Source organism: Zophobas morio, unplaced genomic scaffold (assembly GCF_036711695.1).
Source record: "Zophobas morio isolate AGI-343-1 ecotype UQ-CSIRO unplaced genomic scaffold, CSIRO_AGI_Zmor_V1 ptg000259l, whole genome shotgun sequence".
Lineage (NCBI taxonomy): Eukaryota > Metazoa > Arthropoda > Insecta > Coleoptera > Tenebrionidae > Zophobas > Zophobas morio.
Genome location: NW_026972363.1, coordinates 204,512 through 265,459, shown reverse-complemented (window position 1 = coordinate 265,459; position 60,948 = coordinate 204,512). Strand labels below are relative to the sequence as shown.

Below are 60,948 nucleotides of genomic sequence, written 5' to 3'. Positions count from 1 at the left end.
TCTCAAACTGCCTTTTAGAAAAATTCGTTCATGCGTCCTCCAGACCTCAGTGAGGTGTGCTATAAAGGATTGATCAGTCAGTAAAGACTACCTATAGTCGAACTACCGAATTGAAGTTATACCACCCTTTTTTGGACACGGGAATTGTTTCAATACCCACTATAATGCATGCTTCGGAATTTTCCGCAAAGGGTACTCACTACTAATGAAGCAGCCATAGACTCAGAGATATTGCCAGGGGTAAGTATATCATGACCCCATGCAGTCCATTGGAAGCTATGTCATTGTGTAAATTAAGCAACTAGCGCAGTGGATTGGTATCCTATAATTTTACTATCGTTTATCTGAAGCTATCAAGTTGGGAGGCCTAATGGAATAGATTTCCACTGCCCTTGCGCAAGGTTAAGCTAGCAGGTAAAAGGTTAACTTTTTTTTTTTTGGTCTACCAATACAGTGCTAACCAGTGATAATGTTGAAACAGAGTCCATACTGAGCAACATAACTAATCATCCTAGTTTAAATCTATGTTAAAATCTTTACTTATTTGGTTAAATTAGCTAAGGGAAGGTTCTATATAGACGGCTATCTCTCATACAGGGTGTTTTTAAGCACAATAATTATTCTCTGATCCTGTTTTTATTGGAGTCACGATTTTTTTACATCGGAATTCTTCATTATTTACGCATAGGTCTAAAATATTAATTTTTTATAATCACATTTACCGTTCCTTCGCAGTGCTCTGGTTCAAAATTAACCTGGTTTTAATTAGTCCTTTCAACTCGGGCCAAATCCCCGATTTGAAGTAAGCTAAATTGCTATAAGTGGAGGATACCCAAATCATCTTCTTTCAAATCACTAAAGACAGTTAAAACTATTTTTTAAATTCCTTCACAACCCGTGGGTGTCTCATATCGGCGTATTGGGCGCTTCCTTCCTGTGGAAGTTCATTGATGATTTTTCACAAATATCGGTTGAGCAGTAAAAAGTTTACCACTGCTTTCAGCAATGTGTAATTTCTTTGACTCTTTTCTTTTTAATTCTTTTCTTTTAATAAACTAAACCTATTTCATATTAAAAACTTTAACAGCCGTCCCTGCTTTCAATCGTCGCTATGGTTGGTTCTAATTTTTTTCATTTACTGTTGGACTATTTTATTGCCGTTAAGTTAATCGCGGTATTATTTAAAAACTCGTTTATTCATAGATCTAGTTCCGCAGAAGGTTGCCAATCTTGCTAGGGAGAGGTATAATATTTTCTTATTTTGTTTATTTGTTAATCCGTACTTTATAGATCTCTTAACTTAGTCTACATCTTTCCCTGTAAGACCAAGATATATAGAACAGTTGACGAAATTTTTAATATATTTGGAATAGGTAGAGAAGTTAAGTTATATAAACGTTTAAGTTACTATTAATCTTACCTGAAAAGGGTTTGAACCTCACTTTGAGTACATATTTACTGATTCACTTGAAAAAAGAGTTTCTTTTGATTTATTAAAAGTGCAAGATCACATTGTTTCTGTGAAGTTTAAAGATTTAAATCTTAACTCTGATGGTTGGTTAACTTTGTCTATTTTTATGGAAGGTTATTTATTTAATCCAGCACGAGTGGGCTTTCTTTCCCAAAGTTAGTTGGGATGGCTATCACCAAACCTTTGTTTATGTACATCTAAATAAAACTTTTGCCCCTCTAGTTTATGTTATCCCATTCCTTGGTTATTTCCTGAAACATTATGTTTATTCTGCTCGTGAAGTTTAATAGCTGTCATAGTTATTTTTAATGGCACGTGAAAATATTATTCTACGTATTTTTTCGAGGTGGTTCAGCTTTGTCTCTTTACACGTTGAAGTCCAAAGGCTTTTCCCAGTTTGCGAATGATGTACTTTACCTTTGTTGTGTAAGTTGGAGCTGAGTTTTATTAGTTTACTAATAATCTTATTGAAAGTATTTAATAAAAGTTGGTCTTAGCTAATATGATAGTTTCGTGTTTTAAAGAAGATTAAGTGTTTCGCGCAAAAATAGGTTTCCGTCAAGTAACTTGTTTAAAGTGACTATAATTATTATCTCTAATTGCTTTTATCATCAAATTAACTTTGGCATGCACAATTACACGCACTTAAGCGTGGACATTATATGACTATCAAATAATAAAAGACAGATCAAGAAAAGCAAGGATATGGCTCTGGTTATCACGGAACCAGTAGTCCTTTATCTTAAAGAACTCCCCCGCCCCGAGAATTTGTATTATGGTCATACGTATCCTCGAACTCATACATACTCCATCCATCTTTAAAACGCATATGTTATCTTGGACGTCGATAGTAAAATTATTAGGATGCCTATTGGCTTCCGTTTAGTAAATGGAGCTTGACGAAGGAGTGTCCACGCTTAACAAAGTTCTTTATTGGTAAAAAGGTTTAACAAGTCTTAATTGCATAAGTATCTTCTTTGTGGGGCAAGCAGAGTAGAAAGACATTTTCTTTAATAAAGTTTAATGGTTATGGCTATAGAGTTCGCGCTAGGTTCATCGGTTTTGCAACCCAGAAACTGAGCACTCTTTGCAATAAGATTTAAAGACCTTTTTAGAGCCTACTAAAGTTTTGGCTCTAGCAACCGAAACCTACTTATAGTTACAAAAGCAGCTTAAAATATTTAAAAGCAGGAGTATAACTGTTATTACCGATCGGACAAGGGCCTGTCAATTCATTAAAATATTTTTTTCTGAACTAAACCTGTCATCACCGCCTCGGGTCTATATAAGCTTTACCATACATATTATACCGAAAAACCTACTAATCTAAAATCGTTTTTAATTATAACCCAAAATGAATCTGAGTCGACTTAAAAAAGTGGAAAAGATGCCATCAACAAGCTAATGTTCGCTAAACAGTTACAAGGGGAAACCCCAAACTATCAAAACTTTGTTGTAGGCTGTAAATATATCACTTTCACTTCATGTGTCGGCTATTTAGGGTATAACTACAATAGAACAATAATTGCTACCGTACGATATATAACTTTCATAGTGATGATTAACCAGTGTCCTAAGTCGGGTGCAATACTAGTATATATTTTTCTCTTCAAGCTCTGTAAATTCTGTCCAGCTCGTTGTGCTTCTTCCTCTAACCCTCGTATTTTTCCTTATTTTTTTTTTAAGGCCTTTGTGTTTATATGATCTTGAATTATTTTACAATGAAAAATTTAGTTTTCATGCAATCAATCAACTACCTAAGCCGCTACAGGAGCTACGAAAGGAAGGCTGCGAAAATTTTTTTTTTTTTTAGCAACAGTTCCTGGTACTCGACTTGAAAAACTTCGAATGCCCTAGCCCTCAAGCAGGAGTGACCGCAGATATATTACAAATAACATTTAGGGTGTCATTATTTTTTTTTTTTTACATTAACAAAAAAAATTAAAAACTAGCGCTTACGCGCATCACATGGGCGGACGAGCCCCGTCCGACGGCTCATAAATAAGTTCGCCCACCCGCAGGCGATTAGTGTGCCTTGTGAGTCTGTCGCAAAGAACCACGGCATGGCGTTGGAGGACAGTGTTTAAAGGGCCCAGCTGTAGGTCCCGGCGAAGAGCATCATTTCGCACAAACCACCGGCGCCTTTGTCAGAGCACGCAACAATTTGTTCTGTCTTTCTTGAAAGGCCGGCGCAATTGCAGTGGGGTCCTAGGTCCAAGCAGCAGACGCGTATGTCGTTAATGAGTGGGTATAAGACAAATACAATCGCCGTTTGTTTGCAGAGAAAGCTTACTCTTGCTGCAAAGTAAAGGATAAAGCGCCTTGGTTGCTACCTTGACCTTCGCCACTACATAGTTCACGTGAGGCCGTCAGGAATATTGGTTGTCGATGATTGACAAGTATTTCGCTTGAGAACACCATTGGAATCTTCACGCAGTTAAAGGTTTAGGGCACCTACAAAGTGAGGTGTTTCTATGATACTAATTTAGCTTTGCTCTTCATCGCATTTAAGGGTGTCAAGATAGCACTATCAATGCTTGCATACCAAGGCGGGAGACTTCGAAGAGGTGTATACTGTTCTACCATCAGCGTAGAGGGCGAGTTGTGCGTGTAGGTTGGACGGCAAGGACACTCTGCTCAGATAAATTGCAAATAAAAGGAGCGAGGGAGGGACCCTGGAGGACCTCTGCTGTCAGAGAGCGAAGCGGTGGCCGGGTATCTCTTACGAGCACGCTGAAGATGCGACCACTCAGATATTTCAGCAGGTTATAAAGGGTATGTGGGACGAATAACGCGCGCAGTTTGTGCAGCAGACCTTCATGCCAAACTTGATCGAATGCCTTTTCAACTTCAGCGAAGAGAGCGCCTGTTGCCTTCTTATGGTTAAAAGCACGAGGGGTCTATTCAGTTAAGAGGAGGAGCTGCTGGGTCATTGAGCGCCCTGGTCGAACTCCAAACTGAAACTCAGGTAAAGCTTTCCGAGCGTCAACGACCATTTTAAGACTATGCAGTAAAAAGGTCTTATTCATTTTGTTGACCGCTGAGAGTAAACTGAGGGGTCGGTAACTGTTAGCTGCTAATAAGTCCGGTTTAAGTGTTTTTGGTAGCATCACAACAACCGCCGTCTTCCATCGAATCGGAAAGTCGCCAAGGAGCATCAAAGCTTTTATAAGGAGGTAAAGATACTGCATGCCTATTAATGGCATTTTCATCAGTATCCCGTTAGTGACGACATCAGGCCATGCGCTTTTCTAGGTAGCGCTTCGGCAATTGCTTGCACCTCGTCAACATTAACTAGATTAAGTGGTTCGTAGTTAAGGGGTGGGTAAACTCAACTGAGATAACGAATCATCGTTAGCAGTATAGTGAGCGACTGGCGCCTTTTGGATAGCAAGAACATTGGCGAAAATCTTAGCTTTGTCTCCATCATTCTCGGTCACTATATTTCCTTCAGAAAGGGGCAGTAGCAGTGTCCCCGTTTTTTAATCCTTTTAATAAAATTTCTAAAAGGAGGAGCGGTTGCGGCCCCCTGATTTAGATATACGATGCAGTTTGCTCTCCCAGTTATTGTTAAAATGGGTTTAGCCTTTTTCTAAGCACATGTGAAGTCCATTAAGTGCAAGTTTGTCTTCGGCGCTCTGCGACAACATAACTACTCGAACAAGGCGTCGACGGGGACAGATAAAGGGCTTTATAACGTCAGGTAGGCAAACGGGGTCGTACGTTACTTCACGAGTTGTCCTGTCAGTAGTGTTAGCCATGTTCAGTGCGGTTTTGGAAAGGGCAATAGCGTCAACCAGCAGGACGGGCTTGGAGGGTAATGACGGCCACGGCGTAATACACTCAGCATATTTGACCCAGTCGGTAAAAATACACTTAATGGTCTTTGATGTCCTTCTTGTCCCCTAAATCGAAAATAATTGGGAGGTGATCGGAGGACAGCTCATAGAGCGCTTCAATTGCCGTAGAGTGACGTCTGTCTTTAAGTATGGCGAATATCTAGTACCTCCATTGTGCCTGTAGTCGCCAAGTAATTTTTTTTTTGGTTACTGGAGACCTTGCACACACAGCCCGCGTTCATCAGCATAGACCTCAAGGATGTGGCCATTCGAGTTAGCGGCTCGGTTGTTCTATGTAGGGAGTTTGCAATTAAGACCTCCGCACAAAACAGCAGAAGAGGCTTGGCTTTCCCAATGCTGGCGTCCAAATCGGAAGGCGGAAGTGGATCCCAAGGGAATTAGTAGACAGTGATTACAGACACGGTCCCCTGGTCGACCATACATAGGGAAATTCCCCACTGCTTGGACGCCTTGTAGAGCTGGCATTAGGTTTCGCATGATATCGAAGCTACGAGAAGTTATTCATTTATTTATTAATAAATGGCGTTTTCTAATGCTCGATTGAGTTAACCACTTCGAATACACGAGCTCTCGAAGAAGTTTTTATCATCCACGAGTACAAGTAAAATTATTATCTGAAACTGTGTCCGTCATGTTCGATATAAACCCCTAACTTAGCTTTTAACCCTCATGCTAAGAGTGCGCCATCCCTCAACTTGTAGGTGAGTTCTTCCACTAAAAGGCATTAAAGTGTCCAGCTATTCGTTTCGTGAGGCGACGGCGACATCATTTTTTAAATTGTGGTCAGCATATCAGTCTGTAGTTCGTGGTGAACTATATCGTTGCGTCCAAACCACAGCTCTTTTGTTAAAAGCGCAGCATTTTACCCTGTCGCACTCGAAGCGAGGAAGTTATAGTCGTTATGTCATAATCGGTCGGATGCACAGCACATAAAGCCTTTGGCCATTGCCCAACGAAAGCTTACTTTTGCCGTAATAGGGGGCATAGCTTCTGGGTCGCTGCCTTTAAATTCACCGCTACGTAAATTATTGTATCATCGGCGTAAATGGCGACCACTCGCGAAAGTGAACTGGGCATATCGTTTGTATAGAGCGCAAATGGCAGCGGTGACAAAGTAGAGCTTTACGGGGCCCCCTAAGTGGAATGGCGAGGTGACGACAGTGCAGTGCCTACTCGCAAGTTGAAAACCTTGCCGTTTAGGTACGATTTGAGCGCGGTATCGCCAGAGCCTGTAGCTTGCTTAAAAGGCCACCAAGCCATGCTCTGTCAAAAGCTTTCCTAACATCCAGAAAGACAGTGCCGGGACCAGGCTTCTCCACGCAGGTTTTTTACAATTAAAATCGTGGCATAGAACAGCCGAAAAGTCATGTAACTTATATTAGTTAGTTAGGCTTTTTCCCATCCAACATAGTTTTTTTATTCACGTGTGAAAAGTTATCAAGTATAATTGTTTATAATTAAGACATGTGTTCTCTAAGGGGGTTTGTAGTTTTAAAAATCAGCTAAATGCCCCTTTTAGTGTTTTTAGCTAAAGTGTAGTACTATATCTCTTTATGTCACGTTATATTTGGAGGTATTATAAATATTTATTAGAAAATATAAATTCAGCATATGTTAAAAAATTTCTTATACGCAGTTAGTTAACTTATAGTGAATGAAAGGGTATGACTTATCTATGTTAGATATAAAAGCTAAAACCTCTGGGTAAGATAAAAAAATTAAACGGATATTCTTACCTTTAAATATGTACCATGCTATCTACTAAGTTTTATTCATCTGGTTATATAATATGAAATAAGCTTGGGCTAATCTCCCCCGTGTCAAGTTAAAAGTGGCACAATCTTATCATTACTTAGGGGATGCCCAATGACCCTTTGCAATTAAACAATTTTTTTTGTAATTTTCATTATCTCATAAGATTACTACTTCAAATAGTGTATCAAGTTTTAAAATTAACAATTAACTTAGAATTTTTTTAGCTCTTTTACAGCATTCGCTTGTACTTCACTTTTGATAAAACCTTATATAAATTTTCATGAAAAAATACTACATAAAAAAACTATAAGGGCAAAGACAGTTGCGTCCGATATTGGTATTGCTTATCGGTTGACTCTTACCAAAACTCTGAATATTTATAACGACTTTTTAGTAATACCATAATTTAGGTAGAGGGCCTTCCTTACAAAGATTTGGCTCTCACATTATTTTTGGATTCACTGATGTTTTGAACTTTAATAGGCGAGAATACACCTTCTTTTCAAAAAACATTGTTGTATTCAAATCTCGGTTGATCACTTACTTATCCTATTTCAACTTGAAAATATGTGCCTGACATCACATCAGTGACTTATATTTTAAAATTACTACTTAGAGAACCTTACTCTGGCCCTCATAAACATTTTTCTAATAAAAATGAACAGAATTTTCGTAATTACTTCCCTTCGTGCATCCATTTAACCCATCAAATTAAAATGCAACTTTTTTGAAGCCCTTTAATTTTACTAATATAAAATAATAATAGAAATAGTATTGAACGTTGACAAACGAAAAATATCTGCCCAAGCGCTATGCTCCAATGATTAAAAACGCCAACCGCAATTTAAGTGCTATAAACCTATGGGATGGAGTTAATTGGATTTAGATGTTTACAATGAGATTTGCAGCTTCCAGATTTAACCAGTTTACACGACTGAGATATCGTTATTTTTTGTAGAAGAATTCTATTTCGTTTAAGTTTAATTCCTCCCTTTATAAATTCAGTATGGAGTCTTTTTTTCTAAAGATGGTTATTTTTAGCATATTTTTAGCTTCTTTTTCTTCTTTTTCAAAGTTATGTTAAAAAACTTCCCGTACTGTTCGTTTACTTTTACTGTCGGCAGATAGTAACTTTTCAAATTTCTACATACATTAATCTACTCTCGTTTACATAAGAATATTATCTCTAATAGTTATTTTTCAGGAGCAGACAGACAATTCTGCCAATTTTTCTGCTTTTAAAGGTATAACTTTCGTCAAAAAAAAACCGAAAAAATCGTGATATAAGTTCTTTAGGTTGCTTATTTGTTTTTAGGAACTTCTCTCCCGCGATAGGTTTATGACTGGCATCTATAGTTTCTACCTCGTCTTCTCCTTCGCGTGTCAAACCCCCTACCTCTTTAGAGTACACTATTTATTATTGAATGTGGTACTGCGGTGTTGGTTTGTAAGCACATATTTAGCCATAGCCTTTATTTGAGTATCGCTAAACGACTGACATGTACTGCATATATAGCTCCTTTACGTGTCAAAAGGGATAAATATCAACTTCTAAGAATATTAATTTCTTGCATCCTAAATTATAGTTTTTACCAAACTAAAGTTTAGTAAAGTAATTAATAAATCGTACTGATATTATTGCAGAACTAAAAAGTCCACAGTATAATCATTGGCTAAGAGGGAAGCATACTAATTTTATTTTACGATGTAATAAGGATATTTGTGTAATTGTTGTTAGCATTTAGGTAGAGAGGGCTACGAATTTAAAAGAGAGGTGTTTCTAGTTAAACGCGAAACTGTAATTCCTCAGAAAAATCAATATTTTTTAAAACGCAACAGTAGCTAATCACAGAAGACTTGGTCAAAATGAGAATAGCGTATGCCCTCCAGCTGCTATAAAGTAAGCACGCTTTTAGCAATCGATCGGTGTGCTCGATTAAGCACTTGTCTCTGAATTTTAGCATAACGTTAATAACGGTATCCGGCGGTTTTGTCCAAAAAGTTTAATGTATAGCATTATGTAGCACAAACCAGGCTCGCCCGTCCTGACTCAGCAGCTTCGTATCTAAGTCGAGGACGCTAATTCCAGCAAATTTTAGACCCAAGAAGAAGGTGGGTATGGTTGCGATAGTAGAATACATAATACAACTAATTCCACTTGTAAGCGACAAATGCACGTTGGATGTTACCTTGCTTAAAATCCGCCTTGACCTTCACCTTTCAATAATTCGTGAACGGAAGACTCAAAACTATTGTCGTTTGCTGTCGAAGGTCAGCGGTATTAGAGTTTTAGTGTGCCTCTTCCTGCTAAAAGTACCCTGCTTTTAGCAACTCGACAACCTGAAGTGGTAGCATAGTAAGGACCGCTTTTTAAAACGAGTAGCCCGTAAAAATCACTATTCTAGACTCACTTTATTAATAAATTCGCTACGAAAGTTATTACTAGTGATTTTCTTTAGGCCTGGTTTTTAAGTTAACTTCCTTTGTAGGGAAACACCTCTCTTAAATTTTCTTATTTAAGGGAATGTAGATTAAGAGATTATTTACCTACTGAAAACAACTATTGCAAGCCAGTGCAATTATTTAATTAATAATTAACATTAACCTTTTTAATCTTTTTATCAATTTTCGTAAGCTTTTCTATTGCTTGAAAAGGTTAGTTAGTTATTTAGCAATCAATCAGTAATGACTAAAACAGCTTATGATTAGCCAAATTATTCATAAATTTTTTTTGTTGACTTAAATTTTTATATATTCTTTTTCTAATTTTGTTAAAAAGACATTTATATACCCTTTGATAATAATAATATACTATATTCGAACTAATACTGTAGTTAGAGTACTATTAGAAATTTTTTTTTTTAAAAGGATAAAGATAAGAGAGAATGCTTACTCTTCTTTCAAAGTACAGTTTTCCTTTTGCTTTTATTTTTCAAAAAAAAAATTTAAATAAAGCCACAAACGTCTTGCCTCCACCATAAATTCTAATTTTATTTAAAGTTTTAATTACATTGCGAGTAAAAATGCTATAACACTCCAAGTCTTGGTAGTAAAGAAGGGCTGAGGTTCATGCGAATCTGACCCCTATTGTTTTCACTCGATTTATTTACTTTATTTACCTTTAAAAGTAAATGGTGCTAAAAAAATTATGGACTTTAGTTATCTGACATTTTAACAAATTCTACTTCTATATTATCTAGATGTCTTAAAAATTAATTGGGTTCACGGCGCCCTTGTATTGACATAACTGGGTTAGCTGTTATGTTTGTTCGGTTGTTATTTAATAAAAAGGGCTCCAACACTAATAATAAAAACTTTAAAAATAGTAAAAATAAAAAAAAAATTATAATAATACAGAAAACAAAGGAAGTAATAGTAGTAATAAATTTAGTAAATAATACTTGTAGGAAAACCTTATTGACTGTATCAACCTAAATAGTGAAATAATAGTAATACAACTAAAAACTCTATTTTTGAAAATAGTAACAAAGACACAGATAAGCTTCATACAGAGCACGAAGATAGCTTGATTTAGAAAGGGGCAATACTTCTACAGCCCGAAACACCTCCAGCAACTCCTAGCTACCTTCCGTGGTTGCAGCTCCTCTGAGGCCAAATAGTAAATCCCGCCTGTGGATCCTCTGCGAAAAACAGAAGTGAAATCATTTTGTAAAACTTCTTTTAGCCATCCGCACTAACAACATTCCGAAGTTTAGGGACACCCGTCAAGAAATTAAAATACATCCAGCTACAGCAGACGAGTAACGAGCCAGCACCAATATTATGCGTGATGCAGCGCTACCTTATTTCACCTACCAACTAATAGAAGACATGCCTTTAAATTTCGTTCCTAGTGAATATATTGTGAGCTCGATGTCCAAACCGTGTAGGGTAGAGTTACGCACCAAGGCATCCTATCCCTACGCGCGGCAAGGAGGCACACCGAGGACACTGTTAATCCAGGAAACGCACGGAACGACCTTCCGATGATGTTAGTGCATATACCAAGGTGTGATAGACAAAAGCTGTTAGAATTATAAACGGTTTTCTATCTTCAGGTTAGGGTGAAGGACTCCGAAAGAGATGAGTCCGGTAGTGCCACCGCAGCCAGGTCTTTGGAGACAGCGCAAGTTGCTGCTCTGCAGCCCCCGGAACGCTCAATTGGCGAAGGTCATTTGAATGTACAGTGCACAAAAGCACGAGAATTCCTGCCAGTTGTTCTAACTGCGGTGAAGTACACACTGCCAACCATCGTAGCTGCACCCTTCAATCAAACTTTTCTATCTATAATTCGCACACAGACTCCTCCCAATATATGACGATTTCTTATGCCGCTTGCTAGGCCACAAAAAAGGCAGCTTATCAAAGAACCCCCCAATAATCAGAACAAACATTTCGACAACTGCTTTCAGTATTGACGAGGAAACTATCGATTACGTTAGAGATAGTGAAGGGGGCGGACTCCGACTGCAATGATTTTTAGGCCACAAGCGCTTCGTCATATCCGTCTACCTTTCTGGAACGCAGATAGCGTTCTACATAGGAACAAGGGTTGCAGTAATTGATGCAACGCGAAAGAGTTGATCTGTGTTAAGACTCATATTTTTCCATGCGTCCCATTCAATCCTTGCAAGCAGTTGGCGCATCACAACTGGTTGCGAGAAAGTTAAGTAATATATATCATGATTACAGTAATGGTCGCTCGTTAACCATTACCAACTATACGGGCGGTAATTTTGTGGCGGAAAATGGTGCTGAGAAAGCGACACTTTTTGCTGATCACCTCGCTACTCAGTGTGTGCCACCTGCTTGTATAGTTGCTGGTGAAGTGCTTTGTGATTTACACCTTGCCGATGTCGAGGAACAGTTTAAGTTACTCATCATAGTCGAAATTGTAGAGACTATTAACGAGTTTACCAAGACAAAAGGCGTCTGGCCCCGACGGTATCACCTACGTAAAGTTAAAGCAATTACCAATAGTGGCGGTAGAACGCCTATAGTGCCTCATCAACTGTACGATGGCTCTCAGCACCTTCCCATCGCGCTGGAAGAGGCAACGGTTGTGATGCTCCCAAGGCACTACAACCGACCAACATCTACGCCAAGAAAATACAGGCCTATCAATCTTTTGTCAGCCGTTGCCAAGGTGGTTGAGGCGGTCATACTGCACCGCTTGAAGGCATTGGTTGACGCAAGCCATTTTGGATATCGCCAAGGATACTCCACGACTCCACAACTTCTTTGCTTGACAGAGTGGACCACCCGTGCCTTCAATTTAAAGAAGATAACGGGCGTTTGACCGAATTTGGCACGCTTTACAAATTATGCGCCATAGCCCTTCTTCCTATCTTTCTTAACATGATCAAATCTTATCTTGAGGACCGCGTCTTCGATATAGGGGTAGGCCACTACAGTCGGAATTTCGCAAGGAGCTCTTTTATCACCCTTACTCTTTGCACTTTATCTACGCGAAGAGCTTCTTATGCGACTGACATGGCGATTTACTCCTCGTCAAAGTCACCCGCCCTAGCGCCAGCAACTGCCGTACTATCTAGGGATGCTTTCCAACTTGCTGTCGTCGCTTTTTTTTTAGAATTACTATTATTGCAGATAAGAACAAAGCCCTCCTTATCACAAAAAAGCGCACTACACCACTACCGCCCCTGGCCTTTGAAAATAAGGTAATTCCTTGGTGTCCTCAGGGGCGAAGTACCTGGGGGCCATTAATAATACTAAGCGCTCGTGGCCACCGCACTTAAACTATATCTCTGCGAAGGTCAAGGCGGCGGTTCAAACTCTTTACCTTTTCCTTTATGCTCGAAGGAAACTTTCGCCGCATGTCAAATGACGCTTGTTTTTGTTGTGCATCTGACCGATCATGACATACGCGTCTATTGCCTGGGCCTACGACTCATCAGCAATAGTCTCTTCGCTTCAAGTGAGACAGAACAAGCTGCTATGCCTTATGATAGGCGCGCCGTAATAGTTCGCAAGGGCTTCTTACAGCGAAACCACCAGCTTGAACCTCTGGGTAACGTTTTTCAACGCAGTGCTATCGTCACCTACGATCGGTCTGGTTAGCACACCAATCGATTACCGGCAAATCAGGTCAACTACGGCGCAAACTATCGCTGACCGCGCTATGAATTCTAAATATGTTATATGGGTTAGGGGTAGAATTAAATTTTAATATATATAAAGATGTAAGCAATATTTGTAAAAGCTAACACACTTCAACTCGAAAGAATTATTTCGAGGTATAGCATTTATTCTTAAATAATAATGAACAACAATGCACTGAATCTAACCAATGACTATGTATGAGTTGGATGGCCATTCTAGGCCTGATTAATCGCACAACGTGTTTACGCACTAGCTTTGTAGTGTTTATTAACCCTCTAGGATCTGAGACTTGCTTTGGCTTTAACAGAAACAGCAAGTAGCCTCTAATTAGCACTTTTGCATACAAGGTAAGATAAAGTCTTAGGTTCTGATTATGGTTACCGTGCGAAGTAACATAGTAACAAGAGGGTGAGAGTTTACCTTGGAGAACTGTATGTATAACTTGCGAATCGAAAGATTTGCTCTTAAAAATGGTAAACAAGTAAGAGTGGGAGACTTTAAATCTTTGGTAAATTATTCCTGTAAGGTGTCAGTGAGGCTTGCAGAATTATGTTTATCTTGCGAAAATGAGCATCCGAAACTTGCCCTTACAGTTAGTCTACCGATAACCAAAGCTACGTCTCGGCAATAATATACTAGCATTATTGCCCTGCGCCATGACCCTCGCACTCCTCTACTTGGGGCCCAGAGCCTTGGCAGTGTGCTGTCCTGAGGCTACGTCATGGCAATACCCGCGCTCCTAAGCAAATAGATGCGGCACCGTATGAGATTACTTTATTACAAGCTTAAAGCTAATGTGTACGCTATCACCCTGTTGAAAGTTCGTAAATTCAGTATCTATTGGAATACCAAGAAATATTAAAAAAAAAAATTATTTATTGAACTACGCAAGAGCTAAGTTAAAAATAATCTAATAACTTACTTTTTTTATTATAGTTAACAATGTAAACTTTTAAATCGTTTTAATATAGATTAATAATATTTTCGCGAGTCTCTACGGGTCACACTCAGCGTCCCAGAACAAATCGTGGCGCCTATTCAAAAGCACTTAAATATGTATAGCAACTTTCAGGGAAAAAAACTTCACTAAGTTAATAAAAAAAGTACTCTAATAAGTGAAATTAGTTATCACTTTATGGTAAAGGGAAAGAAGTCCAACCATTAAACACCTAAAATACTTTCTACTTGCTTGAGCAGGTTTTGCTCATTGTTTTAAGTTTAAAGTTCAGTACTTTACTTGATTTCCAATTGACGTTGTGTTAGTTAAGACTCCACTCGCGTAGTCACTCAAGTTGTCTGGTGCTTTTAACAATAAAATTAGTATATAGAGAGGTAGCAAGGTTATTGACCTATTCTGCAGCTGCACGTGTAATTCTCCCGTATATTACATAAATAATTAAATGATATGGTAATGTTCTTGTACTAGCTAAGTGTACGTTGGTTGAACACGTGGTGAAGCCTAATATAACCCTGCTTCGGAGAGTCCAGCGAGAGTGTAGCAACTTTATCTCAGGCTATTCTGTTGTTAGCTACTGGGCGTCTTACATGCCCGTCTACAGTTTAAAAAAAATAAAATGGAAGGATAATTTTTTTAATATCTTATGCCAAAATGAAAATGGCTCTTGTCCTTTACTAGCCATTTGTAATTTGTTAAACGAATGTGTATTGTTTGTAATATCTATATTAGAGTTTAACTTTGTTAAAGCTTAAATAACTGAATGCAATATATATAGGTAACATATTAATCTTGAGAAGTCAGCTGAGGTTACCAAGAGATACCAATAGCGTAACAGACGAAGTTTTATATTCATTATTAGTGTACTATATTTTAATTGAATCCAGAAGGTGGAAGTTATAGTTACTAATTCTATAGTGATCTATTAAACTGCATCATGTCAAGGCAATCTAGCAGTGCTTTTCAATTGCGCATTTCTGATTGCCTTGAAATTTTTCCTCAACTGCAGACGGGTTTAGATGTGAATGTTAAATTTTCAAAGTAGAAGCTTTTGTTACTTTTTTGTTCTTATATCTAATTTAATGATCTTATTAATTGCTATTTACTGTAATTTTTTAATTATATAATGTTTTTTAGAAGTTAATAATTGTTAAAAACAATAATATTGATTAAATTTAACTTTTTGAAAATAAGTTTATTTTATAGCATATTATTTTTAATTGGTTTATATAACGAATTTATTACTATTAGTTCTGTGTAGGCAAAAATTTTACAGGAATAATTAAGCGAAAGCGCCTTTTTTTGTTTAAATTAATGTAGTGTTTTTTACTTAGGATTGCGCTTCGTACATTTCTTACCACTTATTAAGTGTACAACAGTTTTTTAGGTCAAGTTCAGTGTTTTTACAAAATAATAGTGGCAGTCACGTTATTACTGTTTGCAGAATTTCTTTGGTTTTTTTAATGTAACAAATTCTCTTTTTATTTATTTTGATTGACTAGTGGTTAAAGGGTTACAGGTTTTGAGTTCACTCGCCAACTTGAAATCTTTGATGTTTTTGGAATTAAACTCTATCATGGATGGCTTCCTGATCCTGAAACAGACGCCGGCGCTTCTTTGTTAGGTTATTTAAAATTATTAAGTTCTTCGAGACATCAATACTAGCTAAGTAAAATTAGAAAATCTCTCCTATAATCAAGCTGTAGAAAAGCTTTTACTTCTTCAAAGCGAAGATTCCACCGAGGAGGAAAAACTTGAGGGTTTCGTATATTTTGAGATTTACGCGGGCATACTATAAAAGAAGATCTTAGGGGCACTTCTAGAGCTTTTCTTTCAAAGTTACCCAACCCAGCTGACTCCCTATGGACTTCTCCAGCTTACCATAGAACTGCCTGAGGAGGAGCTGGTGGTGTTCTTTCGAAACAACCATTTTAGCGTTCTTTATAAGATGGGAGGAAAGTTGCATGCCCTCGTAACTGACCAAGGCTCGTTTCCTTCATATACTGTTCCGGCAGGGTGTAGATTATAACCAACTGCAACCCTGAAGGGTACCTTCACCAGCCTGTCGTTTGGGAGACTTTAGAAGACGTTTTTGGCAGAGCCACCGCTCTTTTGGACGGTGCAGTCCGTTCTTATCGTCTTTATCGTGTCGTATACTAAGCCTTTGAACTCTTAAGGGAATTTGGTGCCTTACATGGAAAAGGAGCTCGACGTTCTTCAACAAAAATCTGAGTTAGAAATTAGTTATTGTATGTTTGGCTGTGTAGTATTTGTACATTAGCTTTAAATACGCTAAAGAGCTTCAAGAAAAAGAGTATGCGTCTGAAACCCGCCTTAAGAACAGCACGTATTTAATAGAGATCCTTATATTTATGCACTGCGGCTTGTGTGGTATTCACTATTTCAAGGGGAGTGACGCGGTCAACATTCGGTGCTCCCGCTGAGAAGGCGAAGCAGGACGTCAAAGTTAAGAATTCTGACTTGAGTCACGTAACTTTAGTTTTCTGTTCTACACTATTTTGAATCGAATGCAAGTTTTTGTAGAGTCAACTCTGCTCTTTGGTTTAAGCCGATGCCAAACAGAGTTTCCGTCAAATATTATCCCCCTTTTTTTAGAAATTTTTTTATAATATTCGCTAGTAAATGGCTTATTTTCAAGATCTTTAGCATACTTTAACTCTTATAGTCATTTCCTATTTTGAGTAAGCTTATTTTTATAGTGCCATTTGCGCTCAGCTTTAGCTTAACTCTTGCATTATTGCAGCGGAGTTAGTTATCGTTAGTTCCTTCTTAAATTTTTCTTTCAAACTATCTGCACTACTTAGTTTATTGCGGAACTATTAAACCGAGTAAAAATAATTTTTTTTATTGAAAAGTACGATTTCCTTTTTTTCACGGGATTGCAAAATGTTTACACTTGAATTTAGATTAGAAGAATGCCTAAAAAATTACTAATATTTTGAAGTGTATAAAAAGATCTACCTTCTTCTTTCTTTAGCTGATAGGGATACATCGATCTAAAACTTTGAAGGTAAAACTTAAATCAATCTTGTAGAAAGTGATAAAATTTTTACTACAGATAAAGAATTTTAGGTTAAACACTAATAAAAATATACTCAATGGCGTCTTAAACTATAAATATAAGCGTTTGTAGGGCGTTCCGGTTTTTTCTTGTATGTTTTTATTTTTAAAACAACTTTAAATTGCTTTGAAAAACCTCTGCTGGTCAAACATTTTTTATTCCATATTAACCCCTTATAGGTTACTGGTTGCTATGTTTACCACATGTCGCCTAGGTCCCATTTGCAAGGGTAGTTCTATGGAACCTGACCCCAGACGAGAGGCTCTGTCTCTGAATCGATCTCTGGTAAGTTTGAGACCATGTTCTAACGAATTAGACAGCATCCAACAAAACTTAAAAAAGTGGTAAATTTAGTCACCAGTGAACGTAAAACAACTCTATTTTAAGCGTCAAACTTTTGCCCGTCAAGGGGTTAAATTCTCCGCTTCCCTTTATTTACTATAAGCAAGACAAGAAAGTCTGATAACCTTGACACTAATTATTATTTTTATAGTAAGTGGAAGTAAAAGAAGTTACTGTGATTCTATTAGGATTTTAACAACTATGAAACTTAAGGGGTTTTTGTACAGCTCAAATAAAACTAAGTTGCTTAAGTTAGTTCTTTACCAACGTCTGTGAATTTCTATTATAAAATGATTTCTAATAAAGTAACTTTCTCATAACTAAATTATAATATACAAATCGAGAAAAAAGATTATTAACTCTTTATAAAAATGCAAAGTATTTACAGATTATTTATCAAGGTAGTTAAAACAATTTCGAAAGAGACGTTGAACAAAACTAAGGAGCATATATTTAGTACCAAGTCTCAACTAACAGTGATAGTTATATATATAGTAAAAGGTATAAATATAGTAACAACCACTAATGGAAAACAGTACTTAGTAAATATTGGCAAACATACAACAGTCAGTACGACTACAAACTTTTGTCAAATAACCCGATGATGGCCTAGCATAAAAATAGTAATTGGTCAGAAGTGCTCTCACCATTTACCAATGTTTTTTGGTAATTAATTTTAAAAGTAACCAAACAAAAAGTAGGCTAACAATTTAAAAGAGACCTAAATTTATTGGATATGTACAGCAACTTAATAAAATAGGAAGCATATAAATCCGTTTCAATAGAAGGGAGAAGTATAAGCAGAGTAAATTTACTTTAAAAAGTATTTTACTTTTTTAACAAAAGATCTTGTAAAAACTTAGAAAAGGCACAATGTATACTTAAATTAGCGTAGTATTGTTTTAAAATTTGGGAAGAACAGCCACTATACATCGTATAAAGTAAAAATAAATTGCTACCACGAGGAGCCCAAAAACATTACCTCTTTTAAGAGGTGTGGTAATCTCGACCAAAGTATTATTTTTTTTTAAAAGTATTCCCTTGTTTTCCGGTAAATCTCCTTCCTATGCTTGCGACCCCAGTAGGAAAGATTTATTTAATAATTTAAATTATGTTCAGATCACTTTTTAAGAGGTTTTGCCCTTACGTAAAGTTGTATTTTTGTGATAAAGTCTTCATAACTAATTTCCAAGATCTTTTGTTACGAAGCTGAGATCGTAACAACAGACAAGTTTGATGAAAAAAACTAGTAATAGAAGTTAAAGGACGTGGTCTAAAAAAAAACTTGAAGAAAACGGGAAAGGAACTCAGAGCACAAGCAGGGCAAATGCATTTCATCTTTTCTAACTGAAATAGTTAGCAACCTTATATGTTCGTATTCAATTACAATTTTATAAAGCTGAAAAAAAAAAATAGCTACTTGAGAAGTCGTTTTCAATAATCGAAAGATGCAAAATCTCGACCACGTAGAGTACATCTAGAAAGAGACAATCCTGGATTTTAATTTAATTTAAAAAATGTGCCATTTTAAAAACAGTTGAGCAGATGGCTTACCTTTTTTTAATCTTTTACCGACATTTTCAATGTGACTAATTTGTATGATGCTACGCTTAACTAGGCTCTCCATATATAATTTTAATTCCGTACCAAAAGGTTATTAAAGCAATTTCTTATAGTATATAGTTTTTCAATTAATAATCATAGCTTCTAATGTTTTAATAGTATTTTGGAAGCAAGTACAAACGCCAGTAAAATTAACTTGACAACATAGCTATAAGCTCCCAAATAATCTCCACGCGTGCCTCTCGCCCTGGATTTTCCGCTGAACTGGAAGCTTATAATAAGCGATTCCGCCCAGCGTACTTACCTATATTGTAATGCTGAAAAGCCAACGGTATTGGTGGAGGATTAAACAGGAAAACTAAAGTGTGCTGGTTAATGACTAATATTCTTTGAACTGCCCTGTAAGTCGGGCCCTTTGTTAAACCCGGATAAGAGTGTCCCTCGGTTGCCTATCTCGCAAGCTTATATTAAGAGCGTTATTCTACGCTATGCCCCTTTGTAGCCATAAAAGCCCTTGTAAGAGAGTTTATTTTAATACAGTTCCTTTATTTGCCTTAGCTTTTTGCTTTGTATTTGTAGCGGTTAAACGAGTATTAAAAGAAGCCAGTGAATTACGAGAGGCAACCGGTTTATACCTTCGTGTTATTTTTTTTTAACTTTTTGAAAAATTGCGTCCTTCTTTATTTTTTATATAAGTTTTACGAGTACTCACTTATGGCTTTTGTTAAAGTACTTACACTCTTCCTTTAGATCAATATTATGCACAACCTTGCGAAGAAAATATATTTGAGTGGCATTTTACCATACGTGGGCCACAAGACTCACCATATCAGGATGGTTCATTCTTTTAAATCTTTACTATTATTTTGTTTAACATGGGTTAGTACTTTATCATAAATTTTTAAGGCATTTCTTTTTGTTATTATTGTTTCTAATCTTTACACGTAACCTTGTTAGCTTTATAAGTATTTACCACTATCATATTTTTATAAGTAAGGCGTGTACCATGGCCGCATCCTTCTTCCTTCCGAGTACCCTTTTAAACCGCCGAATATTATACTTCTAACGGTATGCAATATATTGGTTTTAAAAATTTACCAAGTCTATCTATATAACAGCCCAACGGCCGCTTTGAGACAGGAAAGAAGATATGTTTAAGCATTTCTGCTTATCATCCTGAGTTTTGGCGCCCCTCCTGGAGTAGTTCGTTTTTTTTTTAATCAGCTTTAAGTGGTTAAGTAGTTTTTCGGCGGCTTTAGTAAGGACCGTCTTGATAGCGCTTATTTCCCACTTTATTTCCGACGGAAAGGGAAGCGTCGGCTCTTTAGACTACTCCGAGGAAGAAAGAATAATTTTGGCTAAAAAGTAAAAGTTAACTTTATTCATGGTTGGTGCAAAAATATTTGCCGTTTTTTCTGAAGTTACTCATCAGTATTGTGCTGATAAAATAAGTAGTCATCACCATTCCCCACAATTTTTATACATTGCAGGAAAAATTATATTTTAACCACTAAGTTACGTTGCGTTGCTCATACAAGCAGTGGATATATTTATTTGATTATTCAACAGAAAAATGGTGGTATTTTGTTTTTAGTAAAAGTTGGGGTCCACAGGTTTTTAATGTCTGACAAACTAATGATAAGAATTTCTCAAAAAGCAGTTTTGTGGAGGTCCACCTCAGTCGAATAACTTTTATTACTGAAATTCTGCGACTTTGTGTTTTTATATGAAATTTAGTGCTTGCGCGCCATAAATCGCAGGCCTATTCTATTTAGCTAGCGGTGACTCCTTATAACGTTTACCGACTTCTTGCAGCGCCGTTGCCTCTTACTAGTTTACTACGTTGGAATCCCCTAACAATATTTTCCAGAAAGAGCGCAAGGCTATGGTATGGTTATCCACACAACGTATTAAGCTCTGGAAAACTAGGGACCCAAGAAGCTTTATTAACTTAATAATTTTCGTTACCTTGCCTTTTCAATGGTTTTTTCAAGCTCTCTTTAACCCTTTAGTTAAAAAAGGGTAGCACTGTCACAAGCTACTACTTTAATAGTCATAAATTCTCCAAGACGAAGATATAAGGGGAAAGTAGCTGTAGTATGGCCCCCAAACAGAGAACAAATATAAAAATTACTTATTTATTTACGCGGCGAATAGCGCTGAAAACTTATAGTGTATCTAGCATAAATAAAATCCTGCGCGTAAAAACGGCAAATACTTTGCAACCACTAAATCTTCATAAACGTAATAAAATTTTTACAAAGATCTTCGACCTGGAAGTGCGAGAGTTGTGGGGTTGAAAATATAAGACTTATAAAGCCTTTAGACTTTAGTAATATATATATATATTAGCCGTTATTTCGCTTATATTGTCCAGTATAGGTGCTCCTCCCAAAGTTTGCGACGAGGACAAAGAGGCTATAGCTGAGATTCAGTTTATTGGAAAAGATGAAGCTGATGCTGCAAATAATCCTGCTTCAATACTAGAATCAAGCGGTCCTTCTCAACCAACTGATGATAGTGCTTTAGAAAACGACTTCTACGCAATGAATCAAAATATTTGTGAAAATAACAACTGTGAACTCGCACCTCAAGTATGTGGAGTAGTTGCAGGTGCATACGTTTGCTCTGGCGAACAAAAAGTTTGCGAAAGTGGTTTAAGACAGAGACCAACTCTCCTGACGACTGCCCATCTCGTTCAACCGTCACCGTTGCCCGCTCAACCGTCGCGTGTTTACTCGTTTAACCGCTGTTATGCTTGTGCTGAGATTGCCTTAACCCTTTCAATATGGCTTCTCTTCGCTAGTTTGTGCCTTTTAGTTACCCGAAAGTTTATATTGTAATCGACTCCTTATATTTGTAATAAAGATTTCTACATGTGACCAAGTTATTTTATAACCGAAGCTGACAAAAATGGTAAAATTGTGTTCAGCGAATAAAGCGGTTTATGGTCTTCATATGGGTAATAACGCGAAAAAGCTCGCTTCTAATGTGTCAGAAACGTTACTTTAAAAAGGTTTTTCACAACTTTGCTAATATAAAGCAGTGCTATAACCTTGTAAGAAACGCTGACTCTTAAGCTTCAGAACTTTATTCTTGCATATTTTTTTGATACGTAAAGTGGTAAATAAGTAACTGAAATTCTTTTCTACCCCCGCATAGAAGGACTCGTAATAAAGCCTTAACCCCAAATTGACTACACTTTTAAATAAGTATACCGTAGGCAGTAAGTAAACCTAATTGGCCGGGGGTGGTGAAAAACCACCGCCTGGGGAGGCAGCTGGGAGTAACTAAACCCGGAGTCCTTCCCTGAAACTAAAACGGGTCTAATGATCCGCTACACCAAACAGCCTCAAGCGTTAAATTTCGATGCTTTTCAACAGGCAACCCTATTGTGAAGGTATCCCTGGCCTTCCAGAAAGTGCAGCGGAGTTAGCATATCTTTATTACACAGAAGGAAGAGAACCGGCTTTTTCTGAACACGCTATTTTTACTTTAGATAACTTATTTGTTATATTTACTCGGGACTGGTCAAAAACTCATGACTCACTAGTAAGCGAACACAGTCCTTGATAATAGCATCCATAAAAACAAAAAGTGCATTAGTTGGTGGCACACTGTATTTTTATTTATTAGTGAGCACGACACCACCAAAAGAGTCTAAAAGCCCATGGCGCCATCCATTCCGCCCATTCCGCCCACTCCGTTAGTAGCAGGTGCAGTCTTATCTTCTTTTGGTATCTCAACTACCATTGCCCCAGTCGTGATCATGAGGCTGGCAACTCCAGAGGCGTCTTGCAGCGCAGTGCGGACTACTTTGGTCGGATCTACAATCCCGGAGCTCATCTGCATTCAATCAGGTTAGTAATATAGCCCAATGCGCCCAGGCGGTGGGAACCAACCATGTCACAGAAATCGCCAGTGGCGGCGTTATATCCGTACGTCAAAGATTCATTGTTTAATATTTTATCCACCACCACCGAGCCTTCCACAGCGCAGTTATTGGCAATCTGCTGGCAGGGTGCCCGTAAAGCGCGCTTAACGATATCCACGCCGACGTTTTGGTCAAAGTTATTGAGCTTCAGGGTATTCAAGGCCTTGGAAGCGCGCAAGAGAGCAGTGCCACCGCCGGGAACAATACCTGGACGGGGCTTAGCACCAGAGGCAACAAGTCGAACCCACAGGAAGAACGCAAACCTTCTTCCACCGCAGCCCGCGTGGCGTTAAGGGCATCGGTCACTCTGTCCTTCTTTTCGCTGACCTCAACTTCGCTGCTGCCCCCGACGTTGACAATGGCCACTCCATTGGTCAATTTGGCGTATCTGCCCGCCGTGGTCTGAGAGTCGCATCCAACATGAATAAGCAATAAGCAGACCTTTCTCGAAGCTTTTCTTTAGCGTATTCGGAAGTCGTGGAGTCGATTTGCGCACGAATCACTAAAGGCACGAGTTAGCTTCACTGGCAAAGAACAAGGCTAACCCAAACAATAGCACTTTCGCAGCGAGCCTTGATGGCTTCGCATGTCCCGCATCCATTTAACATCAGCGTATCATCTTTGGTGACGGTGACATCTCCCACGCCGCCGAGTTGCTCGATGGTGATGTCTTCCAGCGCCACTTCAGAGCCTTCGTCGCCCACTACGACTCCGCCTAAAGAGCCGATGTGAGTAGTGGCCCCCAAGGAGCAGAAAAAGCGATCCTGACCGGTAAGAACAGCGATGTCGCCCAGGATATCTTTCCTACTGTCACCAAAGCCCGGAGCTTTTACGGCGCAGACAATGAGGTTTCCGCGGAGCTTATTGAGGACCAGAGTGCTGAGAGCCTCGCCTTGAAAAAAGCAGAACTGTGAATTACTGTTTGCGAGGACGAGTCAAGGGCGGACCTTCGACGTCCTCTGCGATAATAAGGAGGGGCTTTCTCTCTTGGATAGAAAGTTCTGAGGCCTTAACAATCTGGCTAACGCTGGAAATTTTGTTCTGATAGAGAAGAACAAGAGCATTGTGTAGCTCCGCCTAAAAACACTCGTACGGTAGTAACGCGCTCATCTGCAGCTCAAGTGCAGCTGTACCTTTTGTGTTTTGTTAGAAGTCATAAAGAAGGGAGAGATGTAGCCGCGGTCGAACTTCATTCCTAAAACACAGTAGAGAGGAGAGGAATAAAACCTGAAAAAGAAAAACAAGACCCTCCGCGATCTCAAGCTCATCTTCTAGCGTTTTCCCATCCTTAACAGTAATAACGCCGTCCTTACCAACTGCAAAGAAGTGTTTAACAGTGCAAAGAGAAAGGGTTCCAAGAGAACAGACCAGCTTCCATGGCCTTGGAGATCAGCATTCCAATCTCCTTATCCCCGTTGGCCGAGATCGTGGCAACCTGCTTGATCTCCTCTCCAGTAGTAACGGTCTTTGAAACGTCCTTCAGCGATTTGACTACGCACTCCTAGAACGAGAGCAGGTGCTTCAGTACAAAAAAAATTTCACTGCAGCGTCACGCATACTATACCACGGCAGCCTGAATGCCGCGGCGCAAGTCTAAAGGATTGAGACCAGCGGCCACGTTTTTAAAGCCTTCCTGAGCGATGGCCCGAGCAAGAACAGTAGCAGTGGTCGTCCCGTCCCCTGCAACGTCGTTTGTCTTGCTGGCTACTTCTTGTACGAGCTTGGCACCCAGATTTTCGTATTTGTTCTCTAATTCGATAGCTTTCGCTACGGTAACACCATCCTTGGTAATTTTAGGGCCTAGAGTATAATAAGTAAGTGGATATACAAGAGAAATATTAAGCAAGAACCTCCATATGGTTGTTCAATTATAACATTGCGGCCTTTAGGGCCCATAGTAACAGCAACCTTGTAAAAAAATTGCGTAAAGAAGAAGATTATAGTCATTATATAAAAAAATAGTAACTGTGTCTCCGAGCTTCGTTACACCAGCAAGCATGAAGGCTCGACTGTTAGCGGCAAAAACTATATCTTTTGCATATGCTCTTTTAAAAACAAGGTTGCGCGACGCAGCCGGAAACATACGGTGCATTCCTATTCGGTCTCAAAAGGATCCTAAATATAAAAAATTAGGCAACAGCTTTCGACAAACGATATTACATTGAATTAAAAAAAGATTCAGTCGAAAGATGGTTAATTAAAAGATATCACGTTAACTCAGTAACCTTTCTTTCTCATCATACATAAAACAATAAGTTTGCTTTGTAATACAAAGATTATTAAAATATTTATAATAAATATATATAACAAATTTGAGCTCTATTATGAGATAAAAAAGCAAAATATAAAAATTTAATAAACCAGGACTTTAAAAACTATTAAAAAAAATAACAAAAAAAAAGTGGGTAAAACAACTACTAAAATAATTAAACTAAGTCAAGTGATTATAAATCGCTATAAAAGCAAAAAGCAAACAGCAAAAACCCATAGCTACATGACAACAGTAAAACAACCTAAAACTTAATTGTCAACACGGGCACTACGGCAGTACTCTATTAATAATTCCCTGTTTTCAAATATTCCCGAAAAGTCACGTTTTTGAAAAGCACGTGGTATGAAGCAAAGAACAATTGATGCGGTCACAACTATGCGTAGTTGCTTGTTTTTTTGTGCCGTGGGCTAGCCTTTAGTAGCTCCTCAACTTTTTATAGGAAAGGGCATGGAATTTTATGTTTAAATTCTTTGCAAAAAGGTTATAGGATAAAAGCACACTTGAAAATTGGTAGTGAGGCCGTTTTTAATGTACTGAATGACCATTTGTATTGTATATTTGGTTATGACCTTTACCTGATTATATTTGCTGAATATAAATTTACGAAAAGATGTTTAATTTTGGATCAGCCGATTACTTTTATGACTGTTAAATGGCGAGAAAAAGATTATGTAATAAAGTAATCTATTCTAAGTATCTATAAAAGACTAGACTTGCAGGGCTTTATTAGAAAAGTGTTGACGCTCCTTATCAGAAATAAAAACTGGCATAAAAGTATTCGACTCTTCTCTTTATGAATCATATAATATAACTATGGGAGCTCCTCTGTTAGCACTGATTATTTATCATATAATACAAATGGATTATATTTAGCTGGTTTTTATGAAATTTATTTTAAAAGCTAGATCTAGCTGACTTGTAAGAGTAAAGTTGTTGTATATATTTTATAGATATATGTCGCTTGGTGCCAGAGCAATTTTTATTATAAGTTATTTAAGTTAATAATTAGAATTATTTAATAATATAATAAGGTCAGGCAAGCAGAGGCATTTTATTATGTAGTAAACTAAAATTTCTTACTCCTTTTTAGAAGTTGTGGAAATTTAAGTAATTTTTTTTCCGTATGAAGTTGGTAGAGCATCGTTATGACAATAAATATTAAAAATTAAATATTTCAACTTTTGATATTTTTGGCTTGCAAATATTATAAGTTAGAAACTCACTCACCCCAAAAAAATAATTTTTATTGGACAAATCTCGTTCTAGACCTTTATTTTTAATTTAAGGGTAGTATTGGGTTCACTCGTATATATATATTTTGTTAAATGCAAAATAGAGTTCTATAATAGTACTTGTAAGAATCTTTAGAGTAACTATGACCAAAAAGGTTTTATAAAACAAAGCTTTCCGGGTTTCTACTTTTCAGTAGGATAAATAGAGTTCGAACTGAGTTTATAAACAAGTTTTACTAAAATTTATTGTCTATAAACATAATTTGAGATTATACATACTATTAAGTTTTCGTATCGGTTACAAATAGTTTTAAGAACAGAATGTTGTGAGCATACAAAATTAGTACACCTTACGCACTCTTTTCTACATAGATCTTTTTTTCTTTGGCATGTGGCAACGTCCTCTACCATCGCTTGTGTCGGCTTGTTTTTAAACAATTTCCAGTAGCACAGTGAAAAATACAGTCATGCTTCTCTTTTTACACCTCAAACTTTACAAATAAAGTAGATCACAACTTTAAAGTTTTGTTCAGAACTTCCATGATTGGGCATGAATGTCTTATCTTAATTAAATAGATTCCAGCAACCACGTGAACAGATAAAACTGGTAAAAGAAAATTGACGCAAGAAATTGTGGCTGTTTAAACGATATCGGATATAGACGCTGACCTTGAAAAAATAAGCATCCATAGTAACATAAAAACGTATCATTTTTATTAATACAAAAAGGCAGTGCCCTACCGCCTATACATGTCATAAGTGAGCATGCTTAACAATTAATCTGAACCAACTTTGGAGAGCACGTAGGCAACTAAAATGTGCTTTACTAAAGTAACTCTAGTCTCGCGATAAACTACCTGAAAAACAAAGAATTTATGAAACTTCGCAAAAACCCCGTAGCTTTGCTAACTTGGAATATTTAACTACATTAGGTCAAATTATCTAGATAATACTTGTGGTCCTAGATTAATTTTCAGGTGATCTTTTATCATCCTTCACAGTAAAAATAAAGTAGTTAAAAAGAAAAATCCTTTAGCAAGTGCCTGTACTAACTATTCCGCTCGTGCCTGAAGAAAGAAAAACGTAAAAGAATACTAGATGCCACCGATTTTTTAGTAGGGGTTAACTAGCTTCCATATAAAATTCTTAAATGTGTTAAGTAACTAATAATATACGCTTGTACTATTTAAACCCACACAGTTACTTCTTCAAAGATATAGCAAGATAGAACTTAACTTTAATCTTTATTACAACCAATGATTTACATTACTTTAAGACTTCTCAACAACGCCCAAAATTTCCGACTTTTTATAAAGATAATATTCTTTGTCATCTAAAGAAAGAGATGTACCTGATGTATAATTATATATAAATTATAGTATGCAAAATACGTTAAACTGTTGTATCTTTACCCCCATATTCTGGTAATAAGACGTGATCATCTACAGCCACATTATCGACATCTTTGGCAATAGCTTTAACTATACCTTCATTAACCTACAATAAAACATAATGTTATGGTAAGTACTAATAACTAAAAGGAAAAATTACTTTTGACTGAGCGGTAAGGGGAATAATGACTCCTCCTTTAGTTTTGGCTTCTGGAGCTAGCCTTTCAACTAACACTCTTTCAAGCAAAGGACGAAAACGAGTTAGCTGTGCCTACAAAAAAAATTGATAAAATTGTCTTAATAGCCAGAAAAATTAGTCAGAGGCAAGTTTCATTTTATAACGAGAAATTTTTCGAAAAATAACGAAGAGTTAAAAAAAGAAAAGGAGAATGGAGTAGCAAAGAAAAAGCTTAGCACGGGAATACCATTGAAAAAAACCGTCAATCCAGTACTCGAAAAAATGGTTCCTAAATACACACATGATAGACACATGGATATACTTTTTTTTGCATGAGCCTCGTTAATTCCCGAAAGTTCTCGTTTGTCTTGGAAAATCTTTTGTATTGTTTGTGACCAAAAACGTTTTTTGAGAGTTGCACTATTAGTCTAGAAACTCGTTAGCTGATGACATAAATAGATTATTATTTTGTTAACTTATCTACATCACATTTCTTATTCATTTAAAGTGTATAAATTCTTTTCATGAAGCAACCTTTCTTAGTTTTCAAAAGACAATATTTTTTGTTTAATATATCCCTATATTAATAGCTAATTATAACTTAAAAAATATATAGATTTGCATGTAGGGGCGTTCAAAGTATTAATTTTATGCGGAAAATAATGTATATAAGTTATGCATTAAAACTAAACACACAATATTGGACTGCCTGTTTTATTATATAAAGGGGTACAGAGGCGTGGCGGATACAATATTTTTTTTTATAAGTTATGTAACCACCTTTATTTATAATTTGTCACTTTCTCTTTAACTCTTTTACTATAGAGTTTATAATATTAATTGTTTTACCGTTATGATGTCCTCATATATATTACTATAGGCTTGGAAGTTATGAGTAATTTTAAACGACCGAGGATCGATAACTTTGTTATTGGCAGGATTATACAGCTCGCTTTTATTTAGATTAGTGTTTACCGAATTTAAATGAAATTATATCTTCATTTTTGTTTAAATTGATATCTTAATAACTTAGGTAAAAAGTTTGCGAAGCTGAAGTCCCTCTCTTCCCTTACCATAATTAAATAGTTCTATGTCTTAAAACAAAATAAATATGAGGATAAAAAATAATAAAAGTTATTTTAAAAGTACTTAGTACTTAGCCTTTTGAAGTTAAAATAAATGCCATTTGCTAAATTATAAGATTAACTGGAAATACGCATTGGAAGTTTTAATTCTTAAGAGCAGTTGTTTATAGATAATAACAAAAAATTTAATTTTACTTAAATACTCTATGCCTCTATAAATGCTTATTTAAAGTTTGATGCGGATTTCCCTATTGGGTAATTTTACTTTACTTTGGTCGAGCTGCGTTAAAAAATTAGGGCAGTCTTTACAGTTGATACCTAATAATTGCTTTATATATAGAAGAATGGCTAAAAGCTCACAGTAAAAATCGCAACTTAGTGGTGTATTTTAGAACTTTTTCTATAATGACTTGCGGATGCTCATTAGTCGAGTGCCGACCGTATAAGCGCGGGTGCGTACCCATATAATCATTACTTATAAAGGCGAACTTGAAATTTCTCGTCGAAGTTTTTAACTGCTGAACTACAAACTACAACTCCCAGCTTCGGTATGCTGAATTTCTTCGACCCCAAATACAACGCTAGCAGCAAAGACGAGATACTAACGCCACTCGCAGCTACTTTGGAGGCAACCCTCGAGGTTAGTAGCAAAGGACAAATTTTCAATGCGCCCACCACGTGCATTACAAGAAAGACAAGCTGCCGGATTGGTGCAGCGTAAATTTGTGAACCCTGCCCCGTTAATGAAAACACCTGAAGGTGGGTGAGCGACTCGTAAAATTCAATTACACGTTACTGTTTTGCCACATGGACACTGCGACTCCTCCGCTGGCATTGTATATAATATACTAGTAAATAACTCTAATAGTAACAATGCATAATACTGTACACCAACAAAAGCATATAGTACTACACACTGTCGTATACCCGTACGGTTTCACTTTGCCTTCAGTTTAGTTTTTGTATGTAGAAAAGTTGTACACGTAACCACCAGACCAGAAAAATGCGATTTGGCATCGACGGTAATCGAACCTGCGACCTTGAAGTTGCGTGACACTGCTCTCCCCGCTGAGCTACGGTGACAACTAACATTTTATTTTAACGAAACCTACCTGACCATGCGAGCGGCTTTTAAAATTTAAAGACTTAGCTTTTATAACCCGCCTCAGCTTGATTTGCATGAGGTTAAACTGATGTCTTCCCTTCATCCCGTAAAAAGGTTATGTAGGGTCGCTGCTGTGAAAAGACCCTTTCGATATTTTTAGAGAATTAAATATTGATTGCTTTGAAGTACTCTTCTTTACACAATCGAGTGAAAACCCGAACGGGAAAGGGGAAAGGGAGTTGGACTCGTGAAATAAGAGGGCACACACACCGGCTACTTTTCACTATGTACGCTTCTGGCAAAGTAGCTTATAAAAGCATATTATCAAGATAAAAAAGTTCGTAACTATCCAAAAGATATTAAGGAGTTAAAATTAGGTAGTAAACTACATTGACTAAAATCCCTTCGGTCAATGGCCTAGCATTTAAAGGCATCATTTAGATATTAAATTATGTTTGAAACAAGAAATTCCTGAGGACTTGCTGGCATAAGCAATTAAATATTAAAGCCTCTCTGACAGAGCACTGTTAAGTACATTATTAGTACCATAAACTCTAGCTTACATTATTCTTTGTTGCATTTATAATTTTCCTCACAATTACAGTGGATAAAGTCTAAGAGATCATCCCCCGTCCCAAACCTTTTTTCATGCCATAGAAAAAGTGGTTATATACCAACAAACCAAATTTTTTGAGCATGTATAAAATGCTCAAATCAAATTTCCCCTTAGAAATCATAAAAATTTTTGTACTTATTTTTCAGTTGACAAAAGTTTATATAATGATCAAGATGAAACCGCATCCTGTAAACACTACACTGGAATTTTTCAGTTTAAGGCGAAAGCTGCTTAAGCAGGCTTCTACTATTGCTGCAAAGGAGGCATGCTATCACTTCGTGAAAACCAATTATCTACATGACTTTCATATATGCTTCAACCTGCGCTTTCACCTCCCAAGAGCAAAAAAAGTGAAGTATATACTTATAAAAGCTTGAGATCGATTGATAACTGACGTAGTTTTTGGGTAAAGCTAACTACATGCCAAGTAAGCCTCACAATCAGTTACTAACTGGAACACTAAAACACGCCTCTCTTTGTTCAAAGTAAGCATAACATATCCTTACTATGTAGATAAATAGTAAAAAAATCTGCGTATCACAAGAGTTATTGGGCTGACTAACTACCGCCCCCTAACGATGCACTAATATACCTGTTGTAAAAGAGATGGTTTAATCAAATAAGAATCTACTGCACCTCTCATGTAGGATGTATCATTAACAAGAAATTAAATAAATAATGGGTATGCGTGAAGAGACGGGAGCTGCAAAGCTAGGTGTGATAGGCGCTTAGGAGACAATGAACCTGAACCTGTATTGCTTTTAAGTTAACATAATGTATTAGAAAAGTAATGTCAACCGGTTAACGTTATCAACCATTATTATAAATATCCTGTAAAAATAAAGTATATATTTTCTAGTACTTAGTCCTGGTGTATATTTATAGAGAAAATTGCTTAGAAAACTGCTGAAAGATACCTTATACTACTAATAACGTTATTAAAAAAAATTTACCTTTAATAAGTAACCTAACTCAGTCAAACAAAATTTTAATGTTTTATTTTGTAAAGTCAACTAAACTAATTAACTTTAACTTACTATAATCCTTATAACTTAATTGTATAGGTTAAAACTAATAAAAAATTAAATAGAGGAATGTAATTAAATCTAGACCCCCCCTACCTTCAAACTTGTGTCACTTGTTCCAAATTCTTAAAATTTATAAAGAAAATTATAGCACGATTAATTCGGTGAGGAAGCCAGGATGGGAAATATAAAAATTTTAACCAACGACTAAATTCCTGGCATACCGGGCAAGGCATTATGAGAAAAATTACATTGTACATAAAGTAAATGATACACAAACCAAAAAACCACAGTGAGAACTCATAAATCTTGATTCCTGGCATACTACAAAAGGCAAATATTATTGAACATACGTCATTTAAATGCATTTTTACATATTAAAATAGGTAAAGATGATAATTACCAAATTGTTTGTATCCACTAGTGTTCACTCAAGGCCTCATTTTTAGGCTGAAGGCTGAAGTATACAGAAAATTTGTTAAGTTCGTTCCTCCCCCTTTTAAACGACCCAGCTTAAATTCACTTTTAAATTAATTTTAAATAAAAGCAAAGTACTTAATATAACCCCTTTTATACAAATGTAGCTGTTGTCATTTAAAAAGAAAAAATAGCGTTTTTGTAAAGTCTAAGCTTTAAACTCATTAGAGCCTCTTTACCGTTTTGATAAAACGCCCCACTGGTAATACAGCTTACGTTTGAAAGCATTTATTATTCTTTTGATTCAAATTTGAATTATGAACCTTAATTAAAAGGCAGTTAAGTCAGGTAATTAAGGTTTAATGATTATATTGTGATTTGCATTTAGAAAAATGCCATACTTCGAGTGTTCAATTATTACCAATACTGGTAAGGTTTGTAATAGAGATCAGCTATATAAACTGCTACCACCAATCACAGTTTGTGTTTGGTGCTGTGGTGGTCTCTTTTGACTTATGCACTGCTAACTACATATATTTTACATCCCTACTGTTATATTAGAAAGTTAAAAGTTTCTTTTTTTACTTTCTGTTGAAGCTACTTTGTAATATATTTTATAAAGGTTGTATAGTTTGCTGAAGGAATTATATAATGAACAGCGCTGAAACTTCTCTATTTGTCCAATATTTTAACGAAGTTGCGACGACTCTTCCTTCCTGTTCCGGTTATCTACCTTTCACTGAAGAGAATGTATGTTTACTTACTTATTTGTGTATTAATTTTATAACCTAAAATTGACCATTTTGAACGCCAGATATTTGAAAAACTTACCGACGGCATTTTTTGCGGAAGACTTTTAGAAGCTGTTCCCAAAGGTTGAACTATAAGAAGGCCTTTGACATTTATAAGAATCTGTCTTCGTTTTCTTAACTTTATATGTATATAATTTACAGCCAAGTTAAACTCTAAATTATTAAATATTCCCGCCACCGATGATCAATCGAAAAAAGCAAATCATTCTCTAGTTCTCGCTGGTTATTTGTTTATATGTTTTTAATACAAATACAGTTGATAAAATTTTAAAAATTTTTTGTTGATAAATTTAAGTTTTTAATAGAAATTTTTTATTTATTTATTGAAGTTCACACCTTATTAAAGCTTTAAGGAAAAACTTAAATTCGACCATAACTTGCAACGAAGCTGAATTGCTTAGCGGAGAACATATAGAGATGCACGATTATACTTGGGAAGTTTTGAGAGCCCATCTTTTAAGATATGCCTCCCTAAACGAGTTAGTGCCGAATTATTTTTTTTGAATTACAGTAAATCCCTTTTTTTGTGAGGTGAAACCTATTTTCGATTTTGACTGTTAACTCATAAAAACAGACGCCTTCCTTTGATACGCTCTTTAAAGAAAGGAGAGGACTTGACGGTTCTGCTAAGCCTGGATCAGGAGCGCGTTGTACTCCGCTGGGTCAACTACCACTTAGAAAAGGCACAACTTTGTGAAGCATGACTTCTATTTCCTCAATCCTTACCGACTCGCGCTGCAACAGGCGGGAGAAGAGAAGAGGGTCAAACGCTTCTCCGTCGATTTCAAGGATGTTGAAGTGTGGGTGCATGTCTTGGGACAGGTAGCCGTACTTGGCGAGCATTTCACCATATGACCGGCGTGCCTTCTCTGCAAGGTGTGCAGCGAGCTCAAGCAGAAGTTTATGGATGTACTCGGACACACAACGCTGGAGGAGGTTAACGCAATTAATACTGTCACTGCTTTGACTCACTAACTCGACTCTTTTTAGCGAGCAACTGCGCTGTTGAACGTCTGCAAAAGTACTAATCCTCCGCTGGACAAATATGCAACCGTGGAATCGGTTAAAGCTTGTAAATTTTTTTTCTTTCTGGTGCTTACTAAATTTCTTTTATATTGTTAGATTGTACTTAATTATTGGAGGGTCAACATGGCATTTACGGCCAATATTTTCAATAACTTTCTGGGTATGTTCCTGCCTAGTGAAGAGGAAATGGACAAAACTTTAAAAAGTTTTCAAGCTTTGAGAGTGAAAGTAAGCATTGTCTTCTCTCCTATTCTACGGTGTCTCTGGTAACTAACTAATTTCAGCTGGCAGACTGCGAAGCTGAGTGCAACAGCCACAGAAAAACACTCGAAGCTTTAGAGCAAGAGAAAGGCTTGTGCGCTGCTCAGGAAAGGTGTGCGCAGACGTGGTTTGAGATCTTCGAAGTTACTTTATATAAACATGCACGCCGTCCATGCAGCCCTTAAATTTTTGCTGTGACTGGCAGCTGCTTAGCAGGAGGGATCAGCTGAATGGACAACTCGGTAAATTAGGTACCTTCACCCTTACTCGAGTTGCAGCCACAATACTCTACTCTACTCCACCCTCCTGCGGCGGTGCAGAGGAAGAGAAGGCAAAACTGCAAAGGGAACTGGAGAAGCAAGACTTAAGCGTCCACGAAGTAAGCGACAAGTTGATCAACACTACCAACCTGGTCAACACCAAGTCAAGAGACGTCGCCGATGTAAGCACCCGCAATCATTAACTGTTTTCCTTGTAGAGATTATGTATCTTGTTTCTCCGCAGCACATTGAAAAAGTCAACACTCTGATAGAGGAGAGCTGCAAAAGGGCGCCGGAAGCGAACGTAGAACTCGCCCTCTATGACGGTAACCACCAGCTCCTATCCATATGCTACCCTGCGCTGGAGTGTTTCCTGCACAGCGAGTGACGAAAACGCCTCTCTGAGTAATGCGCTGCGGGCACAAGAAAAGCTGTTGAACTTCTATAAAATGGAGTTGAAGGCTAAGCAAGAAGATCACGTAAAACGTCAAGAAGGTGCCAGCGTACTTCCACCTTGTCTGTCCTATAAGGTCTATTATACTTTGGCAGCTGCTGAAAGCCAATTGGCGGAAATCAACGAACTGGTGTCAGAGTTCCTGGATACGGAGCAATCCGACGCTTTAGACGCCATTAACAACCTGAAGCGTCTTCTAGAACTACTGGTGGAGAAGTGTAAGAGGCAAAGCCTGCAGATTGCCATGAGCGACAGCAAGATCGAGAAGATTGACGACTTAAACGTGAGCGCTGTGGGGAACTGCCCTCGTACACCCTTATTCATGCTTGCCGCAGGCCTTGTTTTCCGAGAAGGTCAGAGACTACGCCGAGCAACAGATCGAGAAAAAGAAGAAAAAGAAGTGAACGGCGCCCGCGCATCCGCAATAAAGCTCATAACAACGTGCTTAAACAAAGCAGCTTTTCACGTCTTTGCCCTCAACGTGGGAGGCTCACGTGCTGTAAGTGGGGTCTAAGAGGGGTCATGCAGGTGCAGGAACAATTCAAGGAGAGTAGAGCACGTTTTTATTGAGTACAGTGCAAGCTAAGATCACCACCAAGATTTATAGGGTAGGGAAGGCAACAGAGCACTCCACGTCGGGGGCTTCCGGGCTCTTGCTGACAACCCTGCTATGTGAAATCAATTAAGTATTCCTGTTCACGCTATTGCGTATAATGAGAAGAAAAGTTGCCTGTTGGTATTCAACTCTCTGCGGTGAGGTCTCGGTCCCCGGGGGCGCCTCCCTTGGGTCCCCTTGCTTTCGGGTCGAACAGAGAAGGACGCCTCCACATTTTCTCTTTTAGGATCCCTTCTGAGTCTTTCCTTTCGCTGCTTAGTATAGGAGCTTGCGTCTGCTTGGCTCTGGGGGCTTCCCTGGAGCGCCTGAGGCTCTGTATCCGGGTTCAGCTCTCCTACGCCGGGAGCACCCTTAGCAACCTTCCTAGAGGCAAGCTTCGCCTTGTACTCTGCCAAAGTTAACGTTTGGCCCTCAGCCTCTGCAGGCCTTTCAGGCAAACCCCTTGGCAAAGAAGGTACGTTGGGGGTGGCATCCGGCTGGCTGAGACTATCTCCTTGCTGAAGGGCCGGATCGTCATTCCTACCCCAATCCCCGCGACGGGCGCCACCTCGTTTAGCGTACTCTTTCATACCAGTGCCAGGCCCTAACTCATAAATTACTTAAAAGATAGGCTAAAAACAGTTGAGAAACGCGCCTCCTCTTGAATGTCTTTCTTTCACCTCAACTCCTCGATTGCGGGGCCTGTATGGGCGCCTATTTAGTTCCTTAGAACGTAGCGCTTTGTTGAATAATAAAGTTATTTTAAAAAAATTTCAGCTGTAATAATAAGAACCTTCCTCCGTAAGATCACCAATTACATCACCCGAAGTTTTGTCCAGTTGTTCCGGGCTCAATCTGCCTGAAGGTTTTGTTGCATCATTCAATTCATTAGGAAGTGGTATATTGTTTGCGAATCTGTCAGTGTTTTTATTATGTCTAAAGGTTGAAGGTCCCTTCTGGAATTTATTATTAACGGGTTTTTTTCTTTCGCCTGGTCGTTCTAGAGTAGAATGGTTTTGAGGGGCTATATTCCTAGCAGAACGAAAATTCGCTCTTGTCACCGGTTTAGTTTTTTCAACAGCAGAAGCTTGCTGTTTTAAAGCGGGACTAACTTTGCTAGCAGTATTATGCTTTGCAGACACAACTGGAGAAGGGGCCTTTAAAACAGAACTATTCTCTGCAAGAGCAGCGTAGGGATTGTAAGACATTAACTTGTTTTAAATTATAGGAAAGTTTGAGTGACCAAATAAGTATTAAAAAAAGGACATTTTTAAACAGAGTGAAAAGCCGTAGCACACGCCTTCAGACGACACAACTATAGCACAGGAAAAGCGAGAAGCGAGCACCGGGAAGGCTCCACGAAAAACCAAAATTGGGGATGGCGCTGGCCTTGGGTTTCCTTAAATACTTTTTTATTTTAAATTTGATTTGTTTCTGTTTCTGGATTTTAGAACACAAGGCTCCGGTAAGGAGAGGCGCCATTGGCCCCTTCCGTGTCTTCGTATTTTTCTCTAGTGCCGGGGTGGCATGTGAATTGTAACTCGTTAGACAATTCTGTAATATTCTTCTTTATTTAAATGAGGCTGCCGATCTTTATCTTTATATGACGCTTGTGCAGGTGTGATTCATTTATTATATGAAATATAGTTGTTCTTGAAGAGTTTTAGGAGAACACAATATTATTAGTTTTTTAGTTTTAGCATGGCCGGCGCTATCTATTTAGTAAAGTTTGTAGTGGCGCACATATAGCAACTTAAAACTGTAAGGCATCTAATAATAAAAAAGAAGGGCATATTAATACTTTTTCTAATTTTAACTCTTTTTTTTTGTTTTTTATAAATTAAGAAGATAAAATTGATGGCCACACTATCTTTAAACAAGCTAAAGTTTTCTAAGTAACTCGAAGTTTTTATTTTTAAGAGTATATCATCCGCTGCAAGGTATTCATAAGTAAAAACTCAAGATCGTTTAATCAAAAAAACTTATATAAACCAGTGTTCAGAAGAAAATGGTCCATTTGTAAAAAATTTTACACAGTTTAAGCAAATGAAAATCTATTTTTAACTTGTTGAGTAAAAAAAAAAAGAATACTAATACCATTTTAGCTTTAAAGCTTTTAAATAGTTACTAAAGCAAGGTATGGAAAAGGATTGTCATAATATATAAAGGTGAAATCGTAAAAGATGTAAGCTAAATTAATTGAACGGGCCTTAACATGTAAAGACTGCTTACTCGCTAATTTTATAACTTTATTGGTATTATACGTGGATAGTTTATAAACTGCAAAAATTTTAATTTGTTTTCAACGGAAACAAGATGGTCTCAAAGCTATCAACCAAGGATGTGGGTTAGCTGGCAGTTTCTTGTGTTCATGGGTGCTCTTTTCTCTGGGATGGTTTTTACCCCATCATGCTGATTCCTTCTCTATGAAAACATGCACTGATGGACTTCGTTTTAAAAACTCTCTAGGAGTGGGAAACAGGTTAAGAAATTATGATCTAATTAATATATCATGACTAACACGACAGTTTTAATGTTCAAGCATAATGTAGCTAGTTTTCAATAATAAATTATGTGGCATCATAATTTCATTTAGTTGAACAAGTATCTCCGAAATTTATAAAAGTTATTAAAATTTTTAATTTCATTAAAAATTAAAAATCATTTTTAAAAAATTTTAAAAATTTTCTATAAAAATTAAAAATTAGCTATTAGTACTCTTTGGTTAACATTAGTTGACTGAAGGTTATAGTACTTGTAGCTATGTAGTAGTATACTAGTATAGAAGTAAGACTGATATAATAATGTTATTTACCAGTATATATAATTCGAGCCCTGCCTCTCCTTGAACGGTTATTTTCATTTCTTTTTAATAATGAGATAAGCTATTAAAGCTAATTAAACCTAAAAGTCTAATAAAGTTCTCACACAAGTGCTATCTTCCTTGCAACCTTAGAGAACACATTAAGGTTAACATCCTACCTCTGTGATCGTTAACTAAACTTATTTAAATTTAATGTTTACACACTAGGGTAGACTTTCTAACTTAAACCTAACTGTGGAACCTAAATAGGTTCAACTTTCATTTAATCCTATTATAGTTTATTACTATAAATAATAAACAAATTTAAATTAATTACAATTAAAAAGTCATATATAATTAAATATTAGCAGAAGCTTAATAAATTAACCAAAGGTGACCAAGCCTGTTTAAAGTTACTGAGCTTTTAAAAAAAAATTGACATAACACTATATGACTTCTCATAATAAACTTTTAAAAGTAAATAGAGTTAATAATTAAGTTAAATCACATCTAGTTATCAATAATTTGACATTATAAATGAATAAAACTAAGTCATATAAAAAAATCTTATGGTGTGGGCTGGGCGCACTCTTTAGGGTGGTTCTACCCTGGGGTTGCATTCGGTCCCGGTTGGCTCGGGGTCATTTTCCGTAGTGCCTGTTCCTATACTGGCTCTCCTATACTGGGTATAGGTACTGTTGGAAGAGAGTGCTTCTTACTAGTATATATATTAGATATAGTGCGGTAGCCAAATCCTTTCAGCAAATCAGAACTTAATATAAAAAATTCACATGCTAATTTCTAGTATTGTAGTCTTTTGTCTTTGAAAGAGGGTTAACCACATGGTATGGCATCCTCAGAAAAAATGTCTTTTAATAAAGTAGAAAGACGCACGCCATATTAATTAGCACAATAACAGGAAAAGTTTAAAGAACGTCTTGTGACAATTAAAGCCATTAACAACTTATAAAAAATCCTAAATGAAACCTCTTCAAATTGTCTTTAGGGTTAATATCTTTTTTATCGTATAACACATTTACCACCTAAGTTGTGTCATAAGGGTCTAAGCTTAAGGAAATTTAGTAAAGCTATGTCTGTTTCTTCCCAACTTTCACATTATTAATGCAAAGGCGCTACGGTGATTGTATAAAACATTGCTTCTGAGGGCAAGATTTTTAAAAAGAAGAATTTTAATCATGGAAACAAAAGTTTGGCAACGATGTGTCTATTAGAATTTCTAGACACTAATGGGCTTAAGTAATACTGTACTTTCAATTGCTTTATAATAACGGAGAAGCTAGACTCAACTTAAAAATTTACTTCTTTGAGAGGTGCTTGAACTTTACCTTCAGTGCCGAATGGCCTCTTACATTTTTTGGGCGTGTTACACATGAGGTTCTAGGAATCACCTGGAGCTATTTGTTTACTTTACGCCGTTTCCGTTTTTAATAGTTCTCAGGGAGTTGTAGGCAGGTAGCACCAAATACTTTTATTAATAAATATATATATGTATGTTAAACCCTTTTAGTATTATTACTATATTAATAGTGGTCACTTGCGTTGCGGTGTGGTGAAATGGTAACGCACGCCCTACTAGGCTAGTCAAATTAATAAATGTAATATATATACTAGCTAAAATTCGTAACTAACTTCGTTAATATATATTTTTTTGATTACTGCTTGTTTTTGTTCTTTAATATTTAATAAAAAGGGCTCCCCACCTCTAAAAGCCGAATTAAGGACAAACGCTAATTTATTAGCTATTATTCAGAAGCTTCGAAAGAGTTGACGGCTGTGAAATTAAAGTTACAGGACTTTGAAAATGCGTTACGTATTAAGTACGAAACTAGACTACGAGCTGAACCGAGGGTGGGGATTTCTTCTATTACAATTAATATTAGCGGTCCTTACTGTGCTCTTCAAATACTAAACGTGCCTTGAAATGAGTAATTTTTAGAGGAGAGTGAAGAAAGTACTCTTTGAAAAAAAGCACTAAAATAATAATAACGACACTAATAACAAAAAATTAATAATGGTGAAAACAATAGAAATAATAATACAGAAAACAAAAGCAGTAGTAGTAGTAGTAAAAATTGTAGTAATGATACTTCTGCAAATAACCTTAATGACTGTAACCACCTTAATAGTATAAAAAAATAAAAATTGTTGATAATACCACCAAAAATCTTATATTTAATAATAGTAACAGTAACTATAAAATTAGGAAAGACACAGATATGCTTTTTAGAGGGCACGAAGCCAGCCTTGGCTTAGATAGGGATAATAATTCTCCCAATGCTCGATTTACCTTCAGCAATTCCGATCCGGTTTCAACGGCCGCATCTCTTTTTAAGCGAAATAATAGAATTTCTTCTCTTTTTCTTTGCGAAAAACGGAAATTAAAGTATATTAGCAGTAGCAGACGTCAATTGAACTATCACTAAGTTTATGGGTAATGAAGCGCTACAACCTTTAACCTACCAACTACTAGAGGACATAACTTTAAAATTTGTTCTACGAGTAAGCTATCGCTATATCGACGCCCAAACAGTACGAGGGAGACTTAGACAGGCAAGGCAACACACCTCTCCGCGTAGCAAGGATGCACACGGAGAACAATATCGATAAGCACGAAGGGACCTTACTAATGGTGCTAGTGGCAGAGGTGTGATCGACAAAAGCTGTTAGAGTTAGACTATTTTCTATCTTCAGGTTAGGGTGGAGGAGTTTCGAAAAAGTAGTGGGTCGGTCAGTGCCAACGCTGCCAGGTCTCTGGGCACAGCGCAAGTTTCTGCTCTGCAGCCCCCCGATGCGCTCACTGTGGCGAAGGCCATTTGACTGTACAGGGCACTAGAATCCCTGCCAGTTGTGCTAACTGCGGAGCGCACACTACCGACTATCGTAGCTGCAAATATTACCCGCGAAGATCTACACTATTTAACCAAACTGCCCAACCCACCCTTTAAATCAGACCTCTTTCCATGTAACTCCAACCAATTCTTATGCCACTCACTCGGCCACAAAGACATTTCCCCAACCACCGCACCCAACACTTAGACAACGGCTTTAAATATTGACGGCAAACCTGTCAACAACGTTAGATATGGTGAAAGGTCGGGATTCCGTTTGCAATGGTTTTTAGGCCCCAAGCACCTGGTCACGCCCGTCTTCTATTCTGGGGCGCAGATAACATTCTACATTGGGAAACAAGAGTTTCAGGAATTGATGCAACACCAAAGAATTGAGCTGTGTATTATTAGAGAGGCTATCTTCTTCCTAGCGTTCCGTTCAGCCTCTGCAACATTACGACGAACAACCAGGACAGTTTTTAAAGGGCCTGTGGAGGCTCAGCTTTTTTAATTAGACCAAATATTCAACACAGTGTGGTAACTTTGCCATCCCTGCAAAGCATTAAGGCGGTTGGAGTTTTACACCACTTTACCAGCCAGGGGCTCGAGTTGATAATCGCAGCTTATTAGTTTCCCGGCAGGACACTTTTTACTACAGATCTATTGCCCTTTTTATAAATTGATCCTCAGTTGATGTATGTGGGGGCCTTAACTGCAAACATTCCTCTCGGAACAGCCGTATTAATAACCTAAACAACGAACATGGCGAAGACGAGATATCAGACGTACTAGATACCGCCGTTATTACAATATTCATATTTCAACGAATCATCTGCTAGTTCTGCTTGAATTGGACGACGAAAAGAAGTTACTGAGGACATAGACCAGGACTTTTAAGGATTGGGTTCAATTCTCCGAGACTCTAGATTTAATCTTTTAACATCACGCCTTGCTCAGGGCGCTGCGGCCATGGCGTACTACACCGCCACGGCAAAAAGTGGCCCGGCTTAACCGATTGTCAGCTGAATTTGAAGGTCCTTATCTGCAAGCAGCGACGGCTTACAGCAAGACTCTCCGGATTGAACCACATGAGAACGTTTTTCGACGCAATGCCAACGCCATCCAAACGGCTTGTTCAGCATACCAATCATTCCCCACAAATGAGGTTAATTAAGGCGCATGTGACAGCTCAACGGACTCAGTATATATTATGGGTTAGTGGTGGAATTAAATTTAAATATATACACACATATATTAGGTTTCTTTAACACAAGCTAAAAGCTAATGTGTACGCTACCACCTGTTGAGAGCTTGAAATTCGGTGTTTCCTTTACGGCCCAATCGAGCACATGGAAATCTTATTATTAATAAATATGATTATTTAACTTAGTATCAGTTTTTAAAATCAACGTTAGTATGAAATTATTTTTTGAATTCCGTGTAGTAGTTATCTTAATTTGCGGAATAATTTGTTTTTATGTGCGCATTTGGGCATATTATTACTTTCTTAACAGATACTTTATTTAATATGGTACTAAGTGTCTCTTGTCTGCTCCTTACTTGAAATTGAAGTTTTCAAGGATCGCCTTATATTTTAGCTCACTTGAAACAAAAATTTGAGTAAAGGGAACCCTTAAGTTAAATAAATATCCTCGCTATTAAATATTATTAAGTTGACTCATTTTATCAAGTTGTATTAGCTACCTTTAGAACATTAAACGCATAATAACAAAATATGATTATGGTATTATTTATATGAATGCGGATAAGATAATATAGGTTATGTCTAATTTTTTTTTTCATACTATTTTAAACTTCTCTTGGTCATTACTACCATAATTTAAATATAGTTACCCAGCGACTTCTATAAACTTTACTAAATCTTAATTTAAAAATATAGTTTATTACAATGATAAAAACAGATCAACTTATATAAGCATTAAATAACATTTAATGCATAGCTGATATCATAACCATAATTCAACAACTCTTTGCAAGTGCTATTTTTTTGTTTGTCATTTTTTCTTATTAGATAAACTCCTTTAAAACATATTTACAACCAGAGAGGGCTGTAGTTAGTTTTATAAAAACGTAAAAGCTACCTTAACGTATTAGACTTTGCAACTTAAGTTTCTCTGCAAAATTTTAATTACTATTAAAATATGACAACTAAAGTTTGCAGTTAAAGGTTCAAAGAAAATTTATAATCTATTTACGTACTGAAATCACAAACTCTTGTTGATAAATAATTATATATTTTAACCTTCCAGCTAATTGTGTGTCATGCAATTCTTCTTGCGTAGTCTTTTAAATTTATTTGCTATAAACGCGTTAAAACTGCTCTCAACTATTTGATTAGCTCTGAGGATTACATAAAACCTGTTTTTTAGCGATATATTTTTTTCGTATATTGCTATTATATAAGCTAATAAAGCTTTAAAAAAAAAATAGGTAAATAAAACTATATATTTGGGGGCTTGTCTCAAAAGTTTAGTGGACATAAAATTAATAAAATCAACTTGTCCCGGAGATTGAAATCCGCAAATGTAAAAGGTTTTGAATAAGAGACTTAACTTATCAAGATTTTTAATATAAGGATACTAAGGATTTTAAATCTGAGCTTGGAACACAAATTTTCTTTTAATTTATCATGAAACTTAGAGGAGACCCTACTGCAGCCTTTAAGACTACTTTTTGAAAATTTTGGTAGACGAAGTGTGTAGGAGCTAGCACTTTGCAACTATTCGGTGATGTCATCTGCCCTTCCACATGAGCCCAACTCCTTCCCCCTAATAGTTTCTGTAACGTCTTAATAGTTCCGCAAGTTGTCTTACATTTTTATATTAGGAGGTTCTACTAACTAGTTAGCGCTGTATAGAGAAGTTTCTATAATATAAAATTCATATCATTTTTTAATTGTTGCTTATGAGTATAACGATTGTATAAATTGAATAATTAGAATTTTTAATTTGGATTTTTTAGCTTTGAAATTGATCTCATTAGTTACTCATTTATATTGGTTTATTCCGTTTTTACCTAATTGTTGCTGTGTTATGGTTAGTTATATATATATATATATAAAACCTATAAGGTATTAAAGAATTCTAGGTATCAGTTGATTTTATTATAAAATGTTTAAAATAATTTGAATTATTTTTGTCTTACTATTTCTACTATCCATTTATAGTCTTTTAGCGTTAGCAGAACGGATGTCTTCCACTTTAACTAAACTTGAGTGGTATTTTTTATTTCATTATTTTTAGTCTATTTATAACTCTATCAGGTCAAGAGGGCCTCATTCGTCGAAACCTTACAGTGAACGTCTTCAAACTTTGAGTTCGGGGGTTCAACAAGCGTCTTCTACCAATTTGCTTCCTTATTTTCTTCAACAAACCTCTGAACCTTTCCAGCCACGATTTGAATACTCTAAGGAAGAATTGCTAGCTTTATATAAATCGGACGGTAACTTTACCTTAAGTTTGAAAGCGCATTTTTAATTACCTTTTATTTAGCGCCCATCCCAGATGGACTTCTGGAACACGATTCACTTTTATCCCTCGAAATTTTGCCTCCACTTTCAAGCTGTGACTTAATTTTTGCATCGTCAGTATTACCAGTTTTAGTTTATGTTATTATGTACTTCACTTTATTCTCTTCTGGTGCACTGCAGGGGAGGAAGTCAGAGGATGTTAACAGCAAAGTGGCTACTCGGGGGGCGCGTGGGACTCCACGTCAGCTGAAGACCCGAAGTTTCCATCTTTTTTTAATTTTTTGTTCATTATTTTTAACTTTATTGTTGTAGCCGTTGAATCGCACAACTACTTTGGACGTATGCAGCGCCTTAATACCATGGCAACTGCCTTTCAGCAACGCAGTTGTAACACGAGCGATCTTGCGCGACCTCTTAATTTTGAGAAGGAGGAGTTGGAGTGCGCAGATCTTTTGGAGTCTCGCTCGAGTCTCTAATTTTATTTTTATTGCTTTCTTTCCTGGATGAAAGTGTCTTTTTTCAACATATTATACCATTTTTCCCCTATATATATTTTGGGATGTAGTTTAGTTAATTATTTGCCACTGCCATTCTAACTTGCCAGCTTTCTTACTGAGACGGCCATATTTGCATACTGTAGAAGATGTTCCCGTGGAATCCTCTATTCCGCTTCATATCGAGCACCTCGAAACCTCTTCTGACTCTGCGCAGGTAAGGAGTGCAGCTCACGTCTGTCGTTCTTCTCCTCGTTGCTACGCCCCCTTCTAAAGCGAGATGAGTCTTGTCCTGTGGATGACCCGGGCAGCCCGCAAGCTCTCCGTGCCTCTTGTATTGTATTTATTTCGTAGTATTTATATGGCGAATGATGCCACTCTTTGGTCTACAGCGCCCCATCAACCTCGCTGGGTTTACAGGGACATGAAAGGGGACATTCAAGGTGATTCTTTTTAAGTCGTTTACCTTTAATTGTTGCCTCACGAATTACTAGGACCATTTACATCGGCGGAAATGCTAAATTGGTACCGGTTTAACTTTTTGAGCCCGGATCTACTCGTCAGGGACATCACGCGACATTCTGACTTCCTTCAGCTCGCTGGCCTTATCCAGCGTTCCGGTGGCCTCCCGTTTGCTGACTCCGCCGAGCTGGCTGGCCGGCCTTCGCAGGATGAGTTTTCTGACACGCTCCACCCCAACTTGTGCGGCCGTCCTTTTAGTTCGGAACGCGTTGCCCCCCAATCCGCCTACTTGTCTTCCTTTAACCTTAACCCTACACCCTTCAGCGATACTCCCCATCCTCTTATATGTACTGCGCGTTCTGATAATAACACGCGCTTTCCATTAAATGACTGTCAAGCCTTCTCGTCGGGCGATCTCTTCTTTTTGCCGCCGCCTCATCGCGAAATGGCTACTTCCTCTGAAACTTTATCAGAGAAGAAAGACTTAGAGGGTGTGGCCTGTCCACCTTCTCCTGTTTCCTTATCCACTTGGTTGTCTACCGACCACTTAGCTGGCGGGAAGAGCGATCATTTTGGTAGTGAGTTGGGTGTTCCGCTAAACAACAACATAATAGAAAATTATATTAACACGGAGGAAGTCGAGACTACCATTATGCGTTTAGGTTTCCTATTCAACTGTATCCTTTCCCTTACTCACGTTAACTGCGCGACTACACTGGCAGGGCTACAGGATCTCGCATTGCAGCAACTTTCTTTAAGACCAAAACTGCATTCGCTGACGAGCACTCCGTCGTCCGCCACTGCCGAACAGCGAGCCAGCATGCTGCAGAGCGCAGTAAATACACATTTCCAGCATCAAGTGAGTTTTTTCTCTCGTTGTGCTGTTTATTTTCACCAGTGAACACCCCCCAGCTCCTAGAGAAGCGTTTGCAGGCGAAAACACACTTCCTTGATGAACTTCGGGCCATTTCTAAGCGTTACCCGCAGGAACAGCATGGGGACTTGTTGGCGCAAGCACAAGAGCATTTTCAACGTCAACTTAAGCGTAACTTTTATTAGAATTGTACTTTATTAATTCCATTTACCTACACTCTTTATCAGCGTTGGAGAGTGATATACTTCAACAACGGGAGTCAGCTCTCAAACAGTTAAAAGCACAGTTAGATGGCACATCCGACCCACCGTTTGGGTCATTTATGCCACTGGAGCCCCTATGTTCTTCCAAAGAAGCAAACGCAAGTACCCTCTCATCCATAAGCAGCTCCCCCGTTGTTCAAGAACAGCCCTCCTCGCACGAACAACCAACCGGCTCTCAGGAACCTCTTGAAAACACGCGCAGTGCCAAGAATAAGGGGAAAAACAAAAGAAATAAGAATCACCAGGAAATTAAAAATACAGCAGGCCTGCAAGAACAACCCATTATTGCACACCAAAATGGCGATAAAAAGGAGAAATGTGAGAATAGTAGTAAGGGATGCACGCTGCCAACCAACGCCACTAAGTGCAGTGGCCCATCCGCTCTTCCAGAGGGCCCTAAAAAAACCACTAAGCCCGAGAAGTCCCCCTCGGTATCAAAGAATTGCAAAACACCTACAATTGCTAGTAAAAAACCGCAGACGAGCACTGTTGCTCCGTGGTACTTAGTGGTCGCGTCTCACGCGGCTTCACATACGAATACGCCATTTTTGAGGGCAGAGAGTTTAGAAAAGAAGAACAAAGTTGTTCTGGAGAGAAAAAAAAGGTTAAAGGTTTCTTGAGCGTACTAAAAACTACAGTTGTCCTAGTTAAAGGATTACTGCGTTTCTTTAGAGGGCAACAGATAACCAAAAAGGCAGCTTGCCCTGAGCCAGTACCAGAGCCCGAACAAGGAAAACAGCTAACGAAACTGCTTCATCCTACTTCCTCTCCAAAAAACGCAGTGGGGGCTTTGCTAGCTACCGGTTAGTTTGAGTTTAAGGCGGATAGCTTGATAAAGCTATCACTTAAGGATGAATACTTTATTTAGACGTTACTTCTGTGGACCCTCTTGAAAAGTCCCCTTGGAATCAAGTAGGAGCGTCACGAAGAACCGTTTCTGATAATGTAGAGAAGCCAAAATCAAAGAAAAATTTACAGACAAATACAAATAATCTTTCTGCTTCCGTCGTTCCTGTAACGGTTTCGCTTCCCTCCGCTGAAAAAAGCTGCCTTCCCTGCGAAAAAGAGTTTCGGGAATGGTGCAAAGAAAAACTAACGAAGCTTGGCTCCAGCGAAATTGATGGTACATGATTAGTAGTTTTAAAAGACGAAAGAGTAACTTAATTTTTTTTTTTGAAAGTGGCTTCTGTTTTAGCTTTTTTGTTTCAGTTGAAGAACGTCATGTTGGTTAAGGAATCAATCCGAGATCTTTTGGGGAACGACGCTGAAGCCTTTGCTTTTGCTAAGGAGTTCTGCTTGCGGAAGGCTAAGGTAGTTTATAGTTACAACCTTTCTGTTCCCCTTCTCCTTATTGTTTGCCTTACAGGTTATTGAAGCCAGGAAGAAGGCACAGCAGCTGGTCTCACCGAAAATTAAAAATACTCAAAGTATTAACGATCAACCTTACAACACTCAGAAACCTTTAGATCCCTCGACAATCACATCCTCCCAGAGCGCGTCTCCGTTAGTTAGCACAAATCTATCATCAATCTTGGAAAAACAGAATAAGCAAACTGTTATTGTTCAAGAATCATATTTTCCTACATTGATGCAGTCATATAATAACTTGTATAATCTTAGTAAACAAACTAGTGAAGGTGTGTGTGATGATGCCTCTTCGGCGGTTGCGCTTAATGGAAGTGGTAATACAACTAAAAAACCAACTCAGCCACCTTTACACAAAAAACAGTTTTCTGGTATAACTGAAAAAAAGCTTATAACTAGTCTATTGTCAGAAGAAAATGGGAAAAAAAATAGAAAGAGTAAAAAACCTCAAAAACTAATTGATTCTACATATTTAGCCTTTACTTCTAGCGACCTAGGCTTTGTTCACTCTGCTTATGATGCTTTTTAGCTATATGCAATAAATTTTTCTTTATTTATTTAATTTTCATGGCTTAAGGCCGGGTTATAACGTATTACAAAAATTATGTTTTTCTAATTTTGCAAATATAAGCATAAGTTCTCTGCACTTTTTTCTATAGACATTTATTTTTGTTTTACTAGGTTACAGGTTCTAACTTTTTTTATTCCCTATATAAAATTTCTTGAATTTACAGCGGACGGCGACCTACTATGAAGAGAAAAAACCACCGACTCGTTACCAGCTGAATAGGTTTCCAAAATTGAATTTGGAATCTTCGAAAGCTGGCCAACGAGCAACTGGCTTCGTTGATTAACCCTTTACTTTGGCTGTAATTATTAGAGCCCAATTTTTATCCTCCATAAATAAATTTTTACGTTAATACTTCTACTATATCTATAACGTCTTTACGTTTTCATATAATAATACCATCTTATCTGTATATAACATTTGGCTAGAGTTTTTCATCTACTATAGAAATTGTAAATTAAAAAAATTTATGGTTAAAAACATATATTAAATAATTGTGCCAATTAATTTTTTTCTTAATATTAATTTTTACAAAAAATTTCCAAGTCGTACTAACTAGTGCAATTATTATTGATATAACGTAGCTTCTAAAAGGATCTTTTCACAACCGTATATCTGATTGTTATGAAAGTTACAGGTGATAAGCAGAGCGTTGCTATTATGCTAGTAATTGCAGAGACCTGCAACTCTTGACCCTAAGTAATTTGAAATATATTTAGAACAACACTGGGTTTTGAAAACTTCTAGTCCTTTTGAGAAATTATAAGGTACAGTGCCGTATTCGTAGTGAAGGCCTTGTGAGTGCATATATTTTAGATACGGAAAATAAAGTTTGTATAAATTTTGTGTTTTATATATTATTATTTATCATCTCTTTTACTAAAAAGAAAGCTTATGATTCTGAATGAGCTTCGCAAAGGTGAGGGAAAACGTTTAACCGGCACTATCTTTTAAAAGGTTAAACCCTCTAGTTTGGTGTCCCTTCCTAGGGTTGCATTGACTGCACCTTTCTGATTCCCCCCCCCTAAAGATGGTCAATACTTTCATCACGAAAAGGGCCTTGACAGTGTGCCCTACTACAAAGTGGACTTAATACTTAAATCGCATAGCGTACAGACACTATATGAAAAACTTTTTATTATTTCAATTTAAGAAAACAGTTATGCAACCCTCATTACAGCAACATCCCACCTTTTATAAAAGACTGCCTTTCTACTGCACAGAGTATCCACACTGACTATTTCAAAAGCTAGATAAGAGATTTTATACTTCAAATAGAAGAGCCTATTTATAATAACTTATAAGTAGAACTTTTATATATTTCTATTTGATAGGTCTAAATATCTTAAAATCTTTAAAGTTGTAAAGGTTAGCTCGTAAGTAATAAATTATGTTCTATTTCTTATAGAGGGAAGTAAATACTTTATTACCAGATTAGTCCCTTCATAAGAAAATCTTTAACAAAAAAAAATTAGTTCAAAAGCTCTAAACGGTAATGGTTAAAGTTTATGATATAAAAAAAGTTGAAATGTGGGAGCTCTTGGAGGCTGTTTAAAATACGTATGGTATGGCTCTTTAAACCTAGAGTTTCTTCGTTTATGGAGCTTTAACAAAGAAAATGGGGTAAAATTTAAGTTTAACAAAAATTCATACTAATCAGCAATACAATGGCCGTGTACGCAGTAGAAAGCTAGGCGCTTATAACTTTCTTTTTGTAAAAGTAGGAAAAGTAAGGGGAATGACATAGGCTCGCCAGCTCATAGTCTTAGTTGTATTGGTAAGTCTATAGTACTTTTTTTCCCTTCATGCTCTTTTTGACAACTTACTGAATTAGTTTCACTACTGCGCACATCCTAATGTGTTAAATCTCAATGAATCTTGGGCAACGGTTCCGGCATATATGACCTGAAAAAGGTCTAATTTGGATGTTACGCTTGTAACTAGTTTTTTTTGTGCCAGCCATATTATCCACTTAAATGTGTGTAAATTCCATAAGGGCACAGCCTGAAAGAATTCTTTTTTGTACCGCTTGTCTGTGTTATTGCAGGCTAATAAGAATCACAACAGCAACCTGATACTTAATATAGCGCTTTAGTAAAACATTGCTTGGGAAATTAAACAATTTTGTTGTTTCAAAGAGGGCGCAGTAACAAATTATGTAGGTCACCATTCCTTCCTTCCCAATTCTGAAGATCGAACGGGAGCGTATACAAAAAATACACAAAACGCAAAAGACACTCTTTCCCCACAGAATTTGCAGTACCCTGCCAACTTACTTATAACGACACCACAACTATTGTATTAATAGAAAAACAATAAAACTTTAATAGGGCAAAGTGTGTTTATAGCCAGAAGCTCGTTTAAGAAAGTGGCTTGAAGTCCTTGGACGACCCAAATAGTATTTCTCTGATTCTAGGCATCATCTATGGAAAAGAAAGGATTGGAAGCAACATTAAAAAATATAATCAATAAGAAGAGCGGTATCTACAACTCTTTTTTCTCATCCTTAACGTTCCTTTATAGCTCGATAGTAATCAAAAAAGAAAGAAAGCCAGCAACAGTACATCAAAAGATATGCTGTTCAGCCGCTTGTCCACAGTTTGGTCACATGTGATCCGCCCATCCGGTGTACAGACAAGGATCCCGCCGGCACAGGCCACCGGCAAATAACTGCTACCGACAGAGCCGCTGCAGCTTCTGCCTACAACACGAGGAGTCACGTGACCCTTTATGATGGTTATATATAAGTGCGCCCCACCCGAAACAACGCAGGAAAACTCGTCTTCAGCTGCTCTCAATGCGCACTCTGCAAGAGCGACGTCGCACCGGCGGCACTGAATAGTAACAGTAGGCTCCAAAAGTGTTAGCATTCCCTTTAAAGTGACGCAGTTTACACGTTAAAAAAATAAAAAGTAGTAAATTACCAAAAGGAGCGAACCTCTAAAATTAATTTTTCTAAGAAACTTTTATACTTTTCCTGATCCGAGAATAATTTCACCAGCTCGGCTTTAGCTTCAGAGATGACGTCATTGACGTATTTATTTTGAACTTCCAGCAAGCGGAGTCGATTTTGATTAACTTCATTTGAGTACAAACTAATTAAACGACTACATTTCCTCAGTGTTACTACGCTACAAAAATATAATAACATTTTTCTCTGAAGTTCCACTTGTTTAATGCGTTTATCATAATGTTCTCGAATTTTAGTCTTCTCCTCTTGTAAGATGCGATCTTTAAAAAAATCAATTAAGGTCTTCAAAGTTTATTTTAGTGAAGGACTCAGTGATAATAAAAAGCTTGTTAAGATATATACAGAACATACAACTTACAAAATAGAACCCCAGCATAGAGATGCATTATATGTATATTATAACAGTTATAGATTTAAGTAAAAGTTCACAACTTTTTTATGTAAAACCAATAATTTAATATAAAAATATCAATTAGATTTTTAAAGACAAGATAAAAAATGATCTTAAAATATCTAAAAAAACAGGAACAAAAAACAATAAAACAAATGAATATATTTCTAGACATAAACAAGGACTTAGTTAAAAACCTTTTTCTTGAAGAAATTCTTCTTCGGCTTTTATCAATATTTCATTTGCCTATCCCAGCATTATATTTATATGGTGAAGTCGTATAATTAATTTAAACGGTACTTTCTCGGCGGCTTCTTGCTCCATAAAGGAGACCATGTTCTGAATTTGCTTATTAACATATTGCTGTTTTGACATATTTTATATTATAAAAAAATCCTACTGCAACATAATAGCTATGTTAAAAAAATAGAAAATTTGTTAAGTTTATGAATAATAAGCTTTAAAAGTTTTCCAAAATATATGTTTACTTGCGAATTTTTGAGAAGGAACTTAAAATAAACAAAGCCAGATTCAACAATCCCTTTAAAGTTAATAATAAAGCAATTACAGCAGAAGAATTCACAAGAAGGAACAAACCTATACGTAAGTAGGGAGTTAGTAAAAAAAGTATCATAGCCTAGACGTTATGAACACAAGTTACAATTAAAGTTTTTCAATCTAGTTTTCTGTGAAGTCAACCGTATAAACCATGCTAACGCTCATCAAATATCACAGTTATCAAGCCCAAAAACGAAGGTTTCACACAGACACAAACGCTTTTATTATATCTCTACCTTTGCTACAAAGTTTTCGACGTAAAAAAAAAACATCTTAACTAGGCAACTCCAGAAATGGCGCTCACCTGAAACCAATTAACCGGTGCCTCGTGCGTCGTATGGCCGAAAAAATACTAATAACTTGAAGTGCTCGGGTCCACAGGTAGTTATTTAAAATGGTTATATGCGTAATTAAGGGTTCTAAATGAATGCCTCTATTTAATATTATTATTATTAATTGACGCCTGTGGTGAATATATATACTATGAATATAATTTGAAAGGTCATACTTTCACACACTCTCTTGCTTTATTTATGTTTACACTGGAAAAACATTTGACTTCTCACTTTCTTGACTTGCTCTCTTCAAAAACGGTATTTTAAAATTAAAAAAAAAAAGTGTTTTGGCATGTCTTAAAAACTTAAATTATGACTTTTTCAAGGAACAAACCAAGGTACTGAAAAATTTTTATTAAAAGGGTTACTACGTGTAGCGTTCGCCATATAAGCCAGCGTCAGAATGAACACTAGGATAACGCTTTTTCCCACTGGGAGGGAGCTCATAGACTGGAGGGGTTTGCAAGCATTTTTTTTTTGCTGGTTGGCCTTCAGGGGGCCTTGGATACCCGTATCTTTAGTCGCTTTCCCGGAGAAGGTTTTTTGCATAGAATAACAAAAAAAATTAGTAAAGCGAAAGTAAGGTTGGTACAGAATCAACTACGAACATTAATGATAAACTTAATATTTATTTAAACTTTGTTGTTTAGCACAAGGTATCTTAGCAATATTAAATTTTATAAGGTTTAAAGTGATTTTAAGTATTACAAAAGTCATGTTAATGCAATAACAAAAGTATAAATAAATTTCAATAAAAAGCAATATAATTACAAACATAAACCTGTTTTATATTAAAAAAGGTGTAATAACTACAAGTTGAGACTGCGCCTTAATTTTTAATTGTTAATAAAATGGGTTTTAGATTAAAAGGCGATCGTATCGATTTGAACCAGTTAAATTTGAATAAACAAAATGTTAAGCTGTTTGCAAGAAAATGTACCTACTCTAACATTTTGGACTCATTTAATAGTAGATATTATTAGAAGCGTTTATTACTTTTTTTTTTTTTTAACTTATTTCCTAAATAGTGTATATTTTTTAAACTTTGGTAGTTTAACCTATTTAATTGTTAATTTAAAGTGCACGCGCGATTATCTTGGTTTAAATTTTAAATTTTATTATTAGGTAATTTATAAAACACTTAAAAGTAGGTAATGTAAGAGATTTAGGTAGATTATTAAAATCTTAATTTGTAAGATTTCTTATCACACCAAAAAAATGGACGCCCTACCCAAGAGGACGGGAAACCATATACAAAGGTATCTACTCCTAACAATCAATACCTTTTGGGTGATTGAAGATTACCAATAAATATAATATGTAAGTTGCAATAAGTCAGACGTTGAAAACAACCTATAAGGCAACTTAATAAAGTAACCGATCAATATATAAAAAAGTTTGACTGGATCTTTTTGAAGTATGCGTACTGTCAACTCTCAGATATTTTAAAAATAAATTACTCTTTTTTATACAATTTTTAAAAAAGCTACAGTTGTCGCAAATGCTGAATAATATTAACTATATATAAGCTGGAAATTGAGAGTGCCTAGTGAACTACAGTATGGGTGCAGCGATTTAATGTTTTACTGCGTTCATAGTACTTTTATCATCAAAGTTATTATGGACTAAAAGTCATGAAACTGCCCTTGTAATCACTATCCTATTTTGCGTAAAGATTATAAAATGTTAATTAACAAAGAAAGCGAAATAAAATATATTCTGAAGACAACTAACTGTCTCTAATACATCTTTAAAGTTTAATAGAACCAAAAGTTTCCTTGAAGTTCTAAATGGTAGTGTAAAATGTATGCATAAAACTTATTCCCTACGCCCAAATACTTTTCATAAATTACACAAAACTGTTGTTTTTTTAAACACTCCATTTACTTTATATGTTTTTTCCACGAAATTCCTAGATAATCTGTCCTAAATTAACTAACCTTGAGATTAGCTCTCTTGGTTTCATTATTACTGATTTGAAAGGAGTAGTTAGATGATGTGTACTTTTTCATTTTCAAACCAGTTAAACTAATATTAACTCTGGGTGACCAATAATTTGTATTTAACAGGGAGACTTAAATTATATTGTAAAGATCAAAGGCAAAGGAGGTACTTCTGTATCATTCAATTTGTTTACATGAATGAAATTTGTGAATATCTTAGTTCGTTTGTTAAAAAGTTTGTAACACATTTTATAGGAGAAAGGCTTAAAACCGAAAAAGGTAAAGGCAAAAAGGCTACAAAAATAGTCAAAGGTGTTATTATGTGATAATAAAATAACTTTATATCTAAAAGCTAAAAGAAAATTTGTTTACCAGGCAAGGAAGAGAATGAGATAATTAATGATAAACCTTTTATGCTTATTAGGAAAGGTATGCTGCTTCGTAAATAATTCAATATATCATCTTGACCTTTATAAAGATAAACCTTTAAAAGTTTCAATAAAAGTAAAGGTGACAATGAAGGTTCTTATGCGCTATTTGTGGGGAATAGGTTCATGAATAATTTAATTAATTATGACTTATTCGCCTAATAAAGCGATTAGTTTATCTATAAGTATGGGTTCTTATTTTTTTTCTTACGCTAAGTTTTAGAACTTAGTATTACTTGTTTATGGAATTACTCCGTAAGCTCAGATAGAGCTGTGCAGACAAATGATATACTCGCTTAACTATTTTTATTACTTAAAAAAAAGCGTTATTACTTTAATTATAAAATTTTTTTTCTAATAAGATTTTAAGCACTAATTAACACAACTCTGTTAACTGTCGACCGTTTATTATTAGTTGCTTTTTTTTGGAAGTATCAGTGCGATCTCTGGGGATAGATTCTCCTTTAACTTTTAACTTTATTAATTATCTGCTAATTAGCTTTTTCTTTGGAAGGCTACCAATTTCATATGGATAAGCTCTAGTTATAATCTAGAAGCATAATGAAGTAATAAAAAGTTCTAATTATAATATTATTACTAATTGTGTTTATTAAGATCCTTATTGTAAGATATTCTTTTAGGTTACTCAGAGGAACATAATTTTCTATTACCTTTTAAAATGATTCTTGGACTTTGTATGAACCAATAGGCAGATTATAAATGGCACAGGATTATATACAAACAACCTACGAGCTCTTAGCTGCCTTCTTGGGATTACCACCTGGTGACTCTCAGTAGCGGTTTATACCTAGCCTATTATGGCGCACGTTTTACAAAGAATGTTAAAGGGGTCTTTAAGCTTAGAAATAAGGAAGCAAAACTAAACGGTTTTTAGATATTTTCATCTTTCATAAGAACAATGATAAATCTATATATTTCATATACCACGATTTTAAGTAGCAACCATAAGTGGGTTGTAATTTCCAAGTTTCTTCTTTTAAAACGTGTAAAAGTTATTAATTATATTTTCAATCTTTGCTTCTAAGGAATTGCTTATTAACCACGCAAATTTTAATTTTTTTTAAAGAGAAGTCAATATTATACAAACTGCATATTAAAATTATTTGCAGACCTAGTTTTTTATTTTTGAAGTTTGAATAAATAAGGTTTATTTTGTTGAAAGAACCCTTATAACGGGTTAATTGCACCCGGCTGTGGGCTTGCGGTTAATCTCGACATATTTTAGCCGACCTTCTTTTTTATAATAGTCAGTGAAAGGTAAGCTAAACTGATACCGCTTAGACTCGATTTGCGTGCAAGTGGGCGCTCATACATTCCTCGGAGTTAATGACCGAGCTTCTTTTTTACGTTTAACTCAAATACTTTATTAGAAAGTTCATAATTTTCTTTATGAAGTAAATCAACACGTGTTTATAAAATAAAGTAACCGTTAAGCTGCCTACTTTTTGTACATGGTTCTAGATACAAAATAAAATTTTATGTTAAAAAATATTTGGTGGAACTTATAAAAGAAAGATATTTAGCACCCAAAGAAGTATAGTGTAAAAAAACATATTCTTTGCTGTCCACTCAAAGTTGAAACTACCCTTCTTTAGGGATATGAACTATAAATAATTAGTTTCATCCAAAAACTCGGCTTATCACACTATTTTCTCCACTTTAATTCTAAAATTTATTAAAAAGACTATATTATAGGCTCTTTATATTAAACTAATATAACAAATGGACTTCTAAAAAATTTTAAAGACTGTTCTCCTCCCGAACTTTCACAAAAATAACGACTATAGAAGAGCTAAATCTATAAACGTTATATAGTAAAGCAATACCAAAATTTATTTAATTCACTTATGTCAACAAACCTCCTTAATAGCAAACATAACAAGTAGTTTATTTATTTATTAGAAGAATATATATTTTGCTAGGTTTACTAACTCTGTTATACCAGAGGCTTCTAGATTACAACTTCAATTTTTAAAATATTCTGGTAGGAAGTATCTGCAAACATTTATATAATTAACTATAATGCTCTTAGGTGTAGTATTAAAGTAAAGAATATCCCGTTGAATATAGTTTACATATTAGGTTTATCTTTCTTTAATTGTAGTTTCTGTCAGAATTGAAAAATAGTTCAGTGGAACATTTTTGCGTAAGTGCGTTGAAACGTACATTCTATTTTCAGTATTACTAATATACCACTGTAGACTTCCAGTAAAGTTATTTACATTTAAAGAAGAGATAACTTTTTCAGTATTCCTTACTTTTTGCCTTAAAACGAGTATAGCTTCACTGCTTAAGTGAGTATTAGTTAAAAGCTTTAAAAAGAGGTTGCTTTGCGTACTTTTCAAAATCAGTTTTTTTTCGGTTAAGTACTGCTACTAGTTAGAGGATAAGGAACTTCTATAAGCGCACCAGCAAATAATAAAATAGGGGTTGAATTATTTATCTGTTTATAAATGATACAGTTCCTGGTGCTCGATCTATCAAAAAACTTCGAAGACTCGAGCTCTCAATCAGGAGTGGGCGCGAGTTACAAAATAGCTTTTAATTGAGAAGGCGTCACGTGGGCGGTGATGACAAATACTCCGCCCCACGGCGCGTTAATAAGGTTTACTCACCAACAGGAACTTAGTGTGTCTGGCTAGTCTATCGGAAAGGGCATTGGCATTACGCGGGAAGATGACGTCTAAAGGGCCCAGTTGCAGGTCCCGGTGAAGAGCTTCATTTCGCGCAAACCACGGCTCGTTTTTATCATCACGCGCAGCGATTTGTTCTGTCACACTTCAACTGCGACGCTATTGCAGTGGGACCGTAGGTCCAAACCGCAGACGCGTATTGTCTTTATTGGTTGGGTGTAAGACATATACAAGTGCCGTTTTTTTTTCGCAGAAAAAGCTCTTGCTCTTACCGCATAGTAAAGGGTAAGGCGCCTTAGTTGCTGCCTTGAGCTTCGCCACTAGATAGTCCACGTGCGGCTTCTAGGAAAGTTTGTTGTCAATGATGACTCCCAAGTATTTCGCTCCAGAATACCACTGAACCTTCACGCCATCAAAGGTTAAGAATGCCAACAGGGGGACGCGTTGATTAGTTACTAAAAGCGTTTTGCTCTTCATCGCATTTATAGCAACTTTCCTATTACGGCTCCAGTCAGTATGGGCATCAAGATAGCGCTGTAGATGCTTGCATAGCAAGACGGAGGACTTCGACGATGGTAAATGGCCGTATAATCGGCGTAGAGTGTGGGTTTAATGGCAAGGGAACTTCGCTTATAGAAACTGCAGGTAAAAGGGGCGAAAGAAGGGATTCCTGGGGGGCCCATGCGGACAGAGATCGCAGCGGCGACTGTGTATCTCCCACGCGAACGCTGAAGACACGGCTATTGAGATATAAATTCAGCACGTTGTAAAGGCCATAAGGAACGGATAACGAGCGCAGTTTTTGCAGTAGACCTTCATGCCAAACTTGACTAAATGCTTTTTCAACGTCAAGGACAGCGCCTGTTTCCTTCTTAAAGTTAATATAAAAAAAAAAAAAAAAAAAAAACCGCATGTGTGGTCCATTCAGTTAAGCGGAGGGGCTGCTGGGGTGTTGAGTGCCCTTGCTGAAATCCAAATTGACACTCTGGCAAGGCGTCCCAAGCTTCAGCGACCTCTTTTAGACAGCGCAGTAAAACGGCGTCACCCACTTTCCCCACCGCTGAGAGGAGGCTGATGGATCTGTACTTGCTAGTTGCTGATTCGGGTTTAAGTGTCTTTGGTAGAACCACAACCGTCGCCGTCTCCCATCGGATCGAAAGGGTACCAGGGAACATCGCAGATTTTACTAGGAGGTACAGATAACGCATCCCTGTTAACGGCAAATTCTATAGCATCTTATCAGTGATGCCGTAGGGGGCAGGCGCTTTTCATTTGGGTAGCGTTTCGACAATCACTTGAACCTCATTAAAAACATTAACCCTTAACGGGTAAAACCCTAAGGCTTAAAAAATAGATTTGTTTTACGTTCACTGGTGACTAAATTTACCACTTTTTTAAGTTTTGTTGAATGCTGTCTAATTCGTTAGAACATGGTACTCAAACGTACCAGAGATCGATTCAGAGACAGAGCCTCTCGTCTGGGGTCAGGTTCCATAGAACTACCCTTGCAAATGGGACCTAGGCGTCATGTGGTAAACATAGCAACCAGTAACCTATAAGGGGTTAACTATCTCAAGTGGTTCGTGGACATCGGGAAGAGGTAAGCTCAACTGAGAGTGCACATCATTGGCAGTTAAGTGGGCAGCTGGCACGTTTTGGGTAGCAAGGAGATCAGCAAAAAATGTAGGTTTGTCTTCATCACTCTCGGCTACTATAACACCTTCACGAAGAGGCGGTAGTGGTGCAAGTCCCTGATATTAGATCTTTTTGGCAAATTTCTAAAAGGAGGAAGAGGCGGTTGCTGTTGCCTGATTCGGATATATGGTGCTGCTTGACCCTCCAATTTAATGTTAAAGTGCACCATTAGCATTTTTCTTGTGCACCTGCGCGCAGCCGATTAACGCAAGTTTGTCTTGGGCGCTCTGAGACAACATGGCCACTCGGATAAAACGTCGACGTTTGGCAGATAAATGCCTTTAGTTCGTCAGGCAGGCAAACGGGTCGGTGCGTTACTTCACGAGTTGTCGTGGCAGTAGTGCGAGCTATGTTCAGTGCGCTTTCGAATAAGGCGACCGCATCGTCCAGCAGGGCAGATGTAGACGGTAGTGACGGACACGGCGGGAGAGTGGTTTATAAAAACTCAGCATGTTTTTCCCTGTTGCTAAAAAATCGGGTGGTAGTCTTCGCTGTGTCCTTCTCGTCGCCTAATTCGAGAATAATTCGAAGGTGACCGGAAGACAGCTGGTGGAGCGCTTCAATTGCGGTTGTGAGACCTCGTATATCTTTTAGTATGGCAATGTCCAGTACGTCCATGGTGCCTGTAGCCGCCAAGTGTTTTTGGTTGTTTGGGGGCCTAATATGCATGCCCGTGCTCATCAGCATAGGCTTTAAGAATGGGGCCATCCCTCCCAATTATAGACTCGGCTGTTCCATGAAAGGTGCTTGCAATTGAGTCCCCCGCACAAAATAGTTAGTCACTCGCAAAGATGGCGACCAAATCGGAGGGCGATAGTAGCCCCCAAGGGAATTTGTAGGTAGCAATCACAGACACGGGCCCCTGGTGGGCCATACAAAGGGGAAGTCCCACAGCCTCGAGGCTTTGTAGAGGTTGCAGAGTTATCGAGTGATGTTGAATGCTCCGTTTCACCAAGACAGCTACGCCCCCACCGCGTACATCGATCTGGTC

At 37.0% G+C, this 60,948-nt stretch overlaps 9 protein-coding genes across 14 annotated transcripts; 5 read left to right on the top strand and 4 right to left on the bottom strand.

Annotated features, from left to right (window-relative positions):
* The first annotated feature begins 920 nt into the window (after window positions 1-920).
* On the top strand, window positions 921-1,686 carry LOC135119431 (uncharacterized). 2 transcript variants are annotated; one of them, XM_064043853.1, is made up of 6 exons: window positions 921-1,009; window positions 1,088-1,114; window positions 1,204-1,243; window positions 1,291-1,373; window positions 1,429-1,554; window positions 1,603-1,686. In XM_064043853.1, exons 1-6 carry the CDS (start codon window positions 1,006-1,008, stop codon window positions 1,629-1,631), a joined length of 309 nt encoding a protein of 102 aa, XP_063899923.1. In that variant the 5' UTR covers window positions 921-1,005; the 3' UTR covers window positions 1,632-1,686. The 2 variants fall into 2 exon arrangements, with proteins under 2 accessions (XP_063899923.1, XP_063899922.1); XM_064043852.1 differs by having other exon boundaries at window positions 1,429-1,659.
* Window positions 1,687-14,734: 13,048 nt separating this feature from the next.
* LOC135119415 (ubiquitin carboxyl-terminal hydrolase MINDY-1-like) lies at window positions 14,735-16,774 on the top strand. 3 transcript variants are annotated; one of them, XM_064043834.1, is made up of 11 exons: window positions 14,735-14,851; window positions 14,943-15,027; window positions 15,083-15,205; window positions 15,676-15,788; window positions 15,844-15,924; window positions 15,976-16,149; window positions 16,212-16,283; window positions 16,342-16,396; window positions 16,446-16,511; window positions 16,573-16,654; window positions 16,709-16,774. In XM_064043834.1, exons 1-11 carry the CDS (start codon window positions 14,755-14,757, stop codon window positions 16,730-16,732), a joined length of 972 nt encoding a protein of 323 aa, XP_063899904.1. In that variant the 5' UTR covers window positions 14,735-14,754; the 3' UTR covers window positions 16,733-16,774. The 3 variants fall into 3 exon arrangements, with proteins under 3 accessions (XP_063899904.1, XP_063899906.1, XP_063899905.1); XM_064043836.1 differs by lacking the exon at window positions 16,709-16,774 and having other exon boundaries at window positions 16,463-16,511; XM_064043835.1 differs by lacking the exon at window positions 16,709-16,774 and having other exon boundaries at window positions 16,463-16,576.
* A 2,787-nt stretch (window positions 16,775-19,561) lies between these two features.
* Window positions 19,562-22,016, top strand: LOC135119413 (ubiquitin-conjugating enzyme E2 J1-like). The gene is made up of 8 exons (XM_064043831.1): window positions 19,562-19,667; window positions 19,731-19,778; window positions 19,902-19,988; window positions 20,149-20,219; window positions 20,270-20,354; window positions 20,411-20,516; window positions 21,416-21,483; window positions 21,534-22,016. Exons 1-8 carry the CDS (start codon window positions 19,640-19,642, stop codon window positions 21,992-21,994), a joined length of 954 nt encoding a protein of 317 aa, XP_063899901.1. The 5' UTR covers window positions 19,562-19,639; the 3' UTR covers window positions 21,995-22,016.
* Window positions 22,017-22,757: 741 nt separating this feature from the next.
* LOC135119398 (chaperonin GroEL 1-like) lies at window positions 22,758-25,193 on the bottom strand. Its single transcript, XM_064043808.1, has 13 exons — window positions 25,052-25,193; window positions 24,936-24,993; window positions 24,650-24,885; window positions 24,454-24,586; window positions 24,333-24,401; window positions 24,219-24,280; window positions 24,033-24,162; window positions 23,855-23,977; window positions 23,645-23,800; window positions 23,527-23,587; window positions 23,349-23,473; window positions 23,054-23,292; window positions 22,758-22,997 (listed from the first exon to the last, which is right to left on the bottom strand). The coding sequence occupies exons 1-13, from the start codon at window positions 25,175-25,177 to the stop codon at window positions 22,812-22,814; spliced, it is 1,704 nt and encodes a 567-aa protein (XP_063899878.1). The 5' UTR covers window positions 25,178-25,193; the 3' UTR covers window positions 22,758-22,811.
* Window positions 25,194-27,828: 2,635 nt separating this feature from the next.
* On the bottom strand, window positions 27,829-28,440 carry LOC135119429 (10 kDa heat shock protein, mitochondrial-like). The gene is made up of 4 exons (XM_064043851.1): window positions 28,406-28,440; window positions 28,141-28,251; window positions 28,002-28,086; window positions 27,829-27,940 (listed from the first exon to the last, which is right to left on the bottom strand). The coding sequence occupies exons 1-4, from the start codon at window positions 28,406-28,408 to the stop codon at window positions 27,861-27,863; spliced, it is 279 nt and encodes a 92-aa protein (XP_063899921.1). The 5' UTR covers window positions 28,409-28,440; the 3' UTR covers window positions 27,829-27,860.
* Window positions 28,441-32,907: 4,467 nt separating this feature from the next.
* LOC135119411 (plastin-1-like) lies at window positions 32,908-35,655 on the top strand. Its single transcript, XM_064043828.1, has 17 exons — window positions 32,908-32,970; window positions 33,029-33,156; window positions 33,221-33,281; window positions 33,360-33,440; window positions 33,565-33,697; window positions 33,793-33,901; window positions 33,963-34,040; window positions 34,095-34,154; window positions 34,209-34,280; window positions 34,341-34,472; window positions 34,529-34,648; window positions 34,711-34,756; window positions 34,826-34,947; window positions 35,010-35,091; window positions 35,147-35,260; window positions 35,315-35,502; window positions 35,555-35,655. Exons 2-17 carry the CDS (start codon window positions 33,058-33,060, stop codon window positions 35,621-35,623), a joined length of 1,566 nt encoding a protein of 521 aa, XP_063899898.1. The 5' UTR covers window positions 32,908-32,970; window positions 33,029-33,057; the 3' UTR covers window positions 35,624-35,655.
* A 125-nt stretch (window positions 35,656-35,780) lies between these two features.
* LOC135119406 (uncharacterized) lies at window positions 35,781-37,165 on the bottom strand. 2 transcript variants are annotated; one of them, XM_064043823.1, is made up of 4 exons: window positions 36,608-37,165; window positions 36,470-36,553; window positions 35,950-36,418; window positions 35,781-35,887 (listed from the first exon to the last, which is right to left on the bottom strand). In XM_064043823.1, exons 1-4 carry the CDS (start codon window positions 37,020-37,022, stop codon window positions 35,821-35,823), a joined length of 1,035 nt encoding a protein of 344 aa, XP_063899893.1. In that variant the 5' UTR covers window positions 37,023-37,165; the 3' UTR covers window positions 35,781-35,820. The 2 variants fall into 2 exon arrangements, with proteins under 2 accessions (XP_063899893.1, XP_063899894.1); XM_064043824.1 differs by having other exon boundaries at window positions 35,781-35,884.
* Window positions 37,166-44,657: 7,492 nt separating this feature from the next.
* On the top strand, window positions 44,658-49,268 carry LOC135119384 (uncharacterized). Its single transcript, XM_064043793.1, has 17 exons — window positions 44,658-44,704; window positions 44,750-44,928; window positions 44,979-45,073; window positions 45,137-45,215; window positions 45,269-45,424; window positions 45,597-45,667; window positions 45,727-45,784; window positions 45,843-45,893; window positions 45,945-46,574; window positions 46,635-46,771; window positions 46,825-46,957; window positions 47,014-47,653; window positions 47,722-47,852; window positions 47,918-48,172; window positions 48,230-48,360; window positions 48,416-48,916; window positions 49,149-49,268. The coding sequence occupies exons 1-17, from the start codon at window positions 44,676-44,678 to the stop codon at window positions 49,266-49,268; spliced, it is 3,396 nt and encodes a 1,131-aa protein (XP_063899863.1). The 5' UTR covers window positions 44,658-44,675.
* A 2,050-nt stretch (window positions 49,269-51,318) lies between these two features.
* Window positions 51,319-53,107, bottom strand: LOC135119422 (V-type proton ATPase subunit E 2-like). Of its 2 annotated transcripts, XM_064043847.1 has the most exons (9): window positions 53,044-53,107; window positions 52,833-52,941; window positions 52,645-52,743; window positions 52,542-52,590; window positions 52,132-52,213; window positions 51,921-52,077; window positions 51,741-51,855; window positions 51,547-51,683; window positions 51,319-51,405 (listed from the first exon to the last, which is right to left on the bottom strand). In XM_064043847.1, exons 3-9 carry the CDS (start codon window positions 52,717-52,719, stop codon window positions 51,343-51,345), a joined length of 678 nt encoding a protein of 225 aa, XP_063899917.1. In that variant the 5' UTR covers window positions 52,720-52,743; window positions 52,833-52,941; window positions 53,044-53,107; the 3' UTR covers window positions 51,319-51,342. The 2 variants fall into 2 exon arrangements, with proteins under 2 accessions (XP_063899917.1, XP_063899915.1); XM_064043845.1 differs by lacking the exon at window positions 53,044-53,107 and having other exon boundaries at window positions 52,645-52,757; window positions 52,833-52,866.
* Window positions 53,108-60,948: the final 7,841 nt, after the last annotated feature.

What these genes read in the sequence shown, in the direction of transcription:
- LOC135119429 (XM_064043851.1), bottom strand. An exon ending in CCCTTACCGCTCAGTCAAAA is followed by an intron (nt 28,087 to 28,140) that starts GTAATTTTTCCT and finishes GTTTTATTGTAG; the next exon opens with GTTAATGAAGGTATAGTTAA. An exon ending in CTTATTACCAGAATATGGGG is followed by an intron (nt 27,941 to 28,001) that starts GTAAAGATACAA and finishes ATTATACATCAG; the next exon opens with GTACATCTCTTTCTTTAGAT.
- LOC135119415 (XM_064043834.1), top strand. Translation starts at nt 14,755, where the DNA reads ATGCCCGTCTACAGTTTAAAAAAAATAAAATGGAAGGATAATTTTTTT. An exon ending in GTGAATGTTAAATTTTCAAA is followed by an intron (nt 15,206 to 15,675) that starts GTAGAAGCTTTT and finishes TAGTGGTTAAAG; the next exon opens with GGTTACAGGTTTTGAGTTCA. An exon ending in CGAGGAGGAAAAACTTGAGG is followed by an intron (nt 15,925 to 15,975) that starts GTTTCGTATATT and finishes AGAAGATCTTAG; the next exon opens with GGGCACTTCTAGAGCTTTTC.
- LOC135119411 (XM_064043828.1), top strand. Translation starts at nt 33,058, where the DNA reads ATGAACAGCGCTGAAACTTCTCTATTTGTCCAATATTTTAACGAAGTT. An exon ending in AGATATGCCTCCCTAAACGA is followed by an intron (nt 33,698 to 33,792) that starts GTTAGTGCCGAA and finishes TCATAAAAACAG; the next exon opens with ACGCCTTCCTTTGATACGCT. An exon ending in AGAACTCGCCCTCTATGACG is followed by an intron (nt 35,092 to 35,146) that starts GTAACCACCAGC and finishes TTTCCTGCACAG; the next exon opens with CGAGTGACGAAAACGCCTCT.
- LOC135119413 (XM_064043831.1), top strand. Translation starts at nt 19,640, where the DNA reads ATGCCCCTTTGTAGCCATAAAAGCCCTT. An exon ending in TTGGCGCCCCTCCTGGAGTA is followed by an intron (nt 20,355 to 20,410) that starts GTTCGTTTTTTT and finishes CGGCGGCTTTAG; the next exon opens with TAAGGACCGTCTTGATAGCG. An exon ending in AGAATAATTTTGGCTAAAAA is followed by an intron (nt 20,517 to 21,415) that starts GTAAAAGTTAAC and finishes ATTTTTACAAAG; the next exon opens with ATCTTCGACCTGGAAGTGCG.
- LOC135119422 (XM_064043847.1), bottom strand. Translation starts at nt 52,719, where the DNA reads ATGTCAAAACAGCAATATGTTAATAAGCAAATTCAGAACATGGTCTCC. An exon ending in GTGGAACTTCAGAGAAAAAT is followed by an intron (nt 52,078 to 52,131) that starts GTTATTATATTT and finishes TCGTTTAATTAG; the next exon opens with TTTGTACTCAAATGAAGTTA. An exon ending in GTTTTCCTGCGTTGTTTCGG is followed by an intron (nt 51,684 to 51,740) that starts GTGGGGCGCACT and finishes CTCGTGTTGTAG; the next exon opens with GCAGAAGCTGCAGCGGCTCT.
- LOC135119431 (XM_064043852.1), top strand. An exon ending in GCCAATCTTGCTAGGGAGAG is followed by an intron (nt 1,244 to 1,290) that starts GTATAATATTTT and finishes CGTACTTTATAG; the next exon opens with ATCTCTTAACTTAGTCTACA. An exon ending in TTTTAATATATTTGGAATAG is followed by an intron (nt 1,374 to 1,428) that starts GTAGAGAAGTTA and finishes TTACCTGAAAAG; the next exon opens with GGTTTGAACCTCACTTTGAG.
- LOC135119398 (XM_064043808.1), bottom strand. Translation starts at nt 25,177, where the DNA reads ATGCACCGTATGTTTCCGGCTGCGTCGCGCAACCTTGTTTTTAAAAGA. An exon ending in CTTCTAACAAAACACAAAAG is followed by an intron (nt 24,163 to 24,218) that starts GTACAGCTGCAC and finishes GAGTGTTTTTAG; the next exon opens with GCGGAGCTACACAATGCTCT. An exon ending in TATCGCAGAGGACGTCGAAG is followed by an intron (nt 23,978 to 24,032) that starts GTCCGCCCTTGA and finishes GCTTTTTTCAAG; the next exon opens with GCGAGGCTCTCAGCACTCTG.
- LOC135119406 (XM_064043823.1), bottom strand. Translation starts at nt 37,022, where the DNA reads ATGTCTTACAATCCCTACGCTGCTCTTGCAGAGAATAGTTCTGTTTTA. An exon ending in AGAAAGACATTCAAGAGGAG is followed by an intron (nt 36,419 to 36,469) that starts GCGCGTTTCTCA and finishes TTTATGAGTTAG; the next exon opens with GGCCTGGCACTGGTATGAAA. An exon ending in AGAGAGTTGAATACCAACAG is followed by an intron (nt 35,888 to 35,949) that starts GCAACTTTTCTT and finishes GATTTCACATAG; the next exon opens with CAGGGTTGTCAGCAAGAGCC.
- LOC135119384 (XM_064043793.1), top strand. Translation starts at nt 44,676, where the DNA reads ATGTCTTCCACTTTAACTAAACTTGAGTG. An exon ending in TTTTCAACGTCAACTTAAGC is followed by an intron (nt 46,958 to 47,013) that starts GTAACTTTTATT and finishes ACTCTTTATCAG; the next exon opens with CGTTGGAGAGTGATATACTT. An exon ending in GGGGGCTTTGCTAGCTACCG is followed by an intron (nt 47,853 to 47,917) that starts GTTAGTTTGAGT and finishes TACTTTATTTAG; the next exon opens with ACGTTACTTCTGTGGACCCT.